Source organism: Ictidomys tridecemlineatus, chromosome 4 (assembly GCF_052094955.1).
Source record: "Ictidomys tridecemlineatus isolate mIctTri1 chromosome 4, mIctTri1.hap1, whole genome shotgun sequence".
Taxonomy (NCBI): Eukaryota; Metazoa; Chordata; class Mammalia; order Rodentia; family Sciuridae; genus Ictidomys; species Ictidomys tridecemlineatus.
In genome coordinates this window covers 72,770,304-72,838,794 of record NC_135480.1, presented here as the reverse complement: position 1 = coordinate 72,838,794, position 68,491 = coordinate 72,770,304, and the positions used below count along the sequence as shown (strand labels likewise).

Genomic DNA, 68,491 nt, shown 5'->3' with positions numbered 1-68,491 from the left:
ATTCAAATAAAAAAGAGACATTGAAATACTCAACAGAGGCAGATAGAGGAGACTCATTAGTTTCCATTAGGGAAATTCCATTGGTCTGCTTTTATGCTGGACTTTTGAGAAGGGAATATTCTGGAAACTTTCAGAATTAAAGGTAGCTGGAAAAAAATAATTGAACAAATAAAATAATCATGACACAGAGGAGCCAAAGGGATCATTAAATTTCTTTAAGGAGAATGAAGGTATTTATTTTGTTAAGTATTCTTAGTATCTAGCACTTTATATTGCAAATACTTATTGAATTAAATTAATGAATCTTGTGATATTCTCAGCCTTGATAAGTAATCTATGGATATGATGCTACTTAAACTAATTTTTATATAAAGAAATATAAACATTTTTTTATATGTGAAAAAATGATGTCACAGACAAATATTTGCTGAGTGTTCACTGTATGTAAGGAACTTAGAAAGTTAAAAAGGAGGGGGAAAGCAACCATACTCTCATTCTGAAGAAACAACTACTATTCATATTTTGAGTATTTTTCTGTCTTTTTTTCCTTTTCATAGGAAATATATTTAAAGAATTCTTTTTATTACACCATACAACTATATATATATATACACACACACACACATATATATATATAAGCTATATATATATAAAAATACAAAAACAAATACAATTTTCAATATATTTAAAATTAGAAGAAGAGCATTGTAATTTTCTAGTTACTTTCCTTTTCCTTAAATATCCTATGTTTGACATTTAAGGAAAAATGAAAAATTCTGGTAAGTATAATTCGCATTTTTAAATCTTTGGAATCTACTTTCACAAACTTTAATATCCTATAATTTAAATACTTGTTAAAATTTCAGCTTAGAAAATCTCCTTGCCTTCCTTGTATAGACAAGAAATTCATGATTTGGGAAATGAGACTTAAACTTTAAGACTGAAGGAAAAATCTGGAACTCTTCTTTTGGATCTGTTTTGCTCCCAGTGAGATGTGAAGCATTTTAAAAATCCATCTGACATCTATAATGACACAGGTTTTTCTTTATCATCATGACTTAGGAGATATAAAGTTGGACCCCCAGAAATAGTGATTTCAAGGATAGTCAACTGCTTTGTCTATCTTAGCATTACGATTATTCTAAATAAGTTTTGTTTCTTATTAAAGTTATCTAACATAAATATTTGCTGCGTCAATAAGATTTACCTATAAATAATGTTTAATGGCTATACAGTATTCTGTTGTATGAACATATCATAATTTTCTTAACATTCCCCTCTTTTGGACACTTAGGTTTCCAGCTTTTAGTTAATGTAAAGCATATTGTAATGAAAAGCTTTGAGCAAAATGTTTTCTTTCAGATTATTTTCCTAGCAAAGATCTACCTAAAGGGCCATTTTTAGTTCAAAAGACATAAAAATGTTTTAAGTTCTCAATATATACAGTCAATATATACAGTCAATTGATTTTCACCAACAGCATATACCTGTCCTTGGTAGTCATAAGGGGAAATTTTTTTTGACTAATTTGATAGATTATATGGTATCTAATTTTAACTTGCACTTGTTGGATCATAGTTGAGACTCAATTCTTGGTCATTTTTATTCCCTTTTTGTGAATTTAATTATCCATTTCTCTTTTTAACATGATGTTTTATTGGCATTTATAAGCCCTTATAAAAATGTTAATTTTGTCTTACATTTATTAGAGATATTCTCTCTCTCTCTCTCTCTCTCTCTCTCTCTCTCTCTCTCTCTATCTCTATCTCTATCTCTATCTCTATCTCATTGGAATTCCTTCAGCACACATTTATCTGAGTCTCTCCAATGTGCTAATCATCAAGGAAGAAACACCTGCCATGCTTGATCTCATAGTCTAATTAGATCATCTCATAGTCTAATGTGGGAGGCAGGCAGGTAAAGCAATGATTGTAATAAAGCTTTCACAGGCTGCACTAAGAGTACAAATAAAGCTATAGTGGATATGCTAAAAGAGATATGTGGACAATTCCACATGTAAGGGCCACAAATCCCTTCCCAGAAAAATGATTCTTAATTAAGTTTAATAAGCTTAGTAAATTAGCAGAGTGACAAGCTCCAAAGTGGGACAAGGCATTCCAGACAAAGCAACACCTTTCCACCAGGCCAGAAACCTGGTTGGTACGGGAAACTTCTGTATTTGGATTTGCTAGAAAGTAAAATGTCAGGCAAGTTCAGAGGATGAAGGGACTGGAAAAACCTCAGAGGTCACATAATTTTAAAAATTACAAATACCTACAGATTTTCAATGAAGTCTAATCAAGCTGCTTTCTTCTGTTCTCTTACATAATGTCTAAGAAAGTGGCCCAAGATTTGATGTTTACCTTTTCTTTTACTAGAAGAAAATACTTTGATTTTACTTTACCTTACGTTGGACTATTTAATCCATCTGAAATTGACTATGATGAATAAGAAAGTAAGCCTCATTTGTATCTCTTTTTTTTTCTGTTTTAATATGTATCACATCTATTTTCATTAAACTTTTCTGTGACCTTACTTTGCTAATTCAGGGAGTGGTGAATAAAAAAAAATCTATTTTCATATAAGGTAGGTGAAATGATGGAAATTTTACTGGGATTTGCTTGTTCAATATTTAAATATCAAACTGAGTGGGGCCAAACATGAGGGAGCAAACTCCCAGCCACTTAGGGACCTGGCTCTCAGGAGTACTACTGCTGCTTTGTGTTCATAAATTGTACGTTTTTGAGAAGACAAAAATTACAGAAAGTAATTTATTCTCCTGACAAATGAATGGGGTAGAGTGAGAAGGGATAAGATGGTATAAACTTGATTTGTTTACTCCTACTGGAAATCAGGGGGAGTCAGATTTCTTCCCTGGTGTGGGCTAGGAATTGAGTGCCGTTAGCATCTCTCTGGCTGTACAAGCCAGATACTGACTGTGAACTGAGGGATTGGTTGGTTAGAAAGCAAGGGTAACCTGACAGATTTGCTTAGGATCCCCTCCCCCCTTTTCCTATTGTTACTTCACAGCATTCTGAAGACCTGCCCACCAATTACAGGACTCTTTACTGGAAAAGTCAGCTGGAGTGCCAAGAGTCCCTAGCAACACCCTGCGGCTTTTGAAATCAGAGTGGGAGAGACTGTGTGGTCAGCTGTTAGTGGAGGAAAGCTTCTATGCCTCAGGAAGAGCAGTCACCTGGGATGGACACTCGACCAGATGAAGAACCCTTAGATAAGCAAAATGAAAAACAGAAAAAGGAGGAAGAGGGGATGGAGTTTAAGGAACTGGAAGGGCTGAGGGAAGCCTTGGCAAACCTGAGGGGGCTGTCGGAGGAGGAGAAGGGTGAGAAGGCAATGCTTTGCTCCCGTATCCAAGAGCAGTCCCAGCTCATCTGCATTCTGAAGCGGAGGGCCGATGAGGCCCTGGAACGCTGCCAGATCCTGGAACTGCTTAATTCAGAGCTGGAGGAGAAGAGGATGCAGGAGGCACAAAAGTTGAAAGCCCAAAGTGAGCATGCCCTGAAACTGGAGGACCGTTTCAGGACCTTGGCAGCCAATCACGAGTTGATGATCCGCTTTAAGGATGAATACAAGAGTCAGAACATCAAGCTGAAGGAAGACAATGAGAAGCTGAAACTGGAGAACAGCAATCTCTTCAGCCAGGCTCTGAAGGACAAGGAGGCCAAAGTATTGCAGCTGACCACTAAGAGCGAGGCTCTCACCAAGGAGCTGGAGGCTCTGAAAGAGAAGTGTGCTCAGGATGCCTGCCAGGCACAGGCCCGAGAAAAGGAGCTGTTGGAGCTACAGAGCCAGCAGGACTGCGCCCACAACAAGGAGACAGAGCAGCTGCGCAGCCAGCTGCAGAGCCTCCAGCAGCAGTACCAACAGGCCATTGAACAGATGGCAGAGGCCCAGGAGACACACAGCAGCCTGAGTCAGGAGCTGCAGGACAGGCTGCAGACCATCACTCAAGAGAAAGAGGAGCTTCTGCAGCTGTCCATGGAGAGGGGCAAGGTGCTTCAGAACAAACAGGCAGAGATCCGGCAGCTTGAGGAGAAGTTGGAGGCAGCAGATATGGCTAGGAGGCATGCGCTAGAGCGCTTTGAGCAAGAGGCAGTGGCTGTAGACAGCAACTTGAGAGTCCGGGAACTTCAGCGAAGAATGGATGGGATCCAAAAGGCCTATGATGAACTCAAGCTGCAGTCAGAAGCCTTCAAAAAGCACAGCCTGGATCTTTTAAGCAAGGAGAGAGAACTCAATGCCAAACTCCGCCATCTCTTCCCATAAGGAAGCTTCTGCTGCTTCTTGTCTTCGATTAATAATTTAAATATCTGTGCCTTAATATTATGGCAAGAGCAAAGATGATACTCCATTTATTATACTTTCAAGCACAAAAGGCAATTTAAAGAAAACCCGCTTGACTATAACATTGCTGTTGTTACTACTGTAAAGCTAACACTAATTTTCAGTTCTACCATCTAGAATACACAAGACTTACAGAGTTCCTTCTGTGCCCTTGAAGTCTTCCTAAATTTGCCATCAGTAATTCCCCCATTGCATAACTTATTCATTCTTAATCTCAGATATCTTTATATATCCTGAGATTCCAAATTAGCAGCTCCTATGATTCAAGTGTATCTAAAATGTACAATAAGATGTGCACAGTAACTGTAGATGGGTAGGCTTATTGTCTCACATAGTTAAGATTGCAAGCAAACATATTAGCATAATAGCATGAGTACATTGCAGAGAAAAAAGCTATTTATTTTGCATTAGCTCAGCAAACAAAAATTTAGAAAAGTAATTTAGGCCACCTTTATTATAGTCATTCTATATGAGCAATAAGATTCAAATGAGTTAAATCAATTTTATTTTTCTTAAAGCTTGGATATCATCCCATTTTCTTAGTTTTCTCCTTAATAAAAACAGGATTTGGATGTGCAATAATGCAAATATCAATAGTTTCATTTAATATTGTGTAATATGTTAATAGATAAAAGGCCTTAATTGGGGGTAACAAGTCATAGCAGACCATTAATGACTTATATAGTAACTCATAGGTATTGCTTTCTGTTTCTATTAGTATATTTTCCTGTAATTAACTTTTTCCTCTTTTAAAAAATAACCTAAGGGACTGGGGTTGTGGCTCAGTGGTAGAGCACTTGCCTAGCACATGCAAGGCCCTGGGTTCGATCCTCAGCACCACATAAAAGTAAATAAATAAAGATATTGTGCCCATCTACAACTAAAAAATAAATATTTAAAAAAATAACCTAAGATGAATGCATACATGTATTCTTAGGCATTTTTGTAGGAATACCTCAATTTTGTAAGAAGAGTTACAAAAACACCGTAGTTAGCATTTATATTTATGTAAAGTTCTGAAAATTCTTAAGGGTAATTGTTTAAATATACTTTTTATTTCCTTATTTTCCTAAATTTAGTTATTGATCTATAAACTTTATTATGACTACTTCTCAAAATAGATTATAATATAGTATTTTTCTTGCCCAGTTGATGCTAAGAATACCAGTCTTGCATAATAAATTAGATTTACTCAAAAAATATTAAATGGGGAAATCTTTATCTCCCCACTTCCATTATGTTTGTGAGAAACGTTCTCACCTGTCCAAACCCAGTGCCTTTTAAACAACAAAAAAAGTGCATGCATTTTTTTTAAACCTATGGTATCATACTAAGACTATGCTATTAAATATAAAATTTTCTCATCAAAATAGAAAATCCCTTTTTGCTTCAAAGAACATTCCTCTTATAGTTTACAACAAATCACAATGTGAAAACTAATTTAGATGTGCTTATCATTTATTGAGCCCACACTATCATTTGCTGAAGCAATTCAGATAAATTGTTTTGTTTAATCTTTAGGGGTATTCAAGAAGATAGGTTCATTCCTGTCTCAAAGAGGAGGAACTGGCTTTCAGTAATTTGCTTAAGATGAACTTTTTCACTGAAGGATCTGGGATTTCCAACTGAAATTATTCAGTGTAAGGTTATCTTTCACATGGAAAGATATTGGTTATTGGCATTCTGAGTGAGTAGGACTGAGTATAAGCCGAAAGAAGCATTGCTTGCCTTGGAAGAGCCCCCAAGACTAAGTCTAGGGGCAAAACCCCACAAACCATTGTAGACAATGTGATGTGGCTTTATATGTGGTGCTATGAGGCCACCAGCGGAAACACACTGGGCATCTAGTGCCACCTGGGGATAAGGATTGAGAAGAGAAGGCTGCCAGGGTTGACTAACATGAAGGGTAGTTCTTCAACTAGTAGAATGTCATCAGGAAGGGAAAAGGGACAAGGATTTGAGGCAGCATCATGTGGAAGGCATGGAAATTTTTAAAATGCCAAGAATACTAGGAGAAATTATAAGTAGTTCAGAGGAGGTACAGATACAACTGGAAAAGTAGGTTGAGGCCAGAATATAGGGGTCTTTGAAAGCCAGGCTGGCCCCTTATATAGCTGGGGAGTTTTGCAGGTGGAGGTAAGCAAGGAAGAGAGGAGAGATGCAAGCCAACAAATGGAAACCTCAGACCTAGCCCTCTTCACACCTAGATCAAGCCCCCTTGTGTGTAGGTATGCCATTACCATCCCTCCCTCCCACTGTCGTCTCCTCCTACCCTACCATTTTAGGTGGACAGGTGTTCCTGAAGAAGCCTAGAGGTGGGTAGGTAAGGGGCAGGTGCATGTCCCCTAAGACGTGTAAGCATAAGGGAAAGGACCCTGTTGCTCAAGTCTAAGAACAATACTGCTTGAAGCCACACTAAGTGGAGCTGGGTTGTAACTTAGTGGTAGAGCACTGGCCCAGCATGTGTGAGGCACTGGGTTCAATTCTCAGAACCTCATATAAGTAAATAAAAATGAAGGTCCAGTGACAATTAAAATTTTAAAAAGTCATGCTAAGGAGTTTGTATAAATTGAACTGTATAAAATTGATCCTAAATGGTCATATAGACTTTTGAAAGGAAAGTGGAAAATGAGAAGGTCAAAGCCCAGTACCTTGAGAACAGGAGGGAAGAGTTCACAACATAGACTAAGAACATAAGAGGAATGGACAACTTTCACATGTCAAGTGCTTTTAATTTTATTCCTATGCCACCTTCTCAAGAAAGATTCAATTATTACTATTTTACAGATGAAAAAAAGTGAGACTCAGAGAGGGTGACCTGCCCAAGGCCAAGCAGCTTTGGAGAAGCAGGAGTGAGATTTGAACTAAAGACCTTCCAGCAGGGTTTCATGAGGCCCTCCATGGGGCCTCCACACTGTCACTGTCATGAAATTCTTAATTTTTTAACAAGGGACCCTCACAGTTTTCATTTTGTGATCAGCATTGCCAATTAAGTAGCTGGGATTGCTTTCTGGCTGTAAAACCCATGCTTTTCCCCACTACACAAACTACCTTCTAAATAACCACAAAAACATTTTTTCCTCTGTGCTCTGCTTTGCATTCTACCCTCTTAGCAGTCATCTTGTATTTAATCTGTGACCCGGAACCACACTGGATAAGTAACCAGTTTAGCTGGGCTGTGGAATGCTGCTCTATAAAGTGACGCTTATCACTTGGATAAACTAACAAAATGTAAATCGGTCCCCTTCTCTGTTTAAAAAACAAAGACTGAGTGTGGTGGTTTGGTGGCTCAGGCCTATAATCCCAGCAACTAAAGAAGCTGAAGCAGGAGGCTTGCAAATTCAAAGCCAGACTGGGCAAAAGAAACTCTTTCTCAAAATAAAATCATCGAAAGGGTTGAGGTTGTAGCTCAGTGGTAGACCACCTCTGGGTTCACACCTTAATACTGAAAGAAGAAAAATCTCCTCTCTAAAGCAGACCTATATCTCTGGAGAGTTATTCTGCAATACCCACAAGCAGAATCCTTAAAATGAAAGTCAGCAGAACAAAAATTTTAAAACTAAATACTGCATTCAGTAACTAATGTAATCACTTGAAAGATCTTTAAATTGTACGATTTTAAGTGTGCCTCTTGAGAAACTGGTCTGCTTCCCTAAAAATTGAGAGCTTGAAACAACTATAGGAAAAGTGCACCAACTGATGTTTTCAGAGTACTCATTTTGCTTCAGTTAGTGAAAACAAATTCAAGTTAATATGTTTCTAGTAAAATATTAATAGGAAATTTTATCTGCCCATTTCCATGATGTTTGTGAGAAACGTTCTTACCTGTCCAAACCCAAAGAATGAACTGAGAGACAAAGGTACAGAGAAAGCAAGGCTTTAATTTAATGACAATCTTGCAAGATCGGAGGAGCAGGCATGCCCAGAGCAGTTAAAATCAGTATTTTATCCCCTAGTGTGCAATATCCCTCCCCTAGTTCCTCATTGGCTGAGCACCACGGGATGCACAATGTTCCCGAAGTTTGCTTACATTTTACTGTCTCCTGTTGGGTTATTTGAAGAAATATATTTTAGTTGTTTCCACCTCCCATGGTTCTCCTGTGGCAGGAAAGTTGTCTTGGAGGTGAAGGCATTCTTAAGTTACTATTTTGGGGGTGGGGGTAGTGCTGGGGATTGAACCAAGGGCCTTAGTATATACAAGGTAAGCACTCTATCAACTGAGCTACACCCCCAGCCCAAGTTATGCTTTCTTAACAGAGATTTTTTCTCTGTTGGTCAGACTCCCCCCCACCCATCCTGTTTATCAAAGGGTTGTTCAGGGGCATAGAATTTGGATCTGCCACATCCATAGGCTATGGTGCTACTGTGTGAGATAACTACTTGTAACTTTCCATTCTGCTCTATTTCCTCTCCAGCTGCCTTTCTTACATCCCAATTTTGCATTTAAGGCTAAATACTGTATTCTGAAAATGGACCACTGGACTTTCTATTTCTCACATACTGTAGTTCAACAATTATTTAAAGAGCATGGGCTGAAGAAGTACCAACACAGGTGCCTGCTGTTCTATCCAGCCCTCTTTGACCCAGATTCCTGTGGATTAGCTGTGACTAGGTCAGTGCAGGTATGATTCTCTGCTCCCCATTGCAAAAGAATGAGCAGAAATTTGAAATCCCACCTCTTGGCTCATGAATAAAGAAAAGAGAACCATAGCTCTAACTGCTCTCCTCAAAGCTAATCCTGCCTTGTCTTCCAGTATAAATTAGCTGAATTTGGGTCATCTGGAAATACCTCAGCCAAGGATCTTAATAGGGCATGTGGCCGTGATTAATTAGACCGAATGAGGATGGGATTGAGGCCAGTCTATGCTATGTAATGGAAGGAGATACTTGAGAAAGGCAAGGACTTCCAGTAGAGATGAATAGGGATGAATGCTTGGTAGGCCACCAACAATGTCTGCTGTACTACATCCACTTAGATGGTAGATCCTTATCAAGCATGGTGTGTGTTTTTATTTAAAAAATATTTTTAATTTTAGACGGAAACAATAACTTTATTAATTTTTTAATGTGATGCTGAGGATCCAACCCAATGCCTTACATGTGTTAGGCAAACACTCTACCACTAAGCCACAACCCCAGCCCTGTTTTTTTTTTTTTATCTTTAATCACAAGTCTTGAAAAAATTGTAAGAATTTGAGGGAGAGGCCAATAATAGACTTTTCTAATCATGGTCTATTTTCCCAAGGACAAACTGGAGGTTATTTTCCAAACACCAAAGACATCATATTAAACTTAAAGGCCTAGAGCTGTACAGATGAGTTTCCCTACCTGATGCTATTCTCTCCAAAACCTGTTAATCTCACATAGACAAAACTAATTCAAGAAAAATTTTCTCTTGCTAAGATCTGCCCAGTCATTAGTTACACATTCACCTAATTATAGTGCCCCACAATCCCCTCACCAGGCCCACACAGGGATCAATTTAATGCTCAAATCCACTCTTATTTATAAATGTCAAATAATTTCCCCCTTCATATTTAAGGTTTGCTATAGTTTGAAATCTTAAATGTCTCCCATAGGTCCATGTGTTAAAGATTTGATCTCCAGAGTGGTGCTTTTAAGGTGAAAACTTTAAGAGATGGGGTCCAATAGGAGGTCTTTAGATCACCGAGGATATGGCTTTGACCCTGATCCTTCCTTCTTTCTCTGTTTTGCTCCAGTGCCATAATGTGAGCTGTTTTGTTCTACCACATGCTCTCATCATGATGTGCTGTCTTGCCCAAAAGCAACAGGCCAATCAATCATGGACTGAAATGTCCAAAACTGAGCCCAAATAAAACTTATCTCTCTATAAATTGATTATCTCAGACATTAGTTATAGTGATGGAAAGCAGATTGACACAAAGTTATTCATTACATTATTGTTTGTAATAGTAAAAGATTGGAAATAGCTTACAAACCATTAAAAAGGGTTTGTAAGCTATGGGCTCTTCACACTTTTGGAATACAATGCAACTGTGAAAAAAAAAAGGAAGCTCCCTGTATATTGATATAGAACTATCTCTAGGATATATGGTTTTTTTTTAAAAAAATGGAACAATATAATATATACTATCTTTTGTGTAGTGAGGAAAAAAGGAAATAAAATGCAAATATGTTTACTTCCACATGAATAACATAAATAAATATTGAAAAAAATACTAATGAAAGTGGCAATTAGTGATATTGAGGGATATAGGGAATTAAGTGGTAGGGATAGGAGCAGAAAGGAAATTTCTCAATATATATCATTTTTATATCATTTACTTATTGAACCATGTGAATATATTACCTGTCCAAAAGATGGTAAAACTCAAAACAAAAAGAAAAGAATCTTCCATATGTTTCTTTAACTTCTCAGTCAGCTCTATTTTGGCATAGGCGATTTAAAACCCTGCAGATTTTCTTCCTGCAAGAACTAGGTAAGGCAAGATGTATTTCGGATAAAGCCAAATATGGCCTGACAGATCTGGGTCAGGCCATTCAGCTGGAAGCTGCTGCTTTCACAAATGTTCAATAGCATATGGCTACTGACGATATATTGTTCTATTCCCAAATTTGCCTCTCAATGATTAATATTTCTCTCCTAAATTTCATGACTTGTATGTGTTAGTTATCTCATGGATTTTCACATATCTATATAAAATTTTAAAGATTTTAGAGAATCTGTTTTCTCATACACTAAAGCTGTTAGGCTTTGGGTATTGGTTTGGCACTAACAAATAAAAGATGGTGGAGGTAGAGCAGGCCAAGCTTGACTCATTCATTTAATATTTTGCATTAATTTAACAAATATTTTTTGAGAGTCTGTTATTGGCCAGGCACTATGCTAAGTGCTGGAATACAATGCAAGCAAGGTTGAGATCTATCCTCACTGAATTTGCATCCTCATGTGTAAGAAGCTCAAGAATAAGAAGACATGAAAATACAGAGTCCCTAAACCTAACGTAGGAGAGATAGGGAAAGCTTTTCATAGAAGTGAATTTAAGCTAAAGTCTGTGGAACATGTAATAATTGTCCAAGGGAAGAAGAAAGCATGACAGTACAATAGCTCAGAAGCCTTCACAGCACCTCCTGTAAGAAAACTGCCTAACAGTCATGCCATCCAAGGCTGCAAGAATGAGCAGTCACAACAGACTCAAGAGATTCTCTAGTCACATTAATTCCATTATACTCACATCCATATTTACCTTAGTCCCTGTCAGAAGTCTGATCCTTCATAATCTGACTCAATCCTCCCTGCTCCATCTTTCTCAAATGCTTTACAGGTTTCTTGGGAAACCCAGATCTATGATCAGCAAACTAACTGAGGTGTTAGCCCTGTGAGTGAAAGGGTACATTGTCATCAGACTGTGTGGCTTCAATCCTGACATTTACAGGGTGACTTTAAGTAAGATATAACTGAGAAGAGAGGAACCCAGAAAGTAATAACTTTCAGTGACCTAGAGAAATGAATAGGCATGAATTTCATGTTGGTGTAACCATAAAAAGGAAACACTATCTGAATGACTTTAGAGTATGTTATTTTCCAATGTTATCCTTAATGGAATATATCACATTGACAAGCAGACCTAAAGAAATCTTAGAAATTTCATGCACTGGTCTTACGGTTATTTGTCCTTTTGTCATTGTATGAAAGCTGTAATATATATTTTGGCTAAAGCAAAGATAATTATGCTAATGTTGCTAGGGCCAAAATTTTAGAGTTTAAATGCAGGCATTTAAAAAGTTAAATAAAAATAATTTAATGTCACATGCAAAATGGTAACCCATGACAATCTTTCTTTTAAAAAACATCTATTTCCTAGTTTTGTCAAATGAAAGGCCTAAAACCAAATAACAATCCAATGCTATGAGCATTGCTAGAGCCCTCTTTGTGGTCTCCAATGAAGTGAAGAAGGGCTCCTTGGAGGAGAAACTGATTCCATGTCTGGAGTAGGAAAAAAAAAATCAAGATGAACTCAACATATCTACTGTGTCAAAAAATGAATAGATTCAGGGCTGGGGATGTGGCTCAAGACGTAATGTGCTCACCTGGCATGCTTGCGGCCCAGGTTCGATCCTCAGCACCACATACAAACAAAGATGTTGTGTCTGCCGTAAAATAAAAAGAATTGAGGAACACTAGGTAGGGCAGATGGGTTGGAAAGGAAGGGAGTGGGCATGGGGTTATTAATGATGGTGGAATGTGATTATTATTATTATCCAAAGTACAGGTATGAATACATGAATTGGTGTGAATATACTTTGTACACAACCAGAGATATGAAAAATTGTGCCCTATATGTGTAATAAGAATTGTAATACATTCTGCTGTCATATATAAATTTTAAAAAAAGACTGAGTAAACCATCAAAGTCAAAAACACATGGGAGCTAAATTAGAATGACTCTCCAAAGCCACAGATGAGAAATTTGAGCATTAAAAACAATAGCTACATTGAGTGAAATATACTGAATGTATGTATATATATATATATATATATATATATATATATATATATATATATATATAATCAGTGAGTTTATTATGATACACCAAAATGAAAAGAGAAAAGAAAAAGAAAAAGGGAAAAAAGAAACAGAAGAAAACTAAACAATAATAAAAATAAAACAAATACAGAGCTCTTTACTCTGAAAATTGGCTATTAAAAGCAAGTGAGTATTTTTCTTATTTCTTGTAATTCAAGGTAATTAATATTTGATGAGATACAGTTGCTTTAATAGAATTCCAGATACTGAAAATAAAGGAATATGAAATTTTAAAAAGTCTTTACTTTGTAACTTCTAGTTAAACAATTTATTTAGGCCATGGTTACCATTAATTGAAATCATTAGAAGAAAGGTTAATGAGAAATTGAGGAATTTTGCAAGGGAGGTATTAGAATGTCCTCTCTGAAAACACTGATCAACCTTAGCATCACTAAAAACTGTACTATGATGTGATGTAGCAGTGCTTTCCAGGAAATATTCCAAAAATATTGACCCTTCAGATACCTAAACCCTAGCAGCTAACTTCCTGTTACAAACACATGCAGGGGCATGGAAAAAGCAAAATGAAAGCACAAAAAAATGAACAGACAGATCTAGAATGTGGGTCATTCAGTAGGACAATTGACCTGATTTCCAACAAATGACGGAGTGGAAAAACAGCCGAAGAATGTTGTACTAGGTTAAAAAAGAAAGAAAGAAAAAGAAAGAAAGAAAGAAAGAAAGAAAGAAAGAAAGAAAGAAAGAAAGAAAGAAAGAAAGAAAAAGAAAGAAAGAAAGAACAACAACAGCAGCAAAAAACAAAACAAAACAAAACAAAAAACAAAAAAACCCTTGAGACATAACAAATGGAATGCATGGAAATGTTTGGATCCCAATTTAGTCACCTGTGAGACAACTGAATCTGGGCTGGATTTAATTAACATCAAGAAATTCGTAACCGTTTCTTAATTATAATCATGGCACTGTGGTTATAAAAATGACTTTTTTTATAGTTAAAGAAATACACTGATATGTAGGGATAAATGACATGAGGCCTAGGATTTACTTTAAAATATTTCTGCAAAAAAAAGGCAGGGTGGTGCAACAGTGGCAAAATCTGGATAATTGATCAATCTACCTGATAGTTTTACAGGGAGACGTTATGCTATTCTCTTCACCTTTGTGTATGACTGAAAATCTTCAGTATTTAAAAAATAAGATTAAGAAATGACTGGGGTGTATGAAGGAGAGAGGAGAAATGATTTGGAATTGGCAATGAAAAGTAAGAGCATCACAGTACAGTTCTGGCTCTGAGGTGCCCACTGTGGGAAGAGATGAAATAATATCCAAATATCTCATGTTCAAACTTCCCCTACACCTATATTCTCTTATCCCATCAAAGCAGTGATTTTTAACTTCAGTGGCAATAGAACTGTAGGACTTAGATTGTTATGAGGTATACCAATAATCTGTCACTATTTTATTTGGTTATAATGCTGGTAATTTTAAAAGCAAATTAAACAAAGTCCAGATTAGTTCACATAACAGTATAACTCATTCACTTGCATTCAAAAATGCTTTTTTGAGAGAGGGATAAAGGAAGAAAATGCAGTGAGTATATTGGGAACTGCATATAATCTATGCAAATATATAGTTGCTATAAATATTATCCAGCAGTGTTCCAGACACCGTTAATCCCCTGATTCTTCGATTTCTGTCTGATATAAGATTCCCTTATAGTCTTACCACCCCTTAGAAGTCGTACTTCATGGGTAAACAGGCAAACAATATTAAAACAAGCATTCTGACCTCTGCAGTACTTCTGCTGTATCCACTCAGGGAAAACCCCACCCCTGATTCAGCTGCATTCTTTGTCTCTGCTCCAATTCTATGACAGACAATCCAATAAATGTATGTATTGGTGTCAGATTACCACAAAGTCATGGAGGAGGTGATTGCTTGGTACTTATCTCTTTTTATCTCCTTTTAGTACATTTTCTTGTATCGCAGAAACTTAAAAGCTAACACAAGTGTTGGGGTACAGCTCAGTGGTAGAACAATTTCCTAGCATGCGAGAGGCCCTGGGTTTGATCCCCACCATTGCAAAAATTATATTTGCCAGCCTCCTCTGCAGCTATATTTGGAAGGCGCAAACGAGGCAAGGACCTTTCCCCCTCTTTTGGCTGTTATTGCTACCAAGCAAGAAAGTTTAGAGGTAAAATGATTGGGTTATGATAGTTTTGACTTCATCAATGCATTACTCCTCTGATAGGAATTAACTGGGTGGTAACTATAGGCAGGTGAAGTTTGGCTTGAGGAGATGAATCACTGGGGCCTGACTTTGGGGTGTAATTTTGTCCTTGGTGAGAAAATTCTCTCTGCTTCCTGATACCATGTCCTGAACCGCTTTCCTCTACCACACTCTTTCACCTTGATGTCCTGCCTTTCCCCACACTCAGAGCAATAGAGTCAGCCATCTATGGACTGAGACTTCTGAGACTGAGCGCCAAGTAAACTTTTCCTTTTCTAAAATTGTCCTTGTCAGGTCTTTTGGTCACAGGACTGAAAAAGCTGACAAAAAACAATAACTATAATACACTAATAAAAACATAAACAGAGAAAGGGAAACATTCAAATGTGATAAAAGAAAAATGTTTGTGGTTTCAAGAAAACTCATCAAACTCATTTCCTGTTATACAAAAAGCCCAATTTAAGCCAAAGTGCCCAGAAGGTACCACTGTGTTTTTGTTTTTTTAATATTCCCAGCATCTCTTTTTAAAAATATTTTTATTTTTTAGCTTTAGGTGGATACAATATTTTTATTTTATTTTTATGCCTCAAGCAGGCCAGGCTACTACTACATTACTACTTGAGCCATATCCCCAGCCCCTGTACCACTGTCTATACGGGCTGAAACAGTGAAATCTTGTAATAACTATTTTAAACAATCACAGGAGGTTTTTTTTTTTTTTTTTTTTTTTTTTTTTTTTTTTAAAAGGCTTCATGTAAAATACAAATAGAAGCCTGTTTCTTAGCCTGATAAAAAATACCTATCTCAAATTAACAGTTAGTCACATGAGGTATTTCTGCTAAAATCAGGAACAAGACAGGATATTGGTTATCAACATTATTATTTAACATCAATCTGGAAGTGTTATTTTATTTTTGGTCAGAGAATAAAATACTATTAAAAATATAAATTATATATAATAATGCCATAGTATTAAAAATATAAATTATATACAATAAGGCATATTATTGTCTTCCAGAAATTTTTGAATAAATAAGTTGAAAGTAAAAACTATTAAGAGAGTTTAATGAGGGAGTCAGTTAAAAATTTGATGAAAAAGATAAATACCTTTCCTGTGTAGCAACAACAACCATTTAAAAAATGGCAAGGAAGAAAAATAATCTATCCAGTAGCCAAATTTGCATAACATAACTGGAAAAAGAAATGACTAAATGTAATGCAATTTTCATGAAAATTCCAGCTTTATTTTTTGAACTTGAAACATCTTCCAAAATAATGTGGAGGATTAAATATTCAAGTACAGTTAAAAAAAAAAACTCTGAGAAAGTAAAAGTAATACAGAGTCTTGCTGGAAGCATTAAAATATAAAGCTATTGGAACAATTTCAATTCCAGAATTATTGGACTGATCAATGAAATTAAAAAGACCAGAAATAGATCCAACTATATGTAAGAATTCTGTATGTGAAATGTATATTGGGAAATTGATGAAGCAAGTAGGAATTATAAATTTTCTTGTGGCAGATAACTTTTTGAAAAGCTATATTTTTATCTCATATTTTATAACTGATACATTTCATTTAGATATTAACAAAATAACTACCATGATAAGACTTCTGCTAAAAATATAATATAAATAATTAAAGAAATGCTAAAATATGGATAAATATTAGTATTATTTAGGGTAATAAAGCCTTTATGAAGCCATGAAGAAAATTTTGATAGTGACTATTTAAAAATATAGCCTATTGGGCTGGGGCTTGTAGCTCAGTGGCAAAGCGCTTGCCTAGCATGTGTAAGGCACCGGGTTTGATCTTCAGCACCACATAAAAGTCAACAAAATAAAGGCATTCTGTTCATCTACAACTACAAAAATTAAAAACATCATCTTTATTAAAAATATAGCCTATTGTAAAAGCAAGCAATTTATTATGCCACGTCGAGTCAATAGTAAACTGGGCAAAAATTTTGCAACATATAAGAGACAATGGGATGGTTTCCTTTTAATAAAAAGAGTTCATGTAAGTTAAAAAGGAAAAGCCAAAATATGTTCTTTGAAAAACATTTTCCTCACTTAAAAAAGAAAAAGTGGGCAAGAGCTGACATGCAATGGCATTTTAGAAGGCTACTGAGCATGTGAAAAACATACAATTTTTCCATAATAAAAGAAACACAAATTCACACAAAACTATACCATTTCTATGTTTAGGGAAATTGACAAACATTAAAAAAATAATAAATCCACTGTCATTGAGTGGATAGGGAACTAAATACTTTCCTACATCATTGGTGAAAGATTCGTTTTTGGTAGGTAATAAGGATCCATGTATAAAAATTGTGCCCAGAAATTCTGCTTCTAAGACTTTATCCAGGAGAGTTATAGGAAAAGTAAACTAATATGCTTGCACAAAATTTTAGTATGGTTATAATGGTTAAAAATTTAATACAGCCTATATGATATGAATAATTGAATGAAAGTTGAAAACTCCATGAAATGGAATTCTAGATAGACAATTAAAATACACACCTAGATCTATATTTATTTGTATGGAAGATGTCTACAATATGTTCATACCAAAATAGTAGAGTTCAAAGAAATAAAACAAGGTGCATCTGTACATGGAAAAACTGAGTGGATACTAAAATTTTAAGAATGGTTATTTTGGGGTAGATTGTGAGTAGCAGATTTCTAATTATTTATTCATTTCTGGATTATCCAAATCTTTTGCCATGGTCATTTTAACCAGAAAAAGATGAACAAAACATCTGTGAAGGAGAAAGTGAGTAGGAGAAAAAGAAGAAAGGACCATTTTCTGGGAGGTTTACTGTTGCTTCAGGTGCATTTTCCTCTTCTAAAGCTACATTAAAAAAAAAAAAAACTTCCTTCTTTTTCAATGTTCTTCTTTTATATTAAACTGGAGGTGTCATTATTCAAACATCAAATTTTATAATAGGAAAAACATAATAAGCCATGATGTTGGGTTTTTAACCTTAGGAGGAAACACAGTTGGATGGAATTATCAGCCACACAAATCACATGTATTGAAGTCAGGCCAGAGTACATGTCACCTTGAACTGTGTGCTATTCTACTTTAACAAATCCTTTCCTAATGGGAAGGTTAAGAAGGACAAGGCAGTCTTTTATTTATACTTCCAGATAACATAGGTTGTATTTATTTTTGCCCATGGCATCATTGTTTGTATTCAGAAGAGCTTTAGTGTTAGTCCTTCAGCCCAAACTGTAGCCCTTCCTCTTTCATTCATTCAACAAATATTTGTTGAAGTTTATGCTGTGCCAGGCACATTTCTGGATATTTGGAATCTATCAGTATACAGCTTTCCCAAAACTTGCTTTTATAAAGCAGATGATACTTTTATAAAGCTGCTACCTTATCCTTCAAGACCTAAGAACTAGAAAAGATGTTACAAGTTTTATGTGTGTTTCACATGTGAACAAAGGAATGTTTCTTTCTCTTTTTTACTTGGACTGCCAGGAAGCTCAATTTATTTTGAGCCCAAATAGAGTAATTATGTGAGGTCTGTGTCCATTCTATTCTAATACTAATTTTTCTTCTTTTCTAAATCCTTATCTTACTATTTCATCTATATTTTATTGGCTTTTTAAAACACATGAATTGCTTTGTTTCACCTGTATTCTAATGCATTTATAAACTGCTTTGAATCTTAAATCTTTTATGAAGCTCGAGAAAAGAGATAAACACCATCATGGGGGATAATCTAGAATATGGTGAATTATTCAAAACTACTTGATAGACTCAGCCTGATTCCTCTTAAAATTGGGAGCCATCTCACCACAAAGACATGAAAAGCTAATTTCAGCTTTACTATAAATTACTGCAAATTCTGAACTTGCTTGGAATGCCTGCCCTTGCCTTGAACTCACCCATGCCTGGCTGTCTCTGAACAGATAGCAGCCCTCTCTGAAACTTTAGTGAAAATCTTGGCCTTCCCTGGCCAGATAAGACCCTCTCTGAGGCTCTAATGACCTTCATAAATTCTGATGGTGGGGCCAGCAAAAATATAAACTAGCCTTTGTGTTACGCTCCTCAGAGTTTTGTTATCTGTAAGCCCCACTTTGTGTAACTTTCTGGGCTATAAAGCTGGGCTGCAAAAAGCTGGGCTGCTATCTTGTTCCCGTGGTTTTTGTTGGGAGAAGCATCCGGCTGGTGGAAATAATAAGCTTGCTTTAATTTGATTTTAATTGGAGTCAGTGATCTTTTCTTGCGTACTGGTCTAACACTACTAACATGTCTTTTTCAAATAACTAATGTTTAGAAAAGCTAAATAAATAGGGAGACTTGTTCAAGTTTGAGAAATGAAACAAAACAAAACAAACCTCTAACTAAATGCAGTAAATGACTCCTGATTAGATCCTGGCTCAAAAGAAAATATCTACTATACAAAATTAGAAATTCTAAGAACCACTGAGGATATCTGAATAAGGCCCATGGAGGAGATAATATTAGTAAATGATTGTTAATTTTCTCAGAATTTGATTAAATAACATTATGTTTATGAAGGAGAATGTTCTTATTTTTAAAGACGCATACTGACATATTTTGGGGTGTGGTGTCTTTGCAATTTAGGGGTGATACAGAGGAAAAGTATATGTGTGTGTATGTGGGTGTAAATGTATGCATTTATTGCTTCTAAACATTTATATGTAAATAAATCAAATATGACAATACGTTAAACGTTAAATTGTTGAGTCTGGCTATCGGGAAGTACTATTGAATTCAGAGGGACAGATCTGGGGTTTATCGCTTTTACCGCTGTTATTATGACATCATCAGAAAGCTAGAATTACTGCCACCCCAAAGCACCACAAACTCTCGCGATACTACAGCCTGTAGGAGCGCGAAATGCGGTAGGAGGGGTGGAGAGAAAGACTTAACTTCCGGCCTGGCCGTTGTCTGGGTGGCGCGGTCGAGTCATCGCTGGGCCTCACCGCTTGTTTCTTCCATCCAAGCCCCCCCCCCCCCCGCCCCGGTGCGGGGGGTCGATCCGCCGAGCGCGACGGGAGGCGACGCGGACCTTTCCTATCATTTTGTCTTGGCCAGCGACCCGTCTACCCGCGCTGGGGCCTGGGGTCCTTGGGGCCCGCGAGGCCCGGTCTGAGGGGCCTGGGCCTACGCTGGCCCGCCGGGGGGCCCCATGAGGCATAGCCTGACCAAGCTGTTGGCAGCCTCGGGCAGCGATTCCCCGTCCCGCAGTGAGAGCCCGGCGCCGGCCGCGACCTGTTCTCTGCCCCCGGACCTGACCCGGGCGGCAGCAAGCGAGGAGGAGACGGCGGCGGCCGGATCGCCCGGCCGCAAGCTACCGCGCCGCGACGAGGGCGAGTTGGAGGCCGGGAGGGGGAGCCGCGACGGCGTGGCCGTGCGCGCGCCCTCGCCCGAGGAGATGGAGGAAGAGGCTATTGCCAGCGTCCCTGGGGAAGAAACGGAGGACATGGACTTTCTGTCTGGGCTGGAACTGGCGGATCTGCTGGACCCCAGGCAGCCGGACTGGCACCTGGAACCCGGGCTTAGCTCGCCTGGGCCTCTCTCCTCATCTGGCGGAGGCTCCGATAGTGGCGGCCTGTGGAGAGGGGACGATGACGACGAGGCTGCGGCCGCTGAGATGCAGCGCTTTTCAGATCTGCTCCAGAGGCTGTTAAACGGTATCGGAGGCTGCAGCAGCGGCAGTGACAGTGGCAGCGGGGAAAAGAGGCGGAGAAAGTCTCCTGGAGGAGGAGGCGGTGGCGGCAGCGGCAACGACAACAACCAGGCGGCGACCAAGAGTCCCCGGAAGGCGGCGGCCGCCGCTGCCCGTCTTAATCGACTGAAGAAGAAAGAATATGTGATGGGCCTGGAGAGTCGAGTCCGAGGTCTGGCAGCCGAGAACCAGGAGCTGCGGGCCGAGAATCGGGAGCTGGGCAAACGCGTCCAAGCACTGCAAGAGGAGAGTCGCTACCTACGGGCAGTCTTAGCCAACGAGACTGGACTGGCTCGCTTGCTGAGCCGGCTGAGCGGCGTGGGACTGCGGCTGACCACCTCGCTCTTCAGAGACTCGCCCGCCGGTGACCATGACTACGCTTTGCCGGTGGGAAAGCAGCAGCAAGACCTGCTGGAAGAGGACGACTCCGCGGGAGGAGTGTGTCTTCATGTGGACAAGGATAAGGTGTCGGTGGAGTTCTGCTCGGCGTGCGCTCGGAAGGCGTCGACTTCTCTTAAAATGTAGGGTCAAGTAATCTGCTCTTTATCCGCGTTTACCCCTTTCAACTCCCTTACACCATGTAAAACACCTTAGTGGGACATCTTCACTGGACACATTACAGAGGAGGAAAAAAAGTAATAATGAATCCTTTAAGTGTTTAGCTAAAAGCATGAATGTGACACTGTAACCAACTCCTAATGATAACCTGTGACTATTAAATCTCTCTGACAGTTTCTTTTTTAGGTGATTTCCTTCCTGCCAGGCTCCGTTGTAGGGGTTACAGAACAGTCGTTCCCGCCTCACAACCTGGTAAGGATCCATCTCTTCACGTAACGCTCATGCTCTGCTGCTTAGTCTACTTTAATGGGCAACATCTCAATTTGTGTGTGTGTGTGGTTTTTTTTTTTCCTTGTTTGGAAGGTGGGAGGGGAATCTGATTTGGGCCCTGTCCACCCTGGAAACAGACTTGTGCTGGTCAATGTATTTAAGATGCTTCTTCTGGTTGAAATAGCTGTTAATGTGTCCCCTTGTTCAGACTTGCGTGTACCTAGCTCTTCTGTCCCCAGTGTGGACATGGCCTTGGATGACATCGGTTCCAACTGTACACTGAAACCTGCTTATAGAGATACAGTTTGGAGACAGTGAAACAGGTGAAGTTGAATGGAAGTTCCGAGTTGTACAAGGTGCAAATTGGAATTCCAAATTTAGAGCAACTTTTCAGAGGTTGACAATAAATATTTGAGGCATGCACAAATGTGATAGCTTTTTTTTGCTGGAGATGACAGAAATCTCAAATATTCAAGATTGCCTTTTAGTTTTCACTAGAAGATATAGAAATACAATCTATTCAGATACAGATTTTAATCTCTCACCATTAGAGAAGTTGGAAATTAACGTACTTCTGTGTTTTAACTAATTGGATGAAGAATAAGAATGGTTAATGAAATGTTTTGGTTTTTTTTGAGGACCAGCACAGTGATTATCCTATCACTGTGTATGAACAAATTGTTGAACGCCTTTATTTTTGTTGTATTAAAATTTTAGGTTAAATTTTTGTATGTATGATTAGATATTGAAGATTGTGAAATGTGAATGAAAAAGTGTAAAGTGAGGCTTCACAAAGAATCTCTCTATTTGAAAAGTATTAACTGTATTTAAAAATACTTTTTAAAATTGAGTGGTTCTGGCCACTTAATGATATGATTGATGCTATTTTTCCAAAGAAGGAACATACTCTTCCCTTTAAGTACTCTTAACTATTGATGTCCTTCAGTGTAAGAGGCAATAAATTCTTTGTGAAACATCACTGTTTGATAAAGTATATACGTATTTAGCATCCTTGTTTTTCTTTGTGCTAAAGTGGATACAGCTGTTGGGGCAGAAGAGACGGGACCAGCTGCTGGCCACATTTCCTGCTTTATTTTAAAAGGTAGTATAAGAAATGAGGAAAAAGAGGTAACATCAGGGCTTCTGCTGTCTTTTATTTTTGAAATGTTCATAATTAAAAAATATTTTCCAGCAGTCCAAAGATGTAAGTTATCTTACACATGTTTTATTTTGTTGTTATTTGGTTATGGAAATGGACTCTTTGTTCTTGCACAACTGTAAATGTTTTTTTGCTAGATAATACAGTTTGAGACCTATATCGGTCTCGGTTTCCAGTGCATCATAGCATATTTTGTAAAATCATCTACTGCACTTCAGCATGAATGGGTAGTAGCCAAACTCACAACCTGGAATAATGAACCTGCTTATATAAGGGCAGGAACAAGCCCCTCACAATGCAGCTGCATGGATTTTTAGTGCCTACTGAATTTTTATATATATATATATATATATAAGTATATACATATATATATATGTACACACACATACACACACACACATAAACCAAAAGTAATTGGAAAAGATTATTTGAAATGACTAATTTGTGCTATCTTTATGAAATATGTTAAATGTAGCTTTTTGAAAGAGAAGCCTTGAATTGAAATTTAACTAATACTTGAACATTTTTGTATATATTTCTTTGTATATAATTTTGTGCAGTACCAATGACAAAAATACGGTGTCATAATAAAACCAGGTTTGTTGATCTTTCAGTCATGGGCTCAAAGAATTTATTCATCTCTAACATGACCTTGGAAAATAATGAATGAAATAGGAAAAAAATGATTGTTGTTAATGCCGACTCTGGGTCTTAATCAAAAGGTTCTGGAAGCAGTAAGTTCGTTTTTCTAAAAATTATACCATTCCCTTGGAATATTTTCTTCCTAACATCCGTGCTTTTACTGCATTATTTGAAGTTGGGGGCTGGGGAGAAACAGTAATCAAAGCTTTCTGAATTGGGATGTTTTGAAATTCCAAGTATAGATTTTTAGAATGTCATTTTATAAATGGCAATTTGGGGAATTACTTGATTAAGAACTTTTGAAAATGGAAAGATTAGTATTATTTTTAAAGCTGCTTTGTTAGGTTTCTTGTGTTTTATTAACTGTCTTCTCAGTTTCCATTTCATAATTTCTTTTCTAGTTTTGGTGACTTAGTGATTTTTGTCATTTTTTTACATCAACTCATGGTCTTGTTTTTACATGGTAATTGCATGTATTTAGGACCTATCTAACAGGGCTTTAAATAAATTTGGTCATATTTATGTGTAAGCACATTTTACTGTAAATGTTTGGGTTTCTGAATTTACAACAGATGTTTATTTCAGTATGTAGTAAACAGTATCTTAAAGTGTCCTATTCACTACTTGTTAATTAAAAAAGTTATGATTAATAAGAAACTGTTGTCTTACTATTTTTAGAAAATTGTGTTCTGAATGATTAGTATTTGGATAAAGGAGATTTCTGGAATATAAAATGATTGTTTGACATTTTCAGGTTTGGTTATGTTTACTTTAATGGTTAGAAACAATTTAGAATTTGGGGAACTTTTGTCCTTTTTTCCTTTAATTATTGTGCCTCTTTGGTAAAATGATAACAGACTAGACTAAAGATATAACTTTTGAATATGGTGGCAGAAATTCATACATTAATTGAACTAACACATCATATTGACCTATTTCTATCATATTGACTTACTGTTTTCTGCACTTCCTTGACCAGACTTAACTAAAATGTAATCACACCTCTGATATATCCAAAGAAGTGTTCAAAATATTTTAAATATTTGTGCATTTTATAATCACTAAATTAATCTCTCTCTCTTCTCTTTAAACAGCATAGCAGTATCTGCAAAAACGAATCTTTTCCTACAACCTGTTAACTGACTGGACTGATGGTAACAAAGTAATTGTGGGAGCCATGTCGGTCAAAAATTTGGCATCTGCTGAAAAAAATGAATGCCATTTTCAAGTTCCCAAATTACTTCTATACTGATTTCACTTTCCAGAAATGGAGATATGAAAAGATTCTCTGGAATGCTTGAAAGACTTAATAGAAATACATGAGACTAAGTTAATTTTGGAACAAAATTATACTTTTCTTTCATGGGAGTGATACTCAGTTCTTTGCATACTTTTTAAACATTGTAACCATTGGAGAGAGAATTATAGTATTTGATCAAGTATTTGATATATTAGATTCTTTAATAATCAAGAGCACATTCTATGGAATTACATATAGTGGACTAGAATTACATAAACAGGCCATCAGTGATTACAAAGCATATAAAGAGTTTGTATTTATTTCCTGGAACATAAGAGCTAATTTGGAGGACAGATAGACATCTTGCTGAGTAGAATATAAAAGTTAATGTAAAGTTCTTAACTATAAAGGGTAGTTTTGTTTAAATAGATGCATTGATTTGCCTGTAAATTTTGAAAAAATTATGACAAAATGTATGGGTAGTTATTTGCAATCTAGGGTAACACTAGGATGTGTGGATTCTGAGATTGTGGATTCTTGAGCTTTTTCTGAGTACTTGATACTGTTTTTTTTTTTTTTAACATTGAGGTTTCTCATGAGTTTCTACTGTTTTATATTAAAATCTGTAGTGTTATATAAGGGCTTTAGTATTCTGGATAATGGGAGTGGCTTTTTCGTGGCATATGGTTGTTTTACAATGTTTTTCTGGTTTGTTGTAAGTATGAAAAAAACTCAAAAACTGTGGATTGTTTTATCTCATTTTTGTTGGGTTAATACTTTTCTCACCTGGTTTGGACTGTCATTTTAATGACTCACTTGGGAATTGTGTAGATGATAGAAGACGGAAAGGGTAGGAGTTAGGCTGTATTTCACAATAGCTTTGAAATTGGCCTTTGTGTGTTATTATTCAAAATGTATTCGGTCTACCTAGTTTCTTATAATCTAAATGTTTTAGTTGCCTGTAAAGCCAAGCAGTAAAAATCATTCCGAATGACTTATACTTAAGTGGCTAATGCTCCTAAAGGACAGGTGATTCTACAAGTAAAGGTTTAGGTGCCAGTAATTTTTGGTGAGCATTGATTCTTATTACTTTGATAGAATACAAATTGGATAATTCATCAATAATGAGTGATTATCTTTTTAATATATATAGTTCAGCGTTTTGATGGCATAAATTAAAGATCTCACCAAATTAATCTGATGACTCTTCAAAGTTTAATAGATATTAAGATACTTAGAAGTATTTATTCCCCCTCTCCATTTGCTATCAGTACAGTTTTGAGACCCTTCTAAATGTTTATATTTTTTTCCTGAGCTTTTTTTCATTTAGTTACCTTCTAAGCCAGGGGTTCAGAGGGGAAGGTCTTCCATTAGAAACTTGAGAATGCTGTTTGGTCAGCATAGTATTTTTCATATTTGAAGCAGAATACTTTTATGTGTACTCTGAATATTCAGCCACTTATTCTTGTTTATAAAGTACTAATTTTTTGTTGACCTAAAATTATTAATTTTGCTCAATTTTCACAACATTTAAAAGTCTAGTCACTAATTATTTGGGACATTGTATAATTCTGCTATTATAACAATTTGAATTTTATTGATAGCCCAACTTTCCTTAGAATGTGCTTCAAAGTTCTCTTTCATGTATTCCCACAAGATCGATTTCTCAAACCACTCTTGACTCTTCAGTGTTTACAAAATGTTTAGTATGACCCTTTAAAGCCGTTTAACTACACAAAGTGAATTGTAAAAAGATTTAAATAGTCTGTCTACCCTGACTAGACTGATATGAAGAACTGCTTTCCTAAGGGAAGCAGTGTTCTTTAAAGATCAGGCAGCTCACAGCAGGTTCACATGTCATGTATCTGCCTTCTGAACAAAAATTCTGGCAGATCTATAGCAACAGACAAAATATTGCTTTTATTGCCTATGTTGCACATTTCTTCTAACTGGAAAGATGATTTGAGAAATATGTAGTAGAGGATAGATGTTAGAAATCCTTTTTGACTACGGAAACCATTATTAAAGATTGTACTCATTTACAGATGGTTTACCAGGGAGTAAATATTCTGGAACAGTTTATCTAGTTGATAAAGGAGTCTTGACTAATTTGTATTTCTTATTTTTGAAGTAAGGAATTTTAGTTATTTTCACTGCGATGTAGACTCTGCTTTAAAAGTGATAGAATGCAGATAAAATGGAGAACTTGGATCAAAGAACCTTTACCCCCTGTCCTTTTTTGTGTGCACGTGTTGGGATTGAACCCAGGGCCTTGCACATGCTAGACAAGCACTTTACCAACTAAGCTACAGTCCCCAGCCCCAAATCTTTCCTTTTGATATTTTAGCTTGTGAAAGAAACAGGTCATTTCTTTTGCCTTTTAAATTTTTACATACAATTTTTTTTTTTTTGGTACTAGTACTAGGGATTGAACTTTGATGTTTTACCACTGAGCCACCTCACCAGCCCCTTTTTTGTAGTTTTTAAATTTTGAGACAGCCTTGCTAAGTTGCTGAAGCTTGTAGTGAACATGCAATCTTCCTGCCTCAGTCTCCCAAGTTGCTGGGATTACAGGTGTGTGCCACTGTGTCTGCCTTTTCTCCTTAGTTGTAAAAGTAAAGCGTATTTATAATAGGAAACTTGAGAAATCCAGAAAGAAAGCAAATAAAATCACTCTGTAACCCAGAGGATAGTCACAGCAAACATTGTGCCACATTTCCCTTGTGCAAGTTTTGTTTTTTTTGCTCCAATTGGTATCATTTCTTATATCAAAAATACATTTTATGTGCCTATTGAAAGAACAAATCATCTTTGCTTTTTGAAAAGCTAAAAGTATTATTTGTTAAGTCACTTGAATTTTAAATTTTGGTAGCTGTTTTCTTTAAATAGGCTAAGCATACAATGCTTAACATTTAAGTCACTATTTGGAAGTAGTAGTTGAGGTAGATCAGGAATATGATATTGGATGGGTAAGATTTGACTTGGTACTCTTCTGTGGTGACTGACTTGCTTCATAAGAAAATTCTGGTCTAGATGTGCACTGTCCAATTCTGTAGCCGTGGATCCATACTTCAGATGCTAGTGGCTAACAGAAGATGAGTATTATCTAACATCAGGTTGGACAATGCTGATTCAAGGTTCTGTCATATAAGAAAATGGCTTAAAGAACTAGGATGAGAAATATTTGGAATACAGTAAATTACTTTAAATAATTTAAACGGTCTCTTCATGAATGAATTTATGAAGATATTTCAGAAAGCAAAATAAAGCAATAGGAAGAATATATAGTTACCATTTGAGTCCCTGGTGTCATGTGCTATTAGGTAATTTACTTATGTAATACCAGCCTTCAGTGAGGTAACTGATAAGGATACCAAGGATTAGAAGTTAGTTAACTTGCTTATTAGTACATATATACTAAAAAGAGTGGTTTTAAAAATCTCTGATAAAGAACTATCCCACATTAGATAGAAGCTTTAAAAGATAGACTTTGTCTATATCTTATAAAAATATAGCTTTCTGAGAATATAGATTAGCATTGATGTCCTGTGAGGAAATTTGTAAGTTCTAAAATTTTTAATGATACCTATGGAAACACTGAGGAAAAAAGTAAAAGTAACATTTGCTATATAGATTTTTGTTTTCATTTTCCTATTTGACTTTGTGAAGTCTTCGTTGAAAATTACTGTATATTTTCTTGTGTCCAAATTCAGTGCTGAATGTATTAAGTGGGTGTCTTGAGTCCAGCCTTTGTTGCCTTTGTGTAACCTTTTGTTGTAGGTCCCAGAATTATACCTCTTAAGATAAATTACAGGTCTACATTTATTTTTAACATTAAGAGAGACAGGTTATCTTCGCAATTTTATTTTGTATACACATTTCCTCTAAATCAGTGAATTTCTAGGCCTGGTTCAGGTAACTGAAGGGCCTTTATAAGTACTTTATATTGTCTAGACCCAAGGTATGCTGCAAACATAGTCTGAAGTAAAATGGGAAATAACATCTTTCTGAAGATAGGCTTAGAAATTTTAATCCAGTAAGTTAAGGTGTTTCCTTTCTCTGGTAGCAGGGCTGATTGATACCTGTAAGAAAACATTAAGAAATCACTAGAATAGAGTTTTGTATCAAGTGGCAAACCTATGTACAATACATAATAATCCTAAAAGTCTTAAGATAAAATAGATAAAAAGATTAGGAAATGCTATTCTCGTTAGTGGCTACTAGTACTAAAAACTGCTTTGTTTTCTTTTTTGCCTCTTTCTACTGGTTATTCTCTGAAGGCTCATATAGAATGCTGATACAAGAGTTCAACAGAGACATATGGGAATTATTTGGGACTAACATGGCTGTAGACATTCCTGATAGAATTTTCCTTTAGTACAAGTGCTCAAACTCTTGAACTATTTTCAAATTAATTTATTGGTTCTTTTAGTTATACTTGATAACAATCCAATTTGATATAATTATAGAGGCATGGACTACTATCTTTTTGTGACTTTTAAAAAATTTATTAATTAGTTATACATGACAGTAGAATACATTTTGATATATCATACATAAGTGGAGTATTTTCAAATTCTTGGTAAGTCCAAAGTGGTTAAAGAAAAAGCAAATCTTCTAAGCAAAAAGGTAACATTGCCTTTCTTCTAAATCTAAATATATTTGCTGTTTTAAGTTCTGAGTTTTCTAGGTATATATTAAAGGCTTTCTAGTAATTATAAGAAAACAGAATCCTACCTGGCTGCTAGGCCACCATTTATAGGTATAGCCAAGAAAACAGGATACAGACCTCCTAAAACTAAACCAACAAGTCCACCCCGTGTCACAGTACAGGTTTCACAATTCAAATCACCTAGAAAATAAATAAATTAATTTTGGAAATTTTGGTCATGATAGTTAAAGCATGATTTAAAGAATACAAAGTCCACTTAATATTTATTTTCTGGCAACAAAACAACACATGCAATTCTGCAACATAACTAGAGGTTGGGGATACTTAGAGGTAGAGTGCTTGCTTAATATGTGTAAGGCCCTGGGTTTGATTTCCCAATACTGAGACAAAAAAAAAAAAAAAAAAAAGGTATAATTTACATGTAGGGAAAAGACACTCATCTTAGGGAAAAAAATTCTTCAATTGGAACTGGTCTTGGATATAATCATCTCAAGATATGGGCTGCTTCTAGATTTCTGCACTTGTTTTGTATCAGACATGGGCTAATATTTTCATTCACTATTCAGTGGGCAACAGGTTTGTTTTGTTCATACAAATTCCATAGTGGCCATGGGAATTCAAAGTACTCATCCAATTTAATCAAATTTGGAAAACTTAAAATCATTTATCAAAAATTTTGTGACTCAAAATTTTACATATGGTAAAACTTAAAAGAAAGTTAAATCTTCCACTTATTTGTTGTTATATATGCATGTAATGCTTTAAGAAATTTACTACATAAAGAATCTTATTCCCATAAAGTATTTTTTCTCTAAGGAATTTCTCTATAGAATATAAATTTAAAAAGAAATCTAAGGCAGTCAGCATTTTTGTAAAATATGAGGTTTCCAAACATTCCTTACTCTGAGTGCCGGAGGGGAAACATAAATCAGATAAAGTATTCAGCACTGCTGTGTCTGTGCATTTTACTTTGTTGGTAGGCCATGCTAACATGAATTCATTGCCACATAACAGGTTATCAAGATAGTCTTACCCAAACACTGCATATAGTTATTTGATATTTAAATTGAAAATAATATTTGAGGCAAAGTCTTTGGTGATAGTAAAATAGAATTTACCTGTACTCAAAGGTAAACTTACAAAACCTTTGAAAGATGCATTTGCTGTCAAAAATGGGAGCACTGCCATTGGTAAGCTAGCAGCTATTCGGGCCTGTGTTACATGCAAGACACGCCGAAAAAGACTGTTTGCTATTAGGCCACAAAGAGCAGCATTAAGTCCAATATATGTGGATCCATGTTCAAGAAGATTCCTGAGGGTAAGAAAAAAATAATTTTTTGGTTCCACTGTGAACTCTTCCATTTTGGCATTACTAGGGCTTTGGGAATAACTAGACAACATCTATCCTTTACAGTTCCATTAAACCAAAGCCTTAAATCACTGTTTTAGACTTTAATACTAAAAGACTTTTAAATTTGGTCAGTACTTAAGGATAGGGTGATATAAAGTGATACTCTATACTGGGTACTTTAATTGACGGATATATTGATGTTTTGAGACAATAAGTGGGAGAAATGGATTTTAAGCCAAGGTTGTGTATGAATTTACAACTCCCATTCTATTCTTTTTTGGGAAAAACAATACCTAAAATTATCAATAGATATTGGAAATACTCCAACCGAAACACTTCAGCCTACTACTTAGTTGCTATCTTCAACACAGTTCACCCTCTTTTCTTGTTACTAGTCAAACTAAGCCACACAATATCCCCTCTAACCTCTTCAGTTTAAACTTAAGACAACTTTTCTAGGAACTCCTAGTTAATTTCCTATATTTTATAGGGTATTACTATACTTAATGGTACTTTATAATGATGTCCATCATTTCACTCACTGAGAACCTATTGCAGACTTAGTGCTAAGGCACAAAAAATTCTCTTCTGCCTTTAAAGATTTTATAGTTGACTAATTGTGAAGAAGAAAGACACATAAACTTGATAGAACAAAGTCTACAAAAATGGTTTGGGAACTTGGGATACACAAGATATCAAAGAGTGTGATAAGAGTTTAGAGAACCTACCAAACAACCACAGAAAACATGGAAATGTGAAAGGCCTTTTTTGTTGTTGTTGTTTTTTTTGTGGAGGGTTGAGGAAATGGGACATATGAGCCTTCTCTGAAGAATCTAAGTATTTCATCATAAAAATATATGTGTACTATCCCTGTTTTAATCATAGGAACCACTGCTTAGATAATAAAACAAGTAGTAAAACTGGAATCTGAAAAGCAAACTGTTTTCTCTCAACCAGATTTTAATTTTCTATGGCCAAAGTTAAGGTTTTTAGTTAATAATTCTTTTGGTTCAGCCAGTTTTCCAAACAAGTTATGCACAATTGAAAACACAGCTAACGGGCTGGGGATGTGGCTCAAGCGGTAGCGCACTTGCCTGGCACACGTGTGGCCCGGGTTCGATCCTCAGCACCACATACAAAGATGTTGTGTCTGCCGAAAACTAAAAAATAAATATTGAAAAATTCTCTCTCTCTCTCTCTCTCTCTCTTTTAAAAGAAAACACAGCTAACTATCAGGCTCATTAAATATAAAAAAGATCAAATTTAGCAAATGGCAGTGACATACGTGGAACATGTGATTATTGTATAGATTGAAAAGTTTTATGTTATAAAATGTTTATACAGTTCAGAACATACTAACTTAAGCATAGTTAATGGTCTGACAATGCACAAAGGGGTGAGGACTCAAAATTAAAAGATAAAATGAAAATAAAGAGAAAAAGGAACAAAGAACACTACTACATGCCACTGTTTGAAAGCAATTTAGTATCTTTGAACTAAATTTTCACATTTCAGTTTTAGTTCACTTCCCAGTATAATTTGGTAAAGGACCCAGTGATTGCCAACTTTTTCAAAGTTGCTACCATCTCTTTATTTCCTTGTGTCAGTCTATGGTTTTCCTTACCTTGCTTGGCTTGGAAACATCCTTTTTTGCTCTATAAGTTTTTCTCTTTACCTCAAGAAAAGTGGTATGTAGTGGTGGGGAGGGACAGAAAACCTTTAAAATCTCACCCAGTTCTTATTACTGCTCTTGACTTTAGGTTCTCCCTTGTTGAGATAGTTAATAGCAAGGCTGGAATTTGTGTAGTTATCACACCTGAAGACAGTATAGCTCCAAAATGTATTTTAAATCCTTTTTCCATTTCAACTGCCACCACTCTGCACCCTGTACTCACCAATATAACTATGCCACTTTTTCTAATATTTCTTTTCCTTCCTACCTTAAATCTGTTTTCTAAAAAATTTCATTAGGAAGTTTAATTGGATCACATTTTCCTCCTTAAAACTGTTCTGTTTCCAATGTCCACTTCCCTTGTATTTCAGTAACATTGGTTCCTCAAATATGACAAACTCTTTGGTATATCCTATTCTCTCTACCTGAGATTCTGTTTCTCTTAATCAGGTTGGCTCCTTTTCATTTTAAATATATTTTCATTAGAAAGATTTTAATTGTTGAAGTCTAAGAGCGTTTTCTGGAAGTGTACTGTAGTTATCTTCGTTGTCTTCAAAGACTATATGTTTCCTATATTTTTCTCTTTAATCATATCTTAAATACCTTTAGCCAAGATCCCTTTCCCATAAAAATATATACAGCCATATTTTTTAGACAGGTAAGTACACTGATCGAAATGAACTGAGAAAGAGTTTTGTTATTTAAATGAGTCCATGACTGTTGTACAGACTGCTGTACTCCAAGCTAAAATGAAAAAATGAATCATGATACAACTGGATATGTCTGAAGACATGAAATCCAGCCTCAACTTCCACAGTTTAGCTTTGATTGAATAAAATGGTTAAGCTCTTTGGGGCCTCAGTTTTCTCATCAAAGCAAGAAAAGGGTTTAGTTTTTCCTTTTGATAGTCTATGTTGTTCATACTTAACGTAAATTTGAGATAACAAATCAATGAAAACACACCTGGAAAAAACATTTTTAAATTAAGGGATCCTACCTTTCTGCTTCTGGTAGTAGTTCAATTTTTCTGGCTATGATATCAAAAATTGACTTTTCCTTGATAGTATCATGTGGTTTATGATTTTCCATCTTGACCCTTAAAAAAACATGAAAATGAAAAGCAATACCCAAAGCTTCTAAGAAATACAGTGTATCTTTGTAATCTTAATATTTCCTGAACAATTCACAAATAGCACTAAACACAGAAGACTTATAAAACCCTAGCCAATATTAAACTTAATAACTTGTTTCTTCAGTAGATATCATGAAAATAAGGTAGTGTAGGAGAACATGTTTGTAACTAAAGGAGTGGTTAGTATCTGTAGCATAAACAGAACTACAAAACAAGGCAAATAACCCAATAGAAAAATTGAGAAAAGATTTGAACAGGCACTTCACAAAAAGACAAAAGTCAATAAATGTGAACAATATACTCAACTTCAGTATCATTAGGGAAAAATAAGACCACAGAAACCAATAGGTACCTATAACTTAGCTAAAATTAAAATCTGATGACTTCAATTACTGGCAAGAATTTAGTGGAGCTGAAACTTGTGTGTTGTGGGTGGAAGTGTAAATTGCACCTAAAGTAGGTACCACCACTTTGGAAATAATTTGGCATTGGGAAGAAGATGCCCCACAATTTGCTTTTTGGTATACCCTAGAGAAAGGGCCAGCAAACTTTTCTCGAATGGGCCAAAAAACATTAAAGATTTTAAGCACTGCGGGTAACCTATAGTCTTTATTGAATTTTTAAAAATGTAAAAAATTCATTCTTGGCTGGATGGAAACAAGTTTTAGACTGCATGTGGCCTACATTCCAGTAGTTTGTTGATCTCTACTAGAGAGGGTCAATGTCAGAGTAGGGAAATGGTGAATGAATTTTGGCATAAAGCTTCAGATTCCAAGTTAACAGTTAAGAAAAGCAAAGATTTAGGGACAACATGGTTTTATGTATCAGATTGTCTTGTTTCACTATCACTATTCATTTACTTAAGATTATAGCACTAACTAACAAATATTTACTGTGGATATGTTTAAATGTAAAACTCATTTAGGTTACCAGGACTTAAATTTTTGAGGGCCTTGGCTTCAATAATATGATAGACAAATCTCTTCCATGTAGGAGTACTGGATGATTTTTTATGGGGTGGAAGAAATTATGTAATCAAACTCAGTGTGATGTATATGTAAAAAAATATTTTCTTAGGATCTACAGCCTAATGCTACCACTACTTTTCTGTTCTCTGCATACTGGTGAGGTTCTTAGTTCTGTGAAACAGTTGTTTCTAGCACAAGTCACCCTTAATTGGGTAAAAGTCCTGACTGGATAGCTCCCTATGAGCACTGTGTCCCCATTATTAACAAAAAAAAACTCTATTCAAGGCACTGCCACCTTTAAATACAACAAACATTCCGAAAGATTTTTTTTTTGCACTATCTCACATCACCGTCGAGAGCTTCCAGAGAATGGCAATGGGTAAAATAGAGACAAAATTAAATTTGGCTACGGTCACCCTGTAAATTGGCAGTAATCCCGGGGCTAAATTATGTCATAACATTTTTTTAAAAAACTTCCCCCTATTGACTTAGTTTAAATATAGGGTCTCAACTTCTAGGGTGGAAAGTGAAAAGACAATTCCGTAAGGTCGCAGCCCCTCCTCCATTGTCTCGTTCCGGTGCTGCCGGTGGATAATATGTCACCACATCGTACTTATCCGGTCACCAGGATATTTGCTTTACCCCTTTCCTAGCGTGCCAATACCTGCTGCTCTCCTCCCAACAGCCGGTGCCTCCCCTGTTTTAACACGCCGGGGCTTAAGATACAACCTTTACTCCGTTCCTCCCAGCGCAGCCATCTTCGGCAGACACGTGACTCGGAGGTAGCAGCCGCTTCCTGTTGAGTGGCTTCCGGCCGAGGGAGAGGCTGGGCGGGTCGGCTAGGAGGTTTGCCTCTTGTCGAGGATGCGCCTTTCACCCACCCTGGCGTCTTAGGGCAGGCCTTGCAGAAATTAATTCTGGTATGTAAATTGGGTGAACCTAAACCGACTTCTACAGAAACCTACTTTGAGCATGTTACTCAACTTCCTGGTCAGTAGAGTCCATCTCGTGAGGTTTGCATGGGGTATATGAAAACCACACAGAATTAATAAGTGAAGGGAACTCTGGTTAAAATGAGAAGAGGAGCTGAGATTTCTTTGCTCCACCGACTTTCTACTCTCTCTTGGACTTTAAGCGCTTCGTTCCATGTTTTGATCTGGTGGGTTATTCCAACATAACCTGAGCAACGCAAGAGCAAGAACTTGTTTTCAGAGGATTTTTGGTGCCCTGCAGAATACCGCTTATTTGAAAGCAGAGTTGGACGAATGGGGTGAAAGAGAAACTGTTCCCAGAACATCCTAGGGTCTCCGTCGATCAAGAAAATTGAAAATCAGTGTTTTGGACCAAGACTGAAGACGTTTGTCTTAGGTCTCGTCTCCTCAGCCTCTTTCTTCATCTTTAAAACAAAAGGGGAAAATATGCCTTCATTAATTATTTTGTTAAGTTGTGAGGGTCCAATAAAAATGCTTACCAAGGTTGCTTTGAAAATCATTGAATTTTATCAAAGTAAGGAGAACATGGTATTCAAGATTAAGTGGGACCTTCATAGGCAAGGTGAGTAGTATAAAGAGCTCCAAAAGTCCTTGTGTGAGAGGGATTTAGCAATATCACATCATCTGTAGTCAGAGAACCAGAAAAGAAAACAATTTCTCAGATTTCTAGGTGGAACGTTTCCCAGTAGGAAAGTTTGTGAGATAAATGCAGAGAGTTTGGGAAAAACTAACATTTTTATTTTTTTTTTGGCATATGAATACTTTTTTGTTTTCTGGTTCTATTTTATACTCTTTATCTAATCTTATTTTTAAAGGTTTGAAACCAATTTTCAAATTAGTAAATGTTCATGCTGTGTAGAACTGGTAGCATGCCATTATGGATTAATAATGGAAATTTAGTATATTGAGAATTTTAAAAATATAAAAAAGTAAACTAGACACTAAAGAATGATAAAATTTTAGTAGTAGAAAGTGTTACAAGTGAGGTTTGAATGTCAGAAAGTATAAGATATTTAAGGAAATGGCTAATAGGTTAGCTTGGTTAGTATTTAATATTAAGGCAGAGAAAGAAAAGTGTTCAGTTTTTAGTCTCAGAGAACCAAATTCCTGAGAAGAAAGATGAATTTAAGTGTCAAGATGAAGCAGCAAAACAAGACATCATTGATTACCATTTACTATGAAAGAATTTGTGACTTCTGTCCATATTTTACAAGGCACCTGTTAGAGATTACATTAATTTACATTTGAAAATTAGATTATAATATGCCCTTCTAAAAATTATTTAATGGTTTTCCATGGACTTTGAATAAACTCCAGGTCCTTAATATGGTCTTTAAAATGCTGCATAATTTGACTCCATTCTCACTTCTCCCAAGTTAAAACATTTGAATACTCACTTGCTGTGTTTGTCTAGGTGCTTTGGTTTTTCAGTTCCTCCACTCTCTAAGCTTTTTGATGCTGTAGATTCTTTAGCCATGTTGTTCCTCTTTAACCACTCTTCCTCCCTAGATTTTACATGGCTGACTTCTTATTCTTTGGATTAGTCAAACCTTGACTTTTCTTGACCACCAGTCTAAACTAAATTCCTATTAGTATCTCATTATCCTCTTTCTTTCAAAGCATTTATTTCTTCATCAAGTATTTATTGAGAACTGATGTTTCTTTCACTGGCTCTCAGGAGCTCATAGAATAGTGAGAGAGACGGACAAGCACAAAAACAATTTGTGAGTTCTGTGCTCTTTTTGAGATACATAGAGGATACTATGGAACATCTAACTCTGCCTGAAATATCTAAGAAGGCTTTTAAGAAAAAAGCTGATTCTCTGAGTGGCACTGCTATATCTTGTGACTTAGATGTTTGCATAGCAGACTTTGAAATTTCAAAGTGTGTTTCCTTCTGGGTCAGAGCGCAGATTTGTTTTCTGACACAGATATAAAGATATGTCTTCCTTATGAACAAAGCTTGAACAGCTTTGCTTGTAGCTCCTTTGTAAAATTAGGAATTACCTATTAATGGTATTCCTTTGCCATGACATGTATCCACTTTGTGTCTAAAACTGTTATGGTTTGAATCCGTAGTGTACCACAAAGGCTCATATGTTTAAGATTTGGTTCCTAATGCAGTAATGTTCAGCAGTATTGGACTTTGGAGAAGTGATTGGATCATGGGGCTATGATCTCATCAATGGATAATCCATTGTTGGAGTCATTGCTGAATGAACTTATTGGGAGGGTGTAGAAAATGTAGGAGTAGGACCTAGCTGAAGGGAATGGATCCTTGAGGATGTCCCCTTGGGAACTACATATTGTTACCTGCTCTTTCTGTCTTTCTCTCTCCCTCTTCCCCCCTCCTCCCTCTTTTCTCTCTCTCCTCTCTTTTTCTCTTCTTCCCTCTTTCTCTGATTTCTAGCTACCAGGATATGAGCAGCTTTGCCCTTGCATGCCCTTCCACCAAGTTGTACTGCTTCACTACAAGCCCAGAAACAATGGAGCCAGCTGACAATGGAATGAAACCTCTGAGACTGATCCAAAATAAATCTCTCCTCCTTTAATTTTGTTTTCCAGATATTTTGTTACAACGATGGAAAGCTAACTAACAAACATTCACCTGGGTTCACCTCCAAATAACTTTTGTGGGACTCAAGTGGCCATATAAAGCAATGAAAATGTGAAAGCTCATGTCGCCTGCTGTGTCATGACTAATAAAGTCTGCTTAATCTAGTAGGACTCACTGTCTCATTACTAGCCAAGTCAATGGAAGTGTGGCAAGTCAACTCAGCAGCTGATGTTGCTGCTTAGGAATTGTTTGATTGTTCAATGTTTGATTCACAATTATATATTCTAGTACAGTAGTCGCTATCACACATGAGTATTAAGCAGAGGAAATAATACTAGTCAAAATTTCAAAATTGAGATTTGCTGTAAGTATAAAACATCAGATTTTGAAGATTTAGAATAATTTTTTTATATATTGAAATGATAATAGTTTAAATATATTAGATGAAATAAAATTGTTTAGGTACAGCTACTAGAAAATGTGATATTTATAGTATGTGGTTTGTAGTACATTTCTACTGGACAGTGCTGATTTAGAAGCTACATCTAAATTATTAGAAGGTAAAAAACTATTGTAATAAGTACACAGTTAAATATAGCAAATACGCGATCATGTTACATCTCAGAGATTTTAATTTTCATCCTTCAAATTTTTGAGCAACTGATAAAGTGTTTCATTATCCTTACTATCAATCCATATCAGGGTTGCTTGACTTTTAGGCTCATTTCCTGGTGCAAAGGAAGTGTATAACTGTAGTTTCTAAACTTGCAGAGATATAAAGGTTTATGTTCATGAAAGTGTAAAAGAAGGAAATTTTCTAGTCTTTCTTTCAAATGCCTTGCCTTCCATCTCAAGGTTTGAAGCAAACACTAAATCACAGTAGTTTGCTCACTGAATTGGCCTGAATGGAATTCAATAGGAATTCTGAATATCAGACTGTGTTTCTTAATTATGTAGAAACTGTAAAACTACCAACTGGTAATGAATAATTGGAGATAAGGTTTAGAAGATAAAATAGAAACAAAGAGTATGGAATGTCTTAAATGTCTAAGAATTTGCTTCCTTTCATTTGCTGTATTTACAGGAAGATAGTAGTTAAAAATGGGAGTGACATAATCCTAATTTCACTTTGATACAATTAATATGTACAGAAAAAAAATGGTGGTGATACTAGAGATGAAGATTAATTAGGTTTTTCCAAATTAAAAATTTGAAGACACACTCAAAAAGTCAAAAATCAAATGTGTTTCCCACTCTTATATCTGGACCTGTATTGTTTCCTCTCTCAGGGGTTGATGACAACATCCATCTTGATGGACAAGCCAGAAACCTGAGTTCCTGTACAATGACATTACTCCCTACAGGCTAATCAATCATGAACTTCTATTTTTCTCTTAAATATCCTTCATAACTGTCTCCCACCTAAGCACTGGAGGTGATTTGTAGAATCAAATTCTACTTTTGTCCTCCTTGCAGCCAGTTTTTGCATGGCATCTATGAAAATTTCTTATTCCCAACAGTTTAGCTGAACTTGGGCTGTACATAGAAAGAAAGGAAATGGAAATGGAGTTATAAATCTGCAATGCCTGTGATGCTTGCCTTAGACCAATGTACTTATTTTCAAAGTAGGAAACGAAGAACAATTTGTCAAAGCATATGTTTTTTCTGTTACTAAAAATGAATGTTGCTGTTTTGATTTACAAAAAAAGCTTTGAGAAATTCTGAATAAGAATATCTAGATAATTTTATTTTCTTATGGCCTGTCTGAGCTCTTTCTAACAACAAATATTGGTACTTAAAATAGCCAATCCAAATAAAAGAAAATGGAATCTGACCACTTACCACTGTTTTCATTACTACTACCTTAATCTATCATCTTTCACCTGGCCTATATATACCTTTCTGTGTTGCAAAGAAAATTCCTGGAATGTGGCTCTGACTTCATTACTACTGAAAGTAGTTGATCCACAGCAATTTCACATTTTCCAAAGATGATAATCAAAAAACAAAAGAGGGACTTTCAGATTCTAGAAATGACCGAGTAGCTTATATTGGATAAATATTTTTATTAATAATAATTATAAAACTGGGCAGTAAGATTTTAAAAGAGATTAGAAAGCAATCAAAAGCATACATATAGAAGAGGATGTATTGATTTTTTTTTTTTTTTTTTTAGCAGTGTTGATGATCAAACCTGGGCCTTTGTTTTTACTAGGCAAGCATGAATGCATTTTTTCAATGTTAAGTCACTTTTGTATTTCTGGAATAAGCCTCACTTTGTCATGAGGTATACTACCTTATATATATTGGTTTGCTAAAATTTAAATTTTTTTCATCTATGTTCATGGGGAATATGGGACTACTGTTTCTTTCCTTACAATATCTGTTTAATATCAGGGTAGTGCTGGGCTTTTTAAATGAGTGGGCAAATTTCTCTTCAATTATTCTGGAGAGTTTTATATCGGTATTATTTCTCAGATGGTAGAATTTACCAGTGAAGACTTCTGGACCTGGAGTTTTTCTAGTGGAGAGAATTTTAACTATAAATTTAATAATTATAATAGATACATGGTTATTATGGTTATGTGTATCTTCAGTGAACTTCATAAGCCCTCACAAGACAAAATGAAATGTCTATTTCATCTAAGTTCCCAGATTTATTGGATTAAATTATTAAAAGTGTTTCCTTATTATCATTTTAATATCTATGGAATCTATAGTGAAGGAACATCTCTTTTGGTATTGGTCATTTGAATTTTCTTTTTTATGTTTGATCTGTCTGGCTCATGGCTGATCTTTTTATTTCTTTATTTTTCTTTGATAGGGGGATTGAACCCAGAGGTGCTCTACTACTATAAAGTAAAAAGGTCTCAGTCCTTGCCTTCCTGTTGCCTCAGCCTCCCGAGTTGTTGGGTTTACAGGTGTGCATCATGTTCCTGGCTGATTTATCTCTCTCTTTTTTTAATCTTCAATAATCAGCTTTTGGTTTAATTGATTTTTTTGTTTTCTGTTGGATTTTCTGTGTTTGATTTGTTCTCCAGTCTGTATTATTTCCGTTCTTAATTTTACCTGAGATTAAGATACTTTTTTGTCAAGTTTCTGTAGATGGGGTCATTGATTTGAGATTGATTTTTCCCTATAACATTTAGTATTACAGATTTCCTTTAAGTACATTTTAACTGTATCCCACAGATTTTCACAAATTATTTTAATTCAATTAAAAAAACTTTCTAATTTCTCTTTGGTTTCTTCTTTGATATGTGGATTATTTAAAAGTGTGTAAGTTTCCTATATTTTTAGTTTACTAGATACTATTCCTCTATTGAATTTTTTTTTTTAAATTAGGGGTGCTTAACCACCGAGCCACATCCCCAGCCCTAATCTTACCTTATACTTTTTTATTTTTTTTATTTTGAGACGGTCTTGCTAAGCTGCTTAGGGACTCATTAAGTTGCTGAGGTTGGTTCTGTACTTGAGATCCTCCTGCTTCAGCCTCCTGAGTCACTGGGATTATAGGTGTGCATCACCATCATGCTCTTGTACTTTGTAATTTTTAATTTAACTCTATTATGGTCAAAGAATATACTTGGGATGATTTGAATCCTTTCAAAATATTATTGAAATTTGTAATGCTGATTCTGGTCCATTTTGGTGTTATATGTGTGCTTGAAAAGAATGTATATTCTACTGTTGTCCCAGGAGTTCTGAAAATACCAAAGAGCACAAATTAGGGTTTTTCTTTTTTTTTCCTTTAGAGAGATGAAGTCTCACTGTGTTGCTGGTGTTGACCTTGAACTCCTGGGCTCAAGAGATCCTCCTGCACAGCTAGAACTATAGGCACAAGCCACTGTGGCAGGCTGATAGTGTTGTTTAAGCATTCTTTATTCTTTCTAAATTTCTACCAACTGTTCAGCCAGTTATTTAGAGAATGTTATTGAAATCTCCAACTATTCTGGAGTTTTTTATTTCTCTCTTCAGTTCTATGAGCTCTTGCTTCACATTTGCAAGATCCATTATTACACTTAGGGCAATTGATCCTTGTATCATCCTGAATAACTTTTTTATTTCTTGATATTATTCTTTCTTTGAAACCTGTCTTGTTCAATATTAATATAGCCACTCCAATCACTTTCTTTTGATTAGTATTAGCATAATATAACTTTTCCATTTTTAAGCCTATGTGAATCTTCATATTTAATGCACATTCTTATAGTTAATGTATAGTTGGATTTTAGCTTTTACCAGAATTGACAATTTCTGAATTTAATGAGGGTAAATTTAGACCATTTTTGTATAATGTGATTTTTTTTTTTGTATTCTAGGGTTCAGGTTTATCATCTTGGTATTTATTTTCTATTCATCTTATTGTTTTATGCTCCCTTCTTCCTTTATTCAGCCTTTATGTTTTGATGATTTGAATTTTAAATTCCATTTTATCTCTGTTAGTAGCTGTAATTCTTTTAAAAATTATAATGATTGTTTTATCATGTATAACATGTGTCTGTTAGTTTCCTAAGGCTATTGTAAGAAAGTATGAAAACAACAAATATTTTTTCTCACTATTTGGGAATCTAGAAGTCTGAAATCACTGTATTGGCAAGATTGATTTCTAAGGAAGGCCTTGAAGGAGAATCTGTTTTTTGCCTCTCTCCTAGCATCTAGAGATTGCTGGCAATCCCTGGTGTCTCTTGGTTTGTTAAAAGCATCATTTCAGTCTCAGCTTCTGTATTCACAGTATTTCCCTGTGTCTTTGATGTGACCATCTTCCCTTTGTGTGTGTCTGTGTGCCCAAACTTCCCTTTTCTTATAGGACAGCAATTATTAGATGAAGGTCCATTGTAATCTGATCTACTTCATCTTAACTTGATTATACCTACAAAGACCTGTTTCCAAATAAGGACATATTCATAGGTATTTGAATTATGACCTAAACATTTGAGGAAGCACAATTCTACCCACAACATCTTTAGCTTCTCATAACCTACCTTCAAGTAATATTATGCCACTTTATATATAGTGTAAAAATCTTACTTTACACTTTCATTTCTTCCTTCCTCATCTGTGTTATTGTCATACATTTACTTCTACAAATGTTATAAACCAGGTAATAAATAATTATTATTTTTCAATAGTCACTTTTTTTTTTTTTTGGTACCGAACCCAGGGGTGCTTTACCACCATCCAATAACATATTCATTCATCCTGTAATAGGTACTTAGGTTAATTCCACTTTTTGATATAAATAGTAGGAATGCAGGGCTGGAGCTGTGGCTCAGGGATAGAGCACTTGCTTGGCATGTGTGAGGCCCTGGGTTCAATCCTCAGCACCCATATAAATAAATAAAATAAAAGATCCACTGAGGACTAAAAAATATCTTTAAAAAAATAAATAGTAGGAATGGGAGTGCAGATATCATTTAGACATACTACTTTCATTTCCTTTAGACATAAACCCAATGGTAGAATTGTTGGATCCTATGATATTTCTATTTCTGTCCCCCACTCCTTGGGTGGAATCTCCAAACTTTTCCATAATGGCTGTACTAATTTATATGCCCACCATTAGTGTGAGAGTTCTCCTTTCTCTACATCCTCACAAGTATTTATTTTTTTTTGTCTTTTTGATAATAGTAATTTTTAAATATTTTTCAGTTGTAGGTGGACACAATACCTTTATTTTACTTTTCATTTGGTGCTGAGGATTGAACCCAGTGCCTCACACATGCTAGGTGAGCACTCTACCCCTGAACCATAACCCCAGCCTCTGATAATAGCCATTTTTGCCTGGGGTGAAATGACATATCATTGTGGTTTTGATTTATATTTTCCAGATAATTAGTGATATTGAACATTTAAAAATATATTTCCTGGTCATTGTATGCCTTCTTTTGAGAAATGTCTATTCCAATCATTTATCAATTTTAATTTTTTGAAAGGTCAAGTGTTTTATTTTTAAAATTTTTAAAATTCTAATTTGTTATTATGACAGCAGAATGTATTAGAATTCATAGTACACATATAGAACACAACTTTTCTTATCTATGGTTGCACACAGAATAGAGTCACACCATTTGTGTCTTCATACATGTACTAAGGATAATTATGTCCATCTCATTCCACTGACCTTCCTACCCTCATACCCCCTCCCTTCCCCTCCCTCACCTTTGGTCTATCTAGAGTTTGTCTAATCATCCCTTGCCCCCAACCCCAATCAGCCCCATTATGAATCAGCATCCATATATCAGAAAAAACATTCATCATTTTTTTTTCTGGGATTGGCTAACTTCACTAAGCTTTATCTTCTCCAACTCCATCCATTTACCTGTAAATGCCATGATTTTATTCTCTTTCAATACTAAATAGTATTCATTGTGTATATATACCACATTTTCTTTATCCATTCACCTACTTTAGGACATCTAGGGTGGTTCCACAGTTTAGCTATTGTGAATTGTGCTGCTATAAACATTGATGTGGATGTGGCCCTGTAGTATGCTTTTTTTAAATCCTTTGGGTATAGACCTAGCAGTGGGATGGCTGGGTCAAATGGTGGTTCCATTCCTAATTTTCCAAGGAATCTCCATAGTGCTTTCCAAATTGGCTGCACCAATTTGCAGTCCCACTAGCAATATCTATTTTTTTAATATAAACTCAAAATTTATTACAGAAATTAAAGAGGATAATGTGAATATATAAAAAGAATTACTAAAGATCATAATTGATATTATGATCATAATTGATACTTGATATTGAAAACTTTCCAGTCATATATTTTAACAACTTACTGTTGAAGATAATTAGTCTCCTTTTTACAATATGGATCAATAAGACCAACTGGCACAAAGCAGACAAGGTGATCGATACTAAGACATACGGAGTAATGGGTTGAGACAGAATAATCAGCTATCTTGCTATTTGCCAATTTCATTAACATATCTGTTCTGGTTTATTTATTTTATTAGTTGCTCAAAACATTACAATGATCTTGACATATCATACATTTGATTCAAGTGGGGTTTGAATTCTTTTTTGTCCACGTGTACAGATTGCAGTATCACATTGGTTTTACAGCCACGTTTAAGCAATGTCCATTTTTAAAACAGATTATTAAAACACTTTTTGCTGTTGCTTATCTTCTGGATATTAATCCTTTGTCAGATGAATAGCTTGTAATAATTTCTCCCATTCTGCAGGTTGTCTCTTCACTGTATCATTTCCTTTGCTGTGTAGAAGTATTTTAAAGTTTGACATAACCTCATTTATCAATTTTTGCCTCTGTTGCTTATACTTTTAAGGTCTTATTTAAAATAAGATCTTTGCCCGTATCAATGGCCTGAAGTGTTTCTCTTGTTTTTCTCTATTAGATTCATAGTTTCAGGGTTTAAATTCCTTAATTCATTTTGAGTTGATATGTGAGTATGATGAGATAGAGGTCTAGTGTCATTCTTCTGTATGTGTATATCTAGTTTTCCCAGCACCAGTTATTGAAGTCTCTCTCCTTTCTCTGTTCTTGGTACTTTTGTCAAACTGTAGTTGGCAATAGATTTTTAGCTGTACTTCTGAGATCTCTTTTGTGTTCCATTGATCTGTTCATCTGTTTTATGACAATATCATGCTGTTTTGATTTTCACTACTTTGTAATGTTTATAAGTTAGGTAGTATGATGCCTCCAGCTTTGTTTTTAGTCAGGTTACTTTGATTATTCGGGGTCTTTTGTGGTTCCATGTAGATTTTAGGGTTTTAAAAATATTTCTATGAAGAATGTCATTAGTATTTTGATGGGGATTACACCGAGTTTGTGGACCACTTTGAATTGGTATCAATATTAATTCTTCTAATCATGGATGAATTTTTTTAATGCCATCTTCAGTTTTTAAAATTTTATTTTATAACCTCATTTTAAACATCTTTCAATTCTTTGGTTAAATGCATTTTTGGGCATTGTTTATGAAGCTATTTTTTTAAAAACTATTTTTATTAGTTGTTCATGGACCTTCATTTTATTTACTTATTTATATGTGGTGCTGAGAATTGAACCCAATGCCTTGCACATGCTAGACAAGCACTCTACCACTGAGCCCCAACCCCAGCTATTTCTTTCTGAAGCTATTTTAAATGGGATTGCTATCTTGATTTCTCTTAGAGAAAGTTCATTACTGGTGTTCATAAAAGCTACTGATTTTTGTATCTTGATTTTGTATTTTGCAACTTCAGGTGGTAAAGGAGGTAAACAAAGGTCAACCTTGTCATATTTTCCAGATTATAAGACTTTAATATAAAGATGAATATGGTTAAGACAAGGAGAATGAGCTGTGGGATTCTATTCTGTAAGGTCTCATCAAACAATGTTTATTTACTGAACTAAAGAAAAAATGTGTAGTTTTTAAAATCTAAAGAAGCATTTGTGAACTCTTTATATATTAAGTTTCTTGAGGGCAAGAACTGAATTTTTACATCTTTGGTTCTTAATGAATGGCAAATATATGTGCAATAAACGTTCTTTAAACTACATAGTAGGGCTGGGGTTTTAGCTCAGTGGTAGAGCAATTGCCTAATGTGTAAGGAACTGAGTTCAATGCTTAGCACTTCATAAAAAAATAAATAAGTGAAGTTATTGTGTCCATCTACAACCAAAAAAAAAAAATAATTAAAAACAAAACTCCATAATGAAGATAATTTTTATAACAAGAAACTAGTTAGTATACTGAATGAGAGTTTACAGTAGAGGAAATGGGCCAGGATGTTATTTTCATACCTTGCTTTCTTGTAACCTTCCAATTCCTCCTTTAGAATTTGCTCATATTATTTTTCCCCATAGCTTCCCTTTCTGCTTAAGTAGTTAGCAGCCCTACTCCTGAATGCTCTCAAATTATGTACGTATCTCTCAAACCCTCTCATTCTAACTCCAGCCCTAAGGACCACTTCTTATTCCATGTAACACAGTGCCTGAGACATAGCAGGGACTTGATAAATATTTCGTGAAGAATATCTAACTGCATAGATCTGAGGCCCAAACCCATTTCCACATACAATGAGGAAAGAAATATGAAACTTACTTTTATTTTACATTTACATTTATTGAATTACTAAATATTTACTGAGTATCAGTTACATACTAGGCAAATGGGACAGAAACAGTTACTTTTCACTCTTTCAAGAATGCATAAAAAATTCACTCTGCTGAGTTAGCTCATTCTTTCATTAATCTTTCTTGTACAGTTTTCTCGAACATTCCATAGTGCTGTAGGCCAATAAGTATTCCAAATGCTGTCTGAAAGACTAGGGGAATTGCCATTACTTTCATCTCTGTTTGACAAAGTAGTAACCAATGTAATAAAACTCTTCCTTTTGGTGGCATTGGAACAGTATGATACCTAAAAATGAAAAATAGTTAATAATACCTCCTGGGAAAATATAACAAAATACAAAAGTTCATCAATCTTCCCTAAACTGATAATTTCCATTATAGGTTTAATCATGTAGATAGTAAAAAAATTAAATGTTAGCTATTTGGAATATCAAACTATTGTGTTTCCATTAGAATGTATGATTGATATCTAAGGAATAAGAATAGTCTATTAACCTAAAAAAAGAAGGAAGAAAAACAACAAAGGAAGAAAAGGAATGAACAGAGAAACTTACTTGACTGCCAGACGTCCATTTTTAGAAAAAGCTAATGCACTGGGATATAAAATACCACATGTTATGCCAACCAGTGAACTTCTCAGAACACAATTTTCCTTGCTTATATTACCTAGAGAACAAAAGTAAATTTAGTCTCTCTTTAGAATTCAGGTTAAGCACTGTTACCTCAAAAAGTAGTTATTTGTATTGTGTTCAACCACAAAACAGTAGAAAAGATATTAGAAATTGAAAGCTGATGACATAGCAGACTTAATATATCATTTTAGAAATGGTTTTAACTTTATTATGAGGAGAATAACCTCTTATGTATGTGCTCTGAATAGAGGCAATTTCATAAAAGAATACTAAACTAGCATACAGACACCTGGATTCTAGGTTAATACACATATTATCTGCGTCAGGTATGTGCTTGGTGCTAGAGACACTCTGACCAGTCTACCAGGGAAGAAAGACAAATAATTAAAAAAATTATGTGTGTTCAATGCTTTGGAAGTAAAATGTATTCAGAATTTATCTAGAAGTCTAACCTATCATGAGGGAATCAGAGGTTTCTCTGGGGAAAGGATCTTTAAACAAAGATCTAATGAATGAATTACAACTAGAGGCTCCATCAATTACTACCTGGAAAATTTAAGGTAAAATGAAGCAGGAAATAACATTATAAGCCCATAGCATGCCAGATACTATGTTAGGCATTTAACAAAAAGCATCCTTTAATTCCCACAACAATCCTGTGAGGTAATTACTATTAGTTCTAATCCATGGATAAGACAACTGAGATGATGAGAACTAGGATCTGAAATCATGTGCATAGTATGCCAATGCCTGCTCTTTTCTAAATATATCATATTTTTGTTTCTCAGGACTTGAACATGCATCAGTTTTGGTTACTTATTAACAATAATGCTTGACCTGCCTGATCAGGATTGTTGCGTGGATCAAATAGGAAATTATATGTGAATATCCTTGTAAGTGGTAAAGCAAAATACAAATGTAAGGGATTACTATTAGTATATGTTAATGAGTAACTTTATTTAGATATAACTATATTATATATTCATGAATTTAAATTTACCTGAATACAAAGCATCAGTTACAAGGAACTTGTAAGTAACTATAGTGGATAAAAATGGAAGTGCAGTCAATGGTGCATATGTCTTCAAAGCATCATATTTAACCTTGAAGCAATATCTGAAAATGAAGTTTGCAAATATTCCAAAGATACTAGCTGTTGTCCCAAGGAATACCATTCCAGGTACATTTAAGGTCCTAATAGGGAAAACAAAGGGAATGATTAAGTTTAACATAATATTCTCATAATAGATGTATCCTTTGCTCAGCAGTTGTTATTATATATTTATTCAGCATCAAATATTTCCTTTTTTTTTTCTTTTCTTTTCTTTTTTGGTACTAGGAATTGAACCCAGGGCATTTTACCTCTGAGCTACATCCCCAGACCTTTTTCATTTTTTATTTTTGCATAGAGCCTCACTATGTTGCTGAAGCTGGCCTCAAACTTTCAATCCTCCTGCCTCAGCTCCGGTATTGCTGGGATTATAGGCATGCACCACTGTGCCTGGCCAGCATTAAATATTTCTTGAGCATTTACTATGTGAAAGGTATTTCTGAAGTGTCAAGGATAGGGTAGTGAACAAAACCAAACCAAAAAAGAAAAGAAATTCCATTCATCATGGAATTTGCATTCTAAAGAGAGGATTTAGGATGGTTCCAAAATGTAACTCTTTTGTGGCCATTAACTTGGACACAAATAAACATAAATATGTTCCAAGATAGCTAAATGTTATGGCTACTGACATACCTATTTCTAAGAATACCTTTTCTGCTATTAAAATAAATAATTTGCTTAAGGTAATCTAGGAAAAAAATTGCTTAGGCTATCTAGAAAATAATTATTTTTTAATTAGCCCAGATACTTTCAAAATAACTTGTCTATGATTTATAAAACTTCTTCCACACAGAAACTAATATTCTCTAAATAGTGGGAAAAAAAATAAAACTTCTTCCAAAGTGGTCTGATAGATCTAGTTTTACTAACTTGGACTCATGAAAAAATCCAAAAAGTTCTAAAGTTAAATATTAGTTGTCCTTTGACTTTATTCTTTTTTTTAATTTTATTTTTTTATTTGTTCTGATTAGTGTGACTTTATTCTTGAGTTCTATTAATCTAAAAGCCAAATGGTAAATAAGACTGTGTATATCATGGAAGCTACATTCCTTTTTGCTGTACTTGGCACTGTGGTTGAGATTATCAATCCTAAACTGATTTTAATCATAACTGCTCATCAATGAAATATAAGTACCTGCCAAATATTTTTCTCCTAATTACTTAATTTTTTTTTTTAGTTGTAGATGAACACAATACCTTTATTTTATTTATTTTTATGTGGTGCTAAGGAGCAAACCCAGTGCCTCACATATGCTAGGCAAGCCATCTGCCACTGAACTACAACTGTAGCCCCTCTTAATTACTTTTAATTAAAAAAATATTTACTATACAAATAATGTTTTTAACAATAATTCTGGGCATTTAAAAAATTTTTTGTTTTAGTTGTAGTTGGATACAATACCTTTTTATGTGGTGCTGAGGATCGAACCCAGGGCCTCGCACATGCTAGGCGAGTGCTCTACTGCTGAGCCACAACCCCAGCCCCTAATTCTGGGCATTTTTTTTAAAAAGAAGTGAAAGAAATTATGCATAACCTCAATATTCTGACAATTCAGTATTTTTATCTGTTTCCCTTTAGTTTTATTTTTGAATAAGCTTTATTCATAACCAACTCAATAAAGGTGACAGTTTCTTAGATAATCCTCAGAAACAACAGCAATACAAAAGATCTGCCAATGAAGTTAGTAACTTTCAGTACAGTTCTGTCTCTTACTTTTCTTTTCTAAGGTACTCGAATTTTCTTTCTATGATGTCGATGACCATTGGTCTTCTGAGTTTTGCATCTCCTAGAGAAAAACTGGGCTGACCATGCATATAAATTGCCATCTTGATGTCCTGGAAGACACAAAATTCCAGAACCATAATAGCTAATGATAAAACCTTATAAAATTCTACAGATTCAGACTAAAAAACATTTAGAGTTCAGTAAAGTACTGTCATTTGCTTTCATATATTAAGTGAATGATTCAATCAACATTTATTGAGCTCTTATTGTTAGACACTGGCTTTTTAAAGTCACACAATACTTTAAGAAACTGGCAGAATTATGATCACCTCTACTTTTATAGATGAGAAAACTGAAGTTCAGAAATGTTAATTTGCTTTAGGATTTAGTATAGGATAAGTGACTGAGATACTGAGTTTTTGTTTTCAGTACAATGTCCCCCTGTCATTCCAAGGAAGTAGCCAGTGCCCCCTCTCTGATCTACCTCTTTAGGTGGCAAAGCAGAAGTAGTCCCTGTTTGGTGATTACTGTCTCTTTCCTCTGTCTCTCATGAGCTCATTTTAGAGATTATGTTAAATTTCCTACAGAGGTAATAGAGAGCAGAGATTGCTTTCAAGAATAAGGAAAGATAAAATCAGAGAGAGGGGGTACTGTTTCAAACTGGGAAGAGGCAGTAGATCATGGCTACCTTATTTTTTGTTACACATTCAGTTCTTCAGTAGCTCTTAGGGTGGAGGAAGGGTCTTAGTCAGAAGTAAGATCATGGCTACCTTATTTTTTATGTTACACATTCAGTTCTCCAGTAGCACTTGCAGTGGAGGAAGGGTCTTAGTCAGAAGTAGCTATATGATACATCACAGAGCCTGGCTTTATGGCACTGGGCTCTGAGGTTGATCCTAAGGGTCCTATGTCCCAAATGTAAGAACCATAAGGGTTTGGCTAGTAGTATCTTAACAGAAATCAGTGAGGAAAAAACCCTGGAGTCTCAGAAAGGATCCTCTGAATGTTCTGCTCTGGGTATTTGTATCTTTGTAAAAAGTTTTAATAATAACATTTGTTAAATATTGTGCCACTCTGGCATGGAGTTTAAGAGTTCTGTTTAATTTCATTTAAACAAGGAAATTGGGACATTTCTGGCAAATCCAAATTTGTGGCTTTACTATGTAAGTGGAAGGTCTACTGATGCAAAGTTCAACCTTTTTATTTTACCTTCTTCAGATTAACCAATAAACAAATAAAATAGAAAGCCCTTTACAAATCACACCAATCTCCATTTTAAAAAACTTTTATAGTCAAGGGCATTTACTTAATCTCAAATTTTAGGAATTCTAGGCAAGAGAATTAAAAATAGATTGATTAATGAATGCAGAAGATGATAAATCAGTGGTTTTCTGCCTCTAGCATGAACAAGAATAACACAGTACATTTATCTGAAATGAGCTCTCTTGAGCTTTCTTCTTAAATATTTGGATTCAACAGGAGTAGGGTGAGGCCTAAAATCTGCATTTTATTAGCACCAAGGACTTCTAAGGCTGTGGTCTATGAACACGACTTAAACATTGCCGTAATACTCATTTGCTGAATGGGTGATATGTATCCATACTAACTCTTACTAATGAAAGATCATATCCCCCATAGGATAAACACAGAAGTCTTGGGCTCCTCTGAACCTTCTTATGGTGTTATAATACAATGAGTAATAATGGATCAGTTTCTTTCCCTGCATCATTGCAGAACTGCATTCAAGCCAGAAAATTTTCTTCAAATTTTCTGAGGTTAGGAAAAAACCAAAAAGGTAAAATATTTAACAAATTACAATTTTTCAGGGAATAGACTTAATCTTTTGTTTTCTGACACACTAATGAAAAAAGAAAGATGGGAGGGAGATTCTATACTTAACCCATCTACTGGACTATGAAGGTAGTTGTCAACATGATTAATCAGAAACCTTACATAATTTTTTTGTTCTGCAGTCATCCAATTCACTGAAGCTTACCAATCCTCCACCCCAAAAGAAAACTTTCAGGCAATGTCTTCTTGTAACACCTACCCAGTCTATAACTCTCAGCTCTGTACATGAAAAAACAAAATCAAAATAACAAGAACCCTCCTAAGTATTATGATTACTAGAAAATAAATGAACTAATGAAAACAGCGAATATTTATTGAATGCTTAATCTTTGCAAGGCACTGTCAAAGAAGTGATTACTTTCATTACACTCTCATCCTTAAAGCAGATAAACAAACTAGTAACTTTCAGAAAGGCTTTATTTTTTGCGGTGCTGGGGATTGAACCTAGGGCCTGTCGGATGCTAGACCAGCGCTCTACTACTAAGCTATACACTTAGCCTCCAGAAAGCCTTTTTAAAAAGTATTAAAATGTAAAGATTTTGCTACAGCCAACATTTTACCTAAAAATTAACTAGGGAAAGATCACTCAACAGATCACCACACTTTTACCAGTAAGAGTGCATATGCACACGCCTATAATCCCAGCATCTCGGTAGGCTGAGGCAGGAGGATTGCAAGTTCAAAGCCGGCCTCAGCAATTTAGGGAGGCTCTAAGAAACTCTGCCAGACCCTGTCTTTAAATAAAATACAAAAAAGGTCTGGGGGGTGTGCCTCTGTGGTTGAGTGCCCCTGAGTTCAATCCTCGGTAAAAAAACAAAGGGGGGTGGGGAGAGTGCATATATGTAGGGTTATAATCTGCAAAGCGCTTTAGTTTGTTGTGTTCTTATGTGTATTTCACTTGACCTTAAGAATTTTATTAACATTCACTCATCATTTATAGAGCTCTCGCATAGTCAATGTCCTTGGGAACTTAAAAATCTACCGAAAAGCCAGAATAAAAACAGTGAGTTTAAAGGGAGAATGAGGATACCATTTAATATAAGAAAAAGCAAACAACTGAGATAGGGGAAATGTGGGAAGGCTTCCTGGAGGAAGGAACATTTAAGGGAAAATCTGAAAAGAGAATTTGGCGAGGGTGGGGAGGGACAGAAGCCAAGGAAATATTCCTAATTAAAACAAGGGCCTATACAAAGTACGAAAGCAAAAGAAAATAAGCTGCAGATAATCAGGATTAAATTTTAGGTCTTCTATTTCTGCTTATTTCTAAAGCGACTGGCGGCTTGATTATGCCCTGTCGCTGATCGTTTGAAATGTTCAAATCCTGTAGGTGCATCATCTCAGAAGAGTCGGCCAACACTTAGAAGCGGTGGAAAGCACTGCCCTTACCACTAAGAATTTCTGCCTACCTCGGGCGCTTCTCCATCTCCCACCGGCGTAGCACTTGAACCTTTCAGATCGGGACCAGCCTGTCGCCTGTGCGCCGCCATGTTGAAGGCCCACGTGACCCGCGGGTGGGCGGGGCCCCAGAACGCCCGGGGCGGGAAGTGGGGTGGTTTACTGCGCTCACCCCTTGCCTGAAGCTCGGGGCCCGCCCCCACCCAGTCAAAAGCCGCGCCCTCCATCCGGCCTGGGATTGGGCTCGGCGTCCAGAAATTACGGGCATTCATTGGCTTCAAGGAAGTCCAGGCGCCCGTGGGCCCGCCCCCCCTTGCCAGCCCAGTAGTTCCTCCCCCTGCTGTTTGTCAGCCTCCCTCCCTCTCATCCCACCCTGAGGGGAACAAGGGGCGGCTGGGCGTTGGAATGTGGCCGCACGCCTTTCTCTTCTCAAGGCAACCGGGCTAGCTGGGCACTAGCAGCCCGCTCCTTTCACAGTTTCAGGGAGTCGCCTCTCTGACCTGAAAAAGCTCAGGCTTTTCAGGCACCTCCTCCTCAAAGCCTCCAACCCTCCGCCCCAGCGCCGTCAGAGCAGCCCGACAGCTTCCTCTCCCCAGGCTTTAGCCCCTCATATTCCATCCTTTCGCCCCGCTTGGAAAGGGACCGAGAAAAAATTTCCCCTCTTGTCTCCCGAGAGGACCCCTTGTGGTCAGTGTTTCGGGGGTAGAGGGTATTACGAAGAGGCCTGGCGCGCGTTCGTGTTGGTTAAATGCCCAGCAGTATCTCCCAGACCCGCAACCCCCGACCCTCCAGTCTCCATGTCTTAGAGAAGCCAAATTCGAGAGTTATATAATTTCTAGTGCTGCTGTTTCTCCTGACTGAGGAAACACTTCATCGCGTGGAGGGTGCAGGACATTTCAGTGCTCTCCTATATAAGATCGGGGTTGGGCAGGGGTGGCCAGCGGTGGCAGAGGGATGTCTTGTCTTTTCTCCAAAAGGAAGGTGGGTAGTTTGGAGAGAGATTGAGAGGGTGAACGTGGAAGCCAAGCAGCTGCACTCTCATTTAGTAAATTGAGGACCTTTTGCACAGCTTATGCTTGCATACCTAATCCTACTACAACGTCTCCGAAAACACCTCTGGGGGGAAGGTTTGGTTTCTCCTCTCGAACAGTCTCAGTGTTTTTCCTCGCCGGATAGGGAGCTGCTTGGATGCGAAGAGATGGCATGATGTGAATGACTCCAGTGTGAAGAAATCTGCTTCGCCAACTCATCCTGCATCAAGTGCCCATTGAGTAGCACTGTCACTTTAATGTCTCCATGCCAAGGGATTGCTTTCCTTCGTTTCAATCCTCTCGATTAATACATGGGAGGATCAGAATCAGAGGGGCATTAAGGATCAAGCCTTGGGGGCTTGGAGAGTGCAGAAGAAAAAAATGAAAGTGACAGCAAGCTGGACCTGTTTTACCTGAGGGGGTGAGATCTGGAACTTCTGGTCCATTAAATCAAAAAGGGCCTTTAAGTCTGTGTTCTGCCAGAGAAAACTGTTCAAATTCCGCACCTTTTTTAGAGATCAGACTCCAAGAGGTTTTTAAAAGTATTTTTTGAAAGGGGGAATTTAATATTTTCTCTAAGAATTGAGGATCTTTATCATCAACCAATTCGTCTTTTAATTCGATAATTTATAAAGTAATGGGACAGCTGTCTAAATTTGGTTTGTGCCTTAATTGAGTTGGTCATTGAACTTTCAAAAATGTTACTGCCTGAAGAGGAATTTTTATAACATTTCCTATGCTTTTCTCAGCTTAAAAAAAAAAGTACGTCTTTTACAAAAATTGAAAACACTCTAAACACTGGGCAGTATAGAAAGTTTAGCTGTGGAAAAAAATACATCATTATTTTCTTTATCTGAAATAGAAGACTCGGCTTGGATTTCAAAATTGAAGGGTGAAGTGGTTTGCAACAGTTACCTGGCTCTTGGCCACAATCCAGTTGGATCAAGCAGAGACTTGAAAAGAGATCTTGAATCCGGTGGCAGTGAAAGACCCAAGAATGCCAGTGAAGAAGAAAGGTGGGCTATGAGGTTCCTATATAATATATGATTCTCCCTTTTCTTGGTTCTGGTATTTGTAATTAAAATTGTATTCCATTGGAGAGTAAAATTTTGACTGGATTTGAGAAATTATTGTAATAGTATCTTTTCAGTAGCACATCATTTAGTAAGTTTTTTTGCTATAACAAAAGGAAGTAAGACTATCATATTTAGTTATAGACCTTATGATTTCATAAATCAGGCTGTCTGTATTACCATTTGTAATAAGAATAGAATGATTTGTGATCTTATTTAGCTTGTTTTCTTAGATCATCAAACTTACTTTTAAACAATCTTTAAAAAAAGGAACATGTAGAGTGTAGCTCTTCACCATGAACTTAATATTTATTGAGATAATTATATAGTTGTAAAAGATAGTAATTTTATTTTCACTGGAAAACTTATTGCTTTTCATTTATTTTTAAAAATAGATTTCATATTTGTTCATTCTATCACTTTTGTGATAAAGTAAAACTTCGGTAAGTTGCACAACTTTGGTAACTTGACTCAGGCATTATTTAATAGCATAGTTGACATAGTTGCCTCAAATGAGGCACACACCTGTATTTTTCTCCCCTTTAATAGTTTTTTATACTCTCTGAGTTGATCAAGATCTAGTTGGTTCCTGAAGCATAGTTTATTATATGTCAGGCCTTGGGGATTCAATTAGCCTAGATCTACCTCAGGTTAACTTTATTCCAAAGTAGCCTAGTGAAGCTGTTTTTTCTTTTTCTTTCTTTTTTTTTTTAACTTGATGCAGAAGATGGTATTAATTAAAAAGAGTTTATAGAAAGTTTTGAATAAAAATTTATATCAACACTATTGAATTTTACTCTCTTGGGCTAACATGGATCCAAATGTATAATTATATGAATTGCTACAATATGAAACTAAAGCCTCAACTGTAAGTTAAAGCGCAGCCTGGCTCTGCGTGGTGTTTAATGCTTCTACCTTTGGATATGGAAGATTCATTGAGGAAAATCGTAACCTCTGGGATGCTTTTATCCAAGCTGGTATGTGAAAGAGGGACAGTGATATATAAAACCTTTGAAACACTTACAGCTGAGCTTTTTTGCACACTGGGATATAAAACTAGTGTTGTTTTCTTCCCCCAGTTCTTCCCTGTAGTCACTGAGAGAAATAAACTCTCTTTTGGATTTTGGAGCCACATCTGTTTAAATCTGACACTATTGGTTTATCTGGAATAAGAATGGTTTTAGGAATGTAGGCAATAAACAATATGGCTATTTGATTTATTTACTCATTGTGTGTTGTTACTCTTTGTACATTTCTCTAGACAGTCTTGTTGGACAACTTTGATATTTTGGACATTGTGTGTGTGTGTGTGTGTGTGTGTGTGTGTGTTGGGAAGAAGAAGGAGGAAGGAGAAACTGGGAAGAGGAAAAGAGAAGGAAGAGCGGGAAGAGAGCAAGAGAAAGGGATAAAAAGGTGTGTGGAGGAAGCCCAATGAATATTTTAAGTATAAATTAAGCTAAAGGCTGATTTTACATTTCTAAAACCAATAGAACAAGTTTCTTAAAAGTTTCCACATTTAAAGGAACTCCTACAGAAATTGCTGGACACATTATTGAAAATTATAATACTTTAAAAACTTCCTCTTTCCTCCTACATTTTTCTTTCTTTCTTGATAATGGATTGACATATAGATCAAAAATTTAAAGGAATCAACATGTTCTTTGTAGCAAAACATATTTGTGTTATACTAAAGCATATGCATTATGTAATTCACTTTATGAACTGATCTAGAGAAAAATAAGAAATCATTTCTTATTTTTAATTTCTTAAAATTGTTTGTATTCAGATATTTATTTTTGAAGACTATAACAAATAGCCAAACAAATTATTACATGTGTATTACTTATTAATTGGCTAATCTTACTGTCTCTACTGTTTCTATAATCTAAGAAAAACAAATATTTTATAGATTAACCTAAATTTATTCTGTATGAAGCACTGCCATCATTTTGAATATTTTTCTCTTCATTGTTATTTATAGTAGATATAATGGAAAAGCTAGAGTTAATGTGACTTTAAATAACAACTATATCCACTGAGCCAAGTATTTATTTATTGTTGAATATATTCTTATTAAAATGTAAAGTTTTCATAAGACATATTTCATTTGGTGTTCATTTTGTATACTGTTTTCAAAATTAAGAGATTTTCTCATTGATAACTTGCAATCATGGTGGGAGGTAAATGGGTATGAAATCTCAGTAAGTCCATTTCTGGGTGCTATTCTTGACTGCTCTTGGATAAGTTGCAACTGCTATGCTTCAAACCTTCTGTTTTGCTTTATTGGTTTTACTTTTTATCTCTCCTACTTCAGCCTCCCCACATTTTTTATAGATCTCAGTTTTGTCAACAGAACTCTTCATTTTCTCTGTTACAGACTTCTAACCCCATCCCAACAGTTGATTTTTATTCACGATTCAATTATCTATGATAGTCACTTGATTTGCTACCAACCAAGCTGTTAGGACAATCTTTGACACAATGCATGAAAATTTAGAGTTTATCCAAAATAAGTTGTATTAGTATTTTCTGATGTGACACAAGATCATAGTGGGTTGTAAAAGGCTATTTCAATAAGACTTCTTAAGTTGAATCAATACAATTTTATGTTGAATTAACATAAGGAAAAAAATTATGTTCTTCCTGGTGTTTTCAAGCAGGAAGTGGCTGTTTTGAAGATAAAATATTATCTTTGAACACTGAGAATTTTGAACAGAATTTGTGCTTCAATGGAATTTTTTTTAGTACAATGCAGTTTCTTTTTTGAAGTTTTTTGTTCTTATTGTTATTAAATATATGAAAGAAATCATTGCATTTTAATACTTTCATATGGATGCTCATTTCATTTTTGTGTTTTTTTTTAAAAAAAATGTTCTATTATCTTCTTAACTGGTATAGAAGGCTGCCTGATATTATTAATTTATATAACACTTTGTTTCCTTCTAATACATTTTTGCAACCATTCTCAATGATATTATTGAGCATGTATAAACAGATTTTTACCATGAATTTCAAGCTAAATATTATCATTTTCATATTCATTTGTTTTGATGTTATACCTTTTTAAAGGAAGCTGAAGAATATTGTGTATTTAGAATTCTAAAGCACGCACGATACTATCATATATCTTATGTACTCTCTTTAAATTGAAATTGTTGTTTCCTGGACTCACAGGCTTTTAGTCTTTGTTTTGGGTTGACTATATTCTTCATAAAAGTGTTATTTTTGTTTTTCTTTTTCTCTCTCCCATAAAGAGAACTTAGAACTATTTTGCTTATTTCTTCTTTAAAATTTTCTTTTTTCATTATTTGTTTCCAGCACTTTGTGGGTTAACTAATTAATTTTTTATAGCATCTCACTAATTTACATTTACCTTTCATTATCTGTATTTTCCTTCAATCTGTAGATTTTTCTTAAGTTAAAAAAATTGCTTTTCAGAATCAATAAAGGGGAAAATATGTACATGAATTTATTGACAGTTCCTGAGTGGCTATTTTATTTATTTTGCATATATTTTATTTATTTTGCTGGACATTTTACCAAATTTGTGTTTAAATTTTCATGTTTGCCATACTAGTACTACATCCAGATAACTTTTTCATTTTATAAAACTTCAATTTTTGTTTAATTTTTTTCTCACAGCTAATAAGGGATTGAAAAAAATAGCTTTTCCCCCTCGTTTGGTACTAGGGATGGAACCACTGAGACACATCCCCAGCCCTTTTTATATTTTATTTTGAGACAGGGCCTTGATAAATTGCTGAGGCTGGCTTTGAACTTTTGAACCTCCTACCTCAGCCTCCCTCGCTGCTGGGATTACAGGTGTGTGCCACTGTGCCAGGCTGAAAAAATAGTTTTCAAAGTTTGGCTATTTCTATAATTCACAGTAAAATAAATAACTTACTAAGGATTTTTTTTTAGGTTTAAAATTCCCCAAAAGGCTCATCTTTTTTTTCCTAAAGTTTTTTCAACTATATTAAGAAATAATTTATTCGTAATAAACTGCATCATTTAAGATGTACAGTTTGATGAATTTGGACAAGTTTTTATGTGCCTCTGAAATCAGCACCACAGTCAGAATATAAAACATGTCTAATACCCGCCCCCGCTTCTGTATGCTCTTTTATAATTCCTCCTCCCATCCTTAATTCTCTATTCTCTATTTTGATGGTTGAGAGATTATTGGAATTTATGAGGCCACATTATTATTATTTTCTCCTCCTCCTTCTCTTCTTCCTTCTTCCTTTTTTTTCTTCTACTAGAGATTGAACCATGGGTACTTTACCACTAAGACACATCTCCAGGCTTTTTTAAAATTTTGAGACGGGGTCTTGCTAAGCTTCTTACAGCTTCGATAAATTGCTGAGGCTGGTTTGGAACTTGTGATCCACCTCCCTCGGCCTCCTGAGTCCCTTGATTTATAAGTATATCACTGCACTTGGTGAAGCCATAAATTCCATTTCTTTTCTTTTCTTTCTTTCTTTCTTTTCCTTTCTTTTTTTTTTTTTTTTTTTGATGTGGAGAATGAACACAGGGGTGCTTGACTTGCTATCCTCCTGCTCCAGCCTCCCCAGCCACAGGGATTACAGGCATGCACCATCCTGCAGGGCCATAAATTCTTAATATTGGGAAATATTCATTAATCTAGAAGGCATAAAGAGGGAGCATTCTGGATAGAGAAGTGAGAGAATATTTTTGTGTTCAGCTACTGATTAGGAATATGCTGTTTAGCAAATCAATAGACATCGAAGTAAAATGATCTGTTAATAGATTTTATTTTACACATATTATTTATTGGGATAGTGTACAAATGACACACTAAGGAATTGGTAACAGATGTGTGAACTGTTAAGTTTTGGGAGAACTGCTCAAGTGTTCCATTCAAAATAGAATATCTTATCTCTCCTTAGGCCTGTTGTTACTTATTTTTGGGTAGAAGAGTAGTCAGAAAATATACACAAAACATTGAGTTTTTACAATACCAAATTAAGGCATTAAGTTTATTCATGCCTCTGTCAATAAATAAATCCCTCATTATTATGCAATATTATATCCCCTAAACTGCTAGAATACTATTCTTTCTTAATCATATATATTCTTTTATGCTCTTACTTTTTAGCATTTACTGTTATTTCAGTGATTAGAATTTTTTTTAAGAATAAGGCTGAGATGGGGGAAAGGGATTGGTTCCCTAGCTATGATTTCTGCTCAGGGATTTGTAGCGGTCAAGATTTGAGGGCTCTGTATCCTCAATGTAGGTTGCTGTGTCAGCAGAGGATCATGAGTTTTACCCAGTCTCTTCTGTCCAGTCTCTTCTGTCTCTTCTTTCTGAATTCTAACTAGTAAGCTTTCTGCATGGGTTCAATTTTTAGTAAGTTACTCAAAGCTATTTCAAGAATTATGGCAAACACCTCCATTATGAAATAGTTCTCTTGACCCCATTTATTTTAGGATTTAAGATCAAGGGGAATATGAGGTAGAAAATCCTGTGAAAATGAATTATTAAATTTAAATGTTCAAAGATTATAATATTTTATATTTCATTTCTTCTGAAGACAATATATTGCTAGCCACTAACCCTGTTATAGTGAAATTTTGAGACTTTATGGGTGGGGAAGAGCTATCAATTTTTAGAGTTGTGACATGTTTATTTTTGAAAGTATAGTATGACTTGGAATAAACCTGTTAGATTCTATTCTATTTAAAACCCCTTATAGGTAAGAAGCAAGCTACAGTTATTTAAAAAGTTAAGCTTATGTATGTACTTAGTGTAATAGCTTTACTTCTATTTATTTATTCAATCACTTTTCTGTCCAACAAGGATTTATTGAATTCCTGTCATGTGCCAGGCACTGTGCCAGATGTGTGTTTTGTGGTGGCAAGTGGTATTCGACCTCTGCCGATTTCTAAAATAGGGAGACAGATGTGAAAATAGGCAGTTTTAATGTTGTGATATTGATATGCTGTGTCCTAGAAACAGGCGAGGAGGACTTAAGTCCATCTAGGGAAGATGTGATAGTTAATATGAGATAAAAAAAAGATGAGTAGAAGTTTGCCAGTCAGTGTAGGAAATGGTAAGATAATTATTTTCTTTGCCTTGAACATACCATGACATCCTGTGTCATTTTTGTTGTTGTCATTGTCATAATCAACATCATCATCATCATCAATAACAGTAATAATGTAGAAAAAAACCTAGGCCAGTAGTCTGAAGACCTGGCTACTAGAAGAAGAGACAAGATCAGAGATGACTGATTTGGACTTTTGGTCTATTTTTGATATGTAAGAAATATCTAGGTTGAGATGTAGCTCAGTGGCAGAGAACTTTGCTAGCATATGCAAGAGCCTGGGTTTGTTTCCTAGTACTGTGAAAAAAAACATTTATTTTCTATAATTCAAATTTATTTTTTTTTTACTTGTAGGCATTGTTTAGTGGCTAAAATAATTCTAATCCTTCTTGAGATTTTCCCTACTTCACTGGAATGGGGGAGGTGAACTCTGGTCAACGATCATCTATATTTAATAGCTTACCTCTTAGATATGAGTTGTTTTGTCTGGATAGTTCTTTCTGGTTTGGCAGAGATCTACTACTTCCAAGTCACATGCTTCTGTGTTTTTTCAATAATTTCTGGGTTTCTGTTTGCCTAGACTTATTATGATGCCATTTCTCTCTGGGGTCTTACACCTTCCAGGCAATGCTGATGGTAAGTTAGCCTTGATTCCTGCTGCCATGAATACAAAGTCCTTCTTTGTGCCTTATGTCTCTTATTTGGTTTTTCACCTGTGGAAATCTCTTTTTAGACTGGCGAGAGCCTGGGGGAAGTCCCTCTGTCTTCCTATTTGTGAGAATCTTTCATCTCTGTGACAAATACTTATTGTGAGGATTTATGCTTTTGGAAAGCAAAATTGAAACAACTTAAAAATTGCTTTTGTTTTTTGTCCTGGCATATACCTCCCCAAGGCAATAAATGCTGAATCAATTATCTGCTTAACTAAGAAGAAAGGGAATGGGAAATTTTAGGGAGAGAAAAAAATTACTTTTTCAAAATGCCAATCTCCCACATTAAAATAGAGTTTATGTGCCTTCATATGAAATGCTACCAGTGGACCTGCAGAAATCATGTAATCCTTTGAACTCCACTTTATTCTTTTAAAAAGAGATTTGATGGGGCTGGAGTTGAAGCTGGGGTTGTAGCTCATGGTTGAGTGCTTGCCTCGGGTGCAGGAGGCACTGTGTTTGATCCTCAGCACCACATTAAAAAATAAATAAATAAAATAAAGATATTGTGTTTGTCTACAACTAAAAAAATATTTAAAAGAAAAAAATGAGATTTGATACCTTCTCCCCCTTTCTATGTGTTGTTCCTTTTCCTCATCCATTAATACACAAGAACTTCACTTTTCCAAAGCCAGTTAGTGATAGAATTAGGATGAGAAGCTTGTCCAGTGCTCTTTTGTGAATTATGGTGTTCTTTGAATAAGTGAATGCCTATCATGGTACAACAGAGGGTTGGAATTCAATGTTTAACATTAACTGGCTAAGTTATCTAAAGAAAATAAAAAGATTGAACTTTAAATTCCTCATCTTAAACATAAGTGTACTAATAATACCTCTTAGGACTATTGTGAGGATCAAATAAAATTATCCAATCCATGTAAAATCTGTTTGTAAATGAGAAAGTGCTACACAAACACTTACCAGCAGGATACTATTTTGACCAGGCATGATGGTACTTAACACCTCTAATCTCAGCCACTTGGGAAGCCAAGGGAAGAGGGTTACAAGTTCAAAGCCAGCCTCAACAATGTAGACTCTGTCTCAAAATAAAAATTAAAAAGACTGAGGGTGTGGGGCTGAGGTTGTAGGTCAGTGGTAGAGAGCTTGCCTTGTATGTGTGAGGCACTGGGTTCAATCTTTAACACCACATAAAAATAATTGAATAAAGATATTGTGCTTAGTGGTTAAGTTCCTCTGGGTTCAATTCCTACCACCAAAATTAAAATGACAACAACAATAAAAAATGAACAACCAAACATTTTTTTGGGGGGCAGGATGTCTTAGAAGGAGAAAAGTGTGTTCAGAGTGTGGATCCCCTTCCATCAGTAGTAAGGAGTTAGCTTCCTCATTAGCTTTTGGAGCAACTCTACCCCAAAATGACAGTGACACATCTAATCTAAACAGAAAATGTCATATAGTAATATTTGTTATGAGTATTATTTCTCTTCCACAGATACAAAAATAATTTGTAAACCATCTAATATCTATAAATGGTTGTAGTCTCTAGGGTCTGCTTTAAGTCTGGACAGAAATTTTCTCTATTATATAAATTTGTAAGTTTCTTTACTTATTTTTCTTTTTGTAATAACTGGAATGGTGCATATTTCAATATACAGCTGACTTAAGAATTGTGTTTAGCAATTTTCTATCTTCTTATTTATTACTCCATAACCTTAAATTTTCCCATCCTTTTCTTCAACAACATTCTATAAAATATTCTATAGAATTATTTCTATATATTCTATTTATAATTATTTCTATATATTCTATTTATAATTAAAAATATGACTTCTCTGAGAGAAATAATGTGAACCCACCAATTCATACTAATATCTTTTTGCTTCACCAGGAGAAACAGTATGATAAATAAGTGTTTGTTAAAGTGTATTAAACTTGTTTTTGAAGGAAGCGGTAAACTGTGATCTCTAAGAACAGTGATAGAAAAGAGAAACACTATGATCTTTTCTTAGTTAGCTAAGTTTCAGTATAGCATAATACTTTAAAATATAGGGTCTGGTACCAGATAAACCAGAATTTAAATCCTGGTTTTGGTATTTACTGGATGTGTAGCCTTGAGAATGTTATAGTTTGGATCTCAAATGTCTCCCAATGGTCCATATGCTAAAGGCTTTGTTGCCAATTCTGGAACTTTTAGGAAGTAAGGTCTAGTGGGAGGAAGGTAGGTAATTGGGGACATGACCTTAAATGGAATATTGGGGTGCCAGCCCCTTGTACTTCCAGGTGACCATGAAATGAACAGATTTCCTCCAACACACATTTCTTGCCACAGACCTAAAGCAACAGGGACAAGTGACCATGGACTGAAACCTCTTAAAGTATGAGCCAAAATAAATCTTTTCTGCTTTAAATTGATTTTCTCAGGCACTTTGCTATAGCAATGTAAAAGCTGACTAACACAGGTAAATTACTTAATTTCACTTGGAGTAAAGTTTCCTCATTTGCAAAATCTATCTAATAGTTTCTCAGGAATTTGTGAAGATTAAATAAGATAATCTATGCAGAATTCTTAGCCTTGTTTAACAAATCCTAGCTAATATTATTAATAATAAAATGACACCTTTGGTGTGTCATCATGAACTGTAAATTTAGTTATTAAAACTTCTTTTTAAAACCTAATGCAAGGGTAACTTTTATATGAATATTTGTTATTGATTATTTTCATATGAATATCCTTAATTTTCAATATAACAAAACAGTAAGACTAACAATAAGAATTAAGCACTTATAAATATTTTATAATATATTTATTCTCTTGTTGGGTGTAGTGGCACACCCCTGTAATCCCAGCTACTAAGGAGGCTGAAGCAGAGGGACCATTAATTTGAGGTCAACCTGGGCAACTTAGTGAAACCCTGTCTCACAATAAAAAATAAAAAATGGGTAGTGTCCCTAGGTTCAATTCTCATTAGCAAAAAAAAAAAAAAACCAAGTATTTAAATTTCCTAGTCATGTCTAATAATTAATGATAAAAAATGTTGCATATATTTATATATAAGGGAAGAAATTCAGTGTTGCATATATTGATATATAAGGGAAGAAAATTTAATCATTATTGTTTGTTTTAATAGATATATAGCACATTATGTTAAAAATCTTTCTAAAACTGTAAAGTGGGCATGCTCCCCTTCATTTAAAAATCTTTCATGGCTTGTCATTCCTCCTTGGGTATAAGGTCAAACTTGTTAACATGATGTGTATGGTGTCAACTTCTGTTTCCATGGCATCTTGAATACCCTGATAGTATTATTATACTCTGATCTTTTACTTTGTTGACCTATTCTATTGAATTATCTTTACTTTCAAAGTAAAATCTCTGTGAGGTTTGACTCTTACCTATCTTGTTCAGTATTGAATTTCCAGTTTACAATGTCTAAAACATACTAAGGTACTTAATATATTTGATTAATGAATGAAAGAAATTTTCTGTATTAGACTTCTAATGGCATAATCATTTTTATTTATATGCCTTTAATACAATTATTATAATAAACACATGTAAAAACCAGTGAGTCACTCAAGTGCTGTGCCACATCTATAATCCCAGCGATTTTGGAGACTGAGATAGGAGGATTGTAAATTCAAGGCTAACCTCAGCAATTTATCAAGATCTGTCTTAAAGTAAAAAATACAAAGGGCTGGAAATGTAGCTCAGTGATAAGAGCCCTTAGGTTCAGTCCATAGTGTGTGTGTATGTGTGTGTGTGTGTGTGTGTGTGTGTGTGTGTGTGTGTATGATTCAGCATTTCAATATTTAACTTTATATTCTGAAGTTTGATTATACAAGTCAAGTCTGATTTGTCAAGCTTTATTTTTCCTGTTGAAATATGCTTCTTTCTTCCCTCTCCCTCCTTCTCCTCCTCCTCCTCCTCCTCCTCCTCCTCCTCCTCCTTCTCCTCCTCCTCCTCCTCCTCCTTCTCCTCCTCCTCCTCCTCCTCCTTCTCCTCCTCCTCCTCCTCCTCCTCCTTCTCCTCCTTCTCCTCCTCCTCCCCCACTAAGATCTTCTTCATCGTATTGTGGAGAGAGCATGTACTTAGAATCAAAAACATTAGAACTAGACTCCAAATCTATTATTTAGTAGCTCTGTAATCTTGGATCCATGGATTTCTGTTTCTTTCTTTCTTTTTATTTATTTATGTAGATACTGGGAATCGAACCCCCAAGGTACTTTATGAATGAACTATAACCCAACACTTTTCATTTTTTATTTTAAGACAGGGTCTCACTAAATTGCTGAGGATGACCTAGGACTTGTGATCCTCCTGTCTTAATTTCCAGAGTTGCTGGTATTACAGGCATGCACCACCACATCCAGCTGAATTTTAGTTTCATGTAAAATAGGCATATTATAACTTCTCAATTGTGGCAATCAGATAATAAAATACATGTAAATTTCTCTCTAAACTATAAAAATGATGAATACATTTATGTAAAGGAATTCATTATTCTAAATGCTTTGTTCTCCAAGATTTATTTGTATTAAATTTACTTTTCCTTTTCTTATATTTCCATCTTAGTTTCCTGAGTAATACCACCATATGGTCTATAATTCTTGCTTTTTTTATCCATAGTAAAATGCTTTTATGTATTATCCTTTTATTCTAAAAGTTCATTTGTTAGCACTATTGTCATTCACTGTTTCAAATTTAAATTACCCAACTCAAATTATTTATAACTTTCTGGCAATGCTATTCTTAAACCAAATACAATAGAGTTGAGCCTTAATTAACAGACACATGATTACCTACAATGCCAATTACATAACATTCACTATATCCATTGGTTGCATATTTAATGCAGAAATTTCTCATTTAAAAAAATGATAACCCCTTTCCATATCCTCCTGTGCCTGTCCTCAAGAAATCCAAATTTAGTTTCATTCTTTCAGTAGATTTAGGAGTCATGAAGGTAGATCTTTAATGAAGAAAATAGAAGAGTTGAGGCCCTCCTAGCAGCTATTCAGGAAACAACATTCTTCATTTATACTTGGTTATATGAATGTCAATTAAAATATTAATCCTGACTTGCTGATAATTACCCAATTATCTCAACCCAATTTATTAAATTTATAGAGATTTGGTTAGAGATTTTGACTTGTACAACAGGATCCTTGTCATCTTGCCTTTTTAAAATTTATCATATATTAGCTGTCTAATTTTAGACAAGCTCAGACTTTCATTAACCAGAAATGAGAATTTGAGTAGAGGGATTTAAAAGTCATAATGGAATTGACACCAAATGATGATTATTAATAACCAAAAGAGGAATAAAAGAGCTGGATTCAGTGGCCCATGCCAGTAATCTCAGCAATTCAGGAGGATCTCAAGTTCAAGGCCAGTCTCTGAAACTTAGAAAAAAACTCTGAAAAAAAAAAAAAAAGGCAACAGCAGAAGCAGGAGAAAATAGAGAACTCCCCAATTTTAAAATAAGATATGTTAATAAAGGTTAAAGGTTGGTGGCATGAACATAGACGAGTATATTTGTACACCTGGTATGTGAAGCCTAAGTTTATCTAAGAGATCAATCATATTTGACCATTTGTTTTTTCTTATATTGTGGCATTTTGTTTTATGTGTCAGTTTTTTCACACATATGGATGAGAGGCAAATAAGCTTTGCTGGTTTGGAAAACATTTATCTGTTTTGAATCAACACAGTATTTCCCCTGGGTAGTTACTTAATAAACAAATGTGAATGAATTAAAATCTTCTTATTTAGCAAATTATATTGTGTGATT

At 35.4% G+C, this 68,491-nt stretch overlaps 5 protein-coding genes across 33 annotated transcripts in view; 3 read left to right on the top strand and 2 right to left on the bottom strand.

The window, feature by feature from the left end:
* The first annotated feature begins 3,032 nt into the window (after positions 1-3,032).
* Ccdc89 (coiled-coil domain containing 89) lies at positions 3,033-5,024 on the top strand. Its single transcript, XM_005323275.4, has one exon. It carries the CDS (start codon positions 3,175-3,177, stop codon positions 4,285-4,287), a length of 1,113 nt encoding a protein of 370 aa, XP_005323332.2. The 5' UTR covers positions 3,033-3,174; the 3' UTR covers positions 4,288-5,024.
* Positions 5,025-20,034: 15,010 nt separating this feature from the next.
* Positions 20,035-38,217, top strand: Crebzf (CREB/ATF bZIP transcription factor). Of its 22 annotated transcripts, none has more exons than XM_078046800.1 (6): positions 20,035-21,361; positions 21,573-21,650; positions 22,702-22,770; positions 23,442-23,561; positions 24,564-36,058; positions 38,062-38,217. In XM_078046800.1, exons 1-2 carry the CDS (start codon positions 20,301-20,303, stop codon positions 21,586-21,588), a joined length of 1,077 nt encoding a protein of 358 aa, XP_077902926.1. In that variant the 5' UTR covers positions 20,035-20,300; the 3' UTR covers positions 21,589-21,650; positions 22,702-22,770; positions 23,442-23,561; positions 24,564-36,058; positions 38,062-38,217. The 22 variants fall into 22 exon arrangements, with proteins under 22 accessions (XP_077902926.1, XP_077902922.1, XP_077902923.1 ...); XM_078046796.1 differs by adding an exon at positions 21,877-21,991 and having other exon boundaries at positions 22,702-23,561; XM_078046797.1 differs by having other exon boundaries at positions 21,573-21,991.
* On the bottom strand, positions 28,558-35,273 carry Tmem126a (transmembrane protein 126A). Of its 2 annotated transcripts, none has more exons than XM_005323272.5 (5): positions 35,234-35,273; positions 33,402-33,500; positions 30,500-30,693; positions 29,447-29,561; positions 28,558-28,791 (listed from the first exon to the last, which is right to left on the bottom strand). In XM_005323272.5, the coding sequence occupies exons 2-5, from the start codon at positions 33,491-33,493 to the stop codon at positions 28,599-28,601; spliced, it is 594 nt and encodes a 197-aa protein (XP_005323329.1). In that variant the 5' UTR covers positions 33,494-33,500; positions 35,234-35,273; the 3' UTR covers positions 28,558-28,598. The 2 variants fall into 2 exon arrangements, with proteins under 2 accessions (XP_005323329.1, XP_005323328.1); XM_005323271.5 differs by lacking the exon at positions 35,234-35,273 and adding an exon at positions 35,169-35,205.
* Positions 38,218-47,109: 8,892 nt separating the features above from the next.
* Tmem126b (transmembrane protein 126B) lies at positions 47,110-54,022 on the bottom strand. The gene is made up of 5 exons (XM_005323270.5): positions 53,868-54,022; positions 50,599-50,720; positions 48,774-48,967; positions 47,696-47,807; positions 47,110-47,427 (listed from the first exon to the last, which is right to left on the bottom strand). The coding sequence occupies exons 1-5, from the start codon at positions 53,946-53,948 to the stop codon at positions 47,244-47,246; spliced, it is 693 nt and encodes a 230-aa protein (XP_005323327.3). The 5' UTR covers positions 53,949-54,022; the 3' UTR covers positions 47,110-47,243.
* A 301-nt stretch (positions 54,023-54,323) lies between these two features.
* Positions 54,324-68,491, top strand: part of Dlg2 (discs large MAGUK scaffold protein 2) — a 1,969,681-nt gene continuing 1,955,513 nt past the window's right edge. For 2 of the 7 annotated variants that reach the window (XM_021725177.3, XM_021725172.3), the window contains exon 1: positions 54,705-55,903. In XM_021725177.3, coding sequence (XP_021580852.2) covers positions 55,885-55,903 — 19 coding nt within the window. In that variant the 5' untranslated portion in view covers positions 54,705-55,884. Of the gene's footprint in view, positions 55,904-68,491 lie in introns of all 7 variants that reach the window. The other 5 variants (XM_078046781.1, XM_021725176.3, XM_040285028.2 and 2 more) reach the window with 5 other exon arrangements.

Bases quoted from the DNA above. Each gene is read 5' to 3' on its own strand.
- Ccdc89 (XM_005323275.4), top strand. From the start codon at position 3,175: ATGCCTCAGGAAGAGCAGTCACCTGGGATGGACACTCGACCAGATGAA.
- Crebzf (XM_078046803.1), top strand. From the start codon at position 20,301: ATGAGGCATAGCCTGACCAAGCTGTTGGCAGCCTCGGGCAGCGATTCC.
- Tmem126a (XM_005323272.5), bottom strand. From the start codon at position 33,493: ATGGAAAATCATAAACCACATGATACTATCAAGGAAAAGTCAATTTTT. The intron at 29,562-30,499 runs GTAAATTCTATT...TTTATTTTCTAG, and splicing joins AAGTTTACCTTTGAGTACAG to GTGATTTGAATTGTGAAACC. The intron at 28,792-29,446 runs GTAGGATTCTGT...GTTTTCTTACAG, and splicing joins AATGGTGGCCTAGCAGCCAG to GTATCAATCAGCCCTGCTAC.
- Tmem126b (XM_005323270.5), bottom strand. From the start codon at position 53,948: ATGGCGGCGCACAGGCGACAGGCTGGTCCCGATCTGAAAGGTTCAAGT. The intron at 50,721-53,867 runs GTAGGCAGAAAT...TGTGTCTTCCAG, and splicing joins GAGATGGAGAAGCGCCCGAG to GACATCAAGATGGCAATTTA. The intron at 48,968-50,598 runs GTAAGAGACAGA...TTTCCCTATTAG, and splicing joins GAGTACCTTAGAAAAGAAAA to GACCTTAAATGTACCTGGAA.